We start from the raw sequence: 72,089 nt of genomic DNA on the forward strand, positions 1-72,089 counted from the left end.
AAGCTCAGCCAGATTACAGGTCAGTGTGAATATTGCACTGTTTTTAAGATAACCTATTTGAATGAATAGTCCACAAGCGTCACTCCATCACATGCCCTCTTGTTTCCCCCCTCTGTGATATTTTTATAGATGTGGCCATACCAGATGTTGACCTGCAGTGGGCACCCTTATCCAAGCTTCTGATGATGCATTCAAGTACAAGCAGCTATGAGAAGACATTAGATGAGAACGATGCTATTTTTACAGTGGTATGTATGATTCACAGGCTTGATCAATGTGAAGGGCAACTTTGTTCATTTCAAGCTAAATTATTATCCAAGCTTCAAAGGAATCAATAATTTTCTGCCCAGCCTCTTCCCGGTGGTGTGATGCACAGTTATATCCTCCCTGGAGCTGCATGGGGTGTGCCTGCCCAGAGAAGGACTGTTGTGGACAGTATTCCCTTCACCCACCCTGCTCATGTCCCAGCCCTACTGGAGCTGCTTCGTCATCAGTGTGCCATCAACACCCTGCTCAGAAGCTGCATCCCTTCTCAGTGTGCCCGAATAGGTACAAGGATGTATTACATGTTACATCACAAAACCAGTTAAAATGGATAAGGTCCTCCATGCAGAGTAGGCAAGAAAATGGAAGAGTCATGTGATGTTTTATTGATGAATTCTGCTATTAGGTTTGGCGTGTGAGCTGCACTTTGAAGTCCTTCCAGAGTCTGAGACCAGCTTTTCTGTGACCTTCCAACGATCTGATGCCGACTCCCTTGCTGTTTGTGAGCATTTGCCACAGAATATTTACGTTGCACGGCGGCTGAATTCTCGCGATAACACTAAATCAAGCTTTCACATGAAAATCAATTTTTTCAGGCTCCAAGTAATGCATTCCTATAAGTTATCTGGACAATCAGTGTCCTGTGAGGAGCTACTGGCAGTTGAGGGAGCTGGGGTTGATGACGACACGAGAAGCTACCACTCATTCAAAACAGCAATGGCGGCTCCGAAAGAAGTTATCTTAGATGCTAAAATGGCATTGGTTTTATCAGAATGGGATGTTTTTTTTCCTCATTGAGAGAAGAGAACGACACAGAATGCTTTTCTCGATGGAGAATATGGTTTTGCTCTTCTTCAAACTGACTTCTGTGAGCGCCTGCCCTCTCCGAATCAGTTTCCAACATATCTCAGATGGTTCAGTGAAACAAACCACCTCAGGTCAAGTTAGCAGAATGTTACTTTTATCTTGTTTAGTTAGTGAGTTCTTGTTTAGAATATTGTGCCGTTGTCACCGTACACATTGTTAGCTGTGTAGTCACTAAGTTAAAGTAAATGCTGTTGTCACAGAAACTAAATGGGCAGCGCTTCCAAGCCCCTTTCTGCCAGATGTGGACTAACACCCTTAAGTATGTAAACTGATGATGATGCAAATATTGACATGAAATATAACTTGTATTAATTTTTTTTTTTTTTGGCCACAGTGCTGGTGAACGTATCTGATTCTCATCAGATTACCTGCACTTTGTTTGGAGAAGGAATAGGGGATCCCTCTATGGATGAACACCTTTCTGCTATCATGAGGAGGTAACGCTTCATAACTTATATTAAAACCTTAGTTCTCTGCAGTTTAAGAAGATAGCTCTGATTTGCAGCAGCATAAAATGGATTGACTAACTTAAAAATGTACCACACCTTTTGCATTTTTCTCAACTTGACCTTCAGATTGTTTACTTGATTGTTTATTATTTATTTGTACTGTATTTTATTGGCTATTTATTAGCTACTTTAGATTTATTTTAATTGTATTTTATTTGAATCTTTACTTTATTTTATTTCTACTTTATTCATCTTTATGGCTTGTTTCTACTGTGCACGGAGCATTGGAACGAAAGAATTTCCCCCCGGGGATCAATAAAGTATTCTGATTCTGATTCTGATTTTCTAACACTGTCTAAGGTTCATGTCCATTCCTGTGACCTTGAGGACATTATACGTCAAGCTAGAGGGGATCAAATCTGCCCCACGTTCTCCCAGCTGCTCGGCCACCACAGAGGCCGAAAATGATCGCTCGGCTCCCTCGAGCACCACTGTGACCGACACCAATGATGCCTCGACCGTGATCACCCAGAGTGCAGCTGTGCCAGAGGACAGCTTCAGCAGTTCTGGTTCATCCTGCTATGCCATGTCTGTAGCCAAATCTGAGCTCCTTCCTGAAATAAACACAAGTCCTGCTGTCAACCCTTACCCCCTCACTCCTGTGGGTGTGTTTTCACACTGGGGGACCAATAGTGGCCAACTGTCAGAGTTCATCTGAAACTGTGTGTTACATGAAGTTTGAGTCTTTTTAAAATGTGTCATTTTTAGACCTGAATAAATGTTTTGGTAAAGCAACTGTTTTATTCACACATAACGTCAGGATTACCATGAAATATGTCGTGTATTTGGTCATTTTCTGTCAGGTGGAGAAGCTGTGTAACTTCAGCAGTTTGAGTTCATCCAGTTAGTGTACGATGACGTCCATCTACTGCAGAAATGTGAAGTGTTTCTTACTATGCATTCCAGTGTGGCAGAAATTGCTGCCTGTAGAGGTTTGAGGTTTGGCATTTGACCTCTCTCAGACAGCCAAGAGCCCAGTTGATTGGTACCATGTGAGCCAATCAAACATTGTTAAAGTGCATTCTTAGAGTAAAGTAGAGATCGACACACTACACATTAAAATAAGAAATAGCTCTGCTGGATGCATAAATAATATAAAGCGTAGGGCTCGATTGTTATCAGCATACAATTATTACAGACCACCCTTAGTCATGTTCTCACTTTTAAAACTACATTTCAGTGCAATAAATGAATGACAGTTGGTGTAAAAAGTGAGGGAAATTATTCCACAGTCTGAAATATCTCACTTTTCCTGGGTGCCAGCCAGGACTGCTACCAATATAGCACACACACTATCAGACGTGTTTTGCCGATACGATGCAGAGAAGCAAAACATGCCATCATAAAGCTCCATCACGCAAAAATAGCTGTTTGTATTTTTTTAAAGAGAAACTGAACTGCTTCTTGGGTCTCTGTTCCTTGAGTTTGGACATTAGTGTGCTATCTTAAAACTAGCACTATTCTCTATTTTCTGAAAGTGAGTGTTGTGTAGAGTTTAACTTGTGCCTTATTCCATTCAAGAGTATTTAAAATTGTGAGCATGTGCTGATATGGAGCTGAGAATTTGACTTTAAATTGCCTATTGTTTAATACTTTTTAAAGGCCCCATGGAAATAAAAAGTAAGATTTGCATGTTTTTTATTATAAAGCAGGTCAAGGTGCTATATCAATACTGTGAAAGTATCAAAATGCCCACCCCACAAAAATGCATGCTGCGTGCAGAAACTGTGCCTGTACAATCTGTCAGGACTTCCTGTACAGTTGTGATGTCACATCTTTACTACATGTAGGTAGAAAGTGCACCTACAGTCCTGTTACTGTAATGTTGACCAATCAGGGCAGACAGCTTTTTCAGGAAGGGGTCTTAAAGAGACAGGCGCTAAAATGGTGCATTTCAGACAGAGAGTGAATACAGGTTTATTCAGTATGAGAAAAATAAGGTGTGTTTTGGACATTGAAGCATGCAAAAATGTTCCTAGTAGACACGCAGAATACAAGTAGGTACCTGCAAATGATCATAATATGGCGCCTTTAAAGACATGCAACGTCTATATTCTTCTAAGATACAGGGCAAACTTTCAGTATAACGTGCAGTTCAAAGACAACAAAGGCACTTGTTTATATTTGTTACTTTTGATTTCTTTCTCGGTCCAGTTAAAGGTATTTTACATTGTGCTAAAAGTTACTCTTGATCTTTTGTGAATTTGATTAGATGATTAGAATTGAGACAAAAACCCCGTGGAGCTACTTACCCATGTATCCAATTAGAGAACACATATCAGTCTAGACCAAAATACCATGTTGTCCTCAGTAGATCTGTCTGCTGTGTGTATTTAGAAAGGAATTTCAGCGTGTATCTAGAATATTAAGTCACCTGTCAACGGAAGACAACTGTTTTTGTCCTGCGACTTTACTTCTAGATATCCAATGACCTGTAGGACTGCTATTCATAGACACATTCCCACACGTGTGTTTAAACCATTCTCTTCTTTCAGCAGCACTTTATCCTCAGAATATTTAGGAGATTATGTGTCCTCAGTTTAGATTGGCCGCATCTCTTAAAGTCACACCTGTGATGACATAATACTTCAATATTAATGAGGTATGAAATGGAAAATCACTTATGAGATTGTGACTGCTTCCATTGTGTCGGCTTCAGACTATGATCGTGTTATTCCAGTGTTGGAATTTAGGTAACATTTACTCAAGTACTGTACTAAAGTACAAGTTTAAGATACTTTACTTGAGTATTTCCATTTTCTGTTTCTTTAACTCCACTTCAGAGGCAGATACTACACTTTTTACTCCATTTTTTGATAGTTATTTTGAAGATTTTGATTCATAAAACTAAATATAATGAACAAAACATGATGGTAATGTATCTTTACAGGTTAAGATAAGATAAAACTTTATTGGTCCTGGGGGAAATTCACAAATGACCTGGCAGTATATAAAGTAATTAAAATGATCTCCACCTTCACAAGCTGCAAATGTATTTCTTCCATCATATGTTTATTTAACTTTTAACAGCATAAAATACAGTCCGTCACAGTCAAACAGTATGAAGTAAAATTTTACAATACTGCAATCACACAACAAAACAAAAAGGAAATAAAAAAAAGACAAAAAATATAGTTTTGATAAATGGCAATCTTTTCTAAATTAAGTAGAGGCAAGATATAGCAAAGCAAGTAAAATAAATTCTACAAGCTCAAAAACTGCACTGTTCACAAGAATCAGTCATTTATCAGCTGCAATATTAAAGTTATTAGACTTGGACTTCTCTTTATTGATCCTTTGGGATGAACTCCCGCAAGGAAATTGAGTTTCCAGCAACTTACAAAAACACTAGGGAGGTATAAAAAAAAGATACAGTATAGGATAACCAATAAACTCTCGCTAAAATATACAGAAAGTATATATATAATAAATAGTAAACAATAAACTCTTAGTCATATATATGTGTGAGATATATGTAAGAAATCAGGTCAAATAAAATTCACAGAAAATGAAATCAGGTCAGAAGTTAAATGTAGAGTAAATGTATCAGATCAAATATGTATGACAGTATATGACAGAAATGAGCAGTCAGATTAAATTATTGCACTGCAGTGGTGAATAAAGTTATTACACAAAAAGAAGATAAGTGTCCAGGTGTGTACGAGTGGATTATTAATTGCACAGTGAGTGCATCATATCAATACCTGTAATGAAATAAAAACTTGAGTGCAGGACTTTTACTTGTAAGAGTACATTTGTACACTTTCACATAAGTAGACATGTGTGAGTCCTTGTCCCAGCACTGTCTCTGAGTGCCACAGTCTGTCTCGGGCTTATCTTTCTTTAAATACCCACATCTCCCTCCCTGCTCTGCGGTCTCTTTAAATCCAGATCCAGTGGAGGAGAGCTGCGAGTCCTCACAAACTTGTCTGGCCGCTATGATTGCCCGCACTCCGCCTGATAAACAGCTGCTTACCATTTAGGGCACTTCACAAAACTTTTCTCCGGGACTTTTTTCTTTCTTTCCTTTTTTTTGCGTGTGTGTGCGTGTGTGCGCGCGTGTAGCCTTCACTCTTTGTCTGTGGATGTTCAGATATAGAGAGTCTGCACCGCTGGAAGCTCCAGTCTGGACTCTTAAGGTTTCGCCTAATGCTGAGGCGTCCTCTGCTCCACATCTGGATTAACTATTTGGAGTCAGAGGTAGCGGCCCTGCACGGAGCTCGGACTGTCTGGGCCTATCTGTGTGGAAAGACTGCCCTTTTCTCTGGAATTTAACTCCTTTTGACACCCCGGGTTTTGCGCATAGATTATGTATTCTTTAAAATGGGTGCGAACAATGGAAAACTGTATGGAAGCGAGGGTAAGTGCTGCAATTACCACTTTAGAACACGTTTGATTTGAAGTCCACGTTGAAGAAAGTGTGTTTGATCAAACAGCAGTCCACAGAGAGCACCGTGTCACCGTCTTCTGCTGCCTTTTCTCCCATCAAGTAGAAAACAACGCGCGGTTTCTCGGCTCTGCAGCTTCCATGAGTGTGTCCCTGTACATTGGAGAGCTAGTTTGATCTTTCTTTATCTCTATATCTTTGGATTTTCTCACAGTATGTGTGTGCTCTCTTTGGGTCGTGTTCGGTTTAAGCCACACTCCTTTCAAAGAGCTTCAAATTGTGAGTATATGTGCTGATACTGGGATGGAAGTTTGACTTTTCCTACTTTTTATACTTGGTAAAGATGTGCAACGTTTATATACTTCATATAAGACACAGAGTGACACCTGGTGGTCATATTTTAAACATTTACAGTACAGTATAACGTTCGAAGTTGAAAAAAAAAGCCATTATCTTTTATGCTGAAGACACAGACAAAGACCTTGACATCATTTAATATGTTTGCCAATTCAGAGATTATTCTTTCAGTCACTATAAAGTATCATACATCATATGATTCAGGGGAAACTACCATTTCATTCTGGTGCAGTGTAAAGTCTCCATCATACATTGCGGTTGTGTGATCTGTGATCAAAAAAAGAAAAGAAAAAAAGTGCATAACTCCAAATACACCTTTTCCTCAGTGTGTCACACCCATTTATTTAATATTACCCTGGGTGTTTTTTCAATAAACAATATGACAATAAGAAAATGTGATGATGTCAATATCACCTCTGAGAGTAAATATAGTAATATAGAGTGTTACATATAACTGGAAACTAGACAATCTCTTACTATATATGAAAGACTGCAGTCATGTACTTTTTCAAAATTAAGATTTTAATTCATCACTGCAAAAACTAAAAGCACACGCACACTAGCATTGAAGCTACACAGGGATTTTAAGGGTTAAAGGCATTCTACATAGTGCTATAATAAGAATGTAGGAGGTAACGTGTCCTATGGCTGCGTATTATTACACATGTGAGTATTTAAGTAAGAAAAAGCGAGTTTAAATCAACTATCACCTCACATAATCAGTCAAAAACAGCTGACTTGGCAGGGCAGCCAGTTCATCGGGCAACACCAAGTAGCCTAATTTATGGCAGATTGTTTTAAAAGAGTGTATGCCAAAGGTCACGGGTGTTTGGGCATGTGGGCACTTAGCCTTATCTTGATAAGAGCCAGTTACAGAGATTCCTGTCCACGATCCCTTCACCTGTTTGTGGTTTGATTTAGGAGACATTTTGTGGACATTGGTCATTGATCCTTACGTCAACAAAAATATGGAGAGGACGCAAAATCGCTAAGTTATTGAGAAAAAAAATATGTACGAGCTTCTATGGAAACAGAGCCTCCGTAGATGCTTTTTTTGTAGTGGATATACCAATGGATTTACCTTGGTTACTTTTGCTTCAGCTAATTGTCTCATCATAATAAAAATTCAAATATTGTCCCTCATGAAAAAAAAAATCAAATGTCACCATTAATTGGCTCCTCAATATCAATGAGGCATTAGTCAATAAGACAAAACAAAGTCCTAAATAATGCAGAGCTGATGGTTAAGCCGGCAGACAGTCACTGTTCTTCTCACTCAGACATGTTTCACCCAACTGGAATGCAGCTTAAAACCAGGGGGAACGTTTCTTTCTGTGATATTATAATAACCAAAAGGCACATCTGCAGAGTCTCAAAGCACAGTATTGATAAAATCTCAAACTGTGGCATTAATCGGCTCAGCAGAACAGCCACACTCACCTCCGTTCCTAGAGGCATGAAACTTTGTTCAGTCAGTACCAAGAATATTAGCCCACTTCTCTCTCCCCCACTGCGTTTCTCATCTAATCTTCAACATTATTCATAACAAGAAAAAACGGTCCAACTCCACCAAACACATTACCTCTGTCTCCAGAGCAGAAATGTTTGCATAAATAACATTCCAGTGTGATCTCTTCCTAAGTCAATAACTGCAGAGAAAAGGATTGGGAGCCGTGATGTAAAAATAACAAGTGGACTCACAGCTCCACCCAGGACTCCAGTCTGCTCAGGTACATGAAGAGATCCTAGCACAGATTTGAGTTTTCCTTGGGCTGTATTTGCAACATACCGACATTTCTTTTTAGGTTTACAGGCATTCCTATTGCACAAGTCACCTCTAGTGATTCATAAGGTTTGAATTCAACATTTCATTGCGAGATAAAAACAAGAGATTTAACCTCTTTGGTATACGATATACACCACAGGGATTACACTCCAAACTCAGTGGTGCGAACGTAGAGTTGTATCCCCTACAATCGTTTGTGAGCTCACAAGGACTGATTTGATGACTGATGCGGAAAACCTCCATTTTTCTAATTCACTATTGATGCCGTTTAAGTTCCTGGTTTCTGGTTTTAAAGCAGGAATACATGAAAACCTTTTGAAGCAGGCCTACAGCTAGTACCATTAAGTGCTTTGATGAATATTCTTATTAATAATTTTACAGATAAAAGTGACACTTCAAATGAAATGATCTGTTTTCAGATGAGTTTTTTTTGCAGGGGTTTCATAGCAGTCAGTACACAACTTATGTTACCATTTCGTGATTTGTAGTGGCTATTTTGAGCAATTCGGATGAGAAATAAACCATAAGAGAAACATGTCTGCACTCTAAACTGTCCAAACAAAAACCCAATCCACTATTTTTATGATCAATTGTTCAGCCAGTTATTCGATTAATTGTTTAACCTACAAAATAAATGAAAAATGTCAATCAGAAGCCGAGGTGATGTCTTCAAATCTCTTTTTTTTCTTACCAAAATCTAAAGATATTTACATTACAATCATAAACGTCTATCTGTGTATCCCCACCCCCTTCTGCCGGTGATCTGAATTTGCTCTGCACCTAAGTTTGGAAAACAGCAGGCATATTCTTCATGGTGAAGTTGGATCAAGATAGTATTGGTATTTAACCACTCAAAACAATTCATTTATTATCAAAATAGTTGACTATTTATTTTCTGTTGATCGATTAATCAACTAATCCATGCAGATTTGGTTGTTTTAATGAACAAGTCAGTCAATAACTAGCTTTTTTCTAACTGTGATCGGATTTGATGCTGCACACAAAAATATGAATACAGTCTTGAATTGCGGACTCCGCCACTAACAATGAAAACTACTATATAGTGAGATAACTACAGAATCTAAATACATTCAATTGCTATTGCCAAAATGCTGACCATGAAATGTTTCAAATCTAGGGCTGATTTTTATAGAAATCGTAATCTAAACTGTATCTTTAATATTCAACGTTATTGTCAGAATACAATGCATCATATTTATGTAATCAGCATTTTTATCGTGTCAAAGACAAGTACAGAATTCTGCAGTCAAGTCTGTCCACATCTGTTTTCAAGTGTGATTCTAGAATTAATTACACACTGGTCACAACTATGCAGCAGCCCTCCACCAAACATTATATAAGCATAAGACAGGAAACAGGAGCTTTTCTGAAAGATGTTTTCCATGAAAGACAGAAAACAATCAGCCTTTCACAGATCCTCACATGCAGAGGAAAATAATCCTGTAACCAGCTAAATATTACAATATATTCACCCAACCAACTGTTTTTTTTTGTTGCTCTGCTTAGACATTAGAAAAATGGACATCTGCAAGCTACTCATGAATTTCTGAGTCATTCCTGGGGACTGAAGGAGCCAGATGTTGCGGCTCAGTGATGTCACCGCAAAATGTCATGCCATATGAGTTGCACTGGTTTGATTTCGTTTTATATGCATCGGAGGGAGAGTGTGTCTTTCTTATGGAGTCACAGGTTGCATTATTTTTCTCTGAGCTTTCATATTGACTGCTTATTTCGGGAACCGTCCCATGTGTTTTAGGTGGCTGCACTTGATATGCATGTGGGTGTGACTGTATGGGAAAACCTCTTTGTGCTGGGTGAAAGACGCATACTTAGTCTCAGGAAAGCCACAAAGCTGCATTTATGATCTGACAGAGGAATGAAATGCCATAAACAACTACTCTACAGGCAGCCTGCAGTCACCATGGCAGTGGAGCCCTTGTAGTCCGGCAGCAGAGGCACACATTCAAAGAATATCTAAGAAATTTAGCTCCCCTGTATGGAAATCTAAATCCAACAATGCAAAGATATGACTTGTAAATTTGTGTAAATGTTATAAAAAGCACTTTCATGTGACCGTCGTACAAACTGTACGACCTAAGAAGTACGCCACAGATGATGCATTTTAGTGTAATCATTCATTAAACAGTTGTTGCGAGTATCTTGAGTGTTTTCTCTGTGGAAGTGGAGTCTAAGGGGAATTCCAGGAGCCTTTATTCACTTTCCAAATATCAAAAAACCGGACACTTACTCAAACCAAACCAGCGGAGACTTTGTGCATGCGCCAAAGCCTAGCCATTCATCCGAAAGTGAGGAGCATAAAAGTCATGAAAGCAGAGAGTGATAGGCTTTATATTTCCTTAAGCTTCATACCTCCTTACTGCATTAAATACATCATGGAACGTCTTATCTCTGACTGACACTCTTCAGGAATTACACATAAAAAGTGTTTTGTCTCAGCTGAAAAGATTTTTAAAGGCTGTGCGGTTAAAAATCAGTAACTCATAACTGCAGTTTGTCATCTTAAAGTTTCTACATTGTGTCCCAGCAGTTTTGTTTTTCTTCCCATTTCCCCCTGCAGGTAAAGGGAGCTCAAGCATCTCTTCTGACATAAGTTCGAGCACAGATCACACACCAACCAAAGCTCCAAAGAATGTGGCTACCACCGAAGGTAAGGCATCTGGTGTTCATTAACCAAACTCCCCTCCCTTCTCCTCCTCCTCCTCCTTCTCCCACCCCACTCTTTCCTCCTCATCCACTCTCCGTACTGCCTATTTTTGGAGAGAAACCTGTGTGTTCCTGGGATAACCCTAAACTGAAAACAAACTCACAGCGCCCATCAGAAACCAAAGGCATTTCTAAGGCTTTGTTTGAGTGGGAGAAAAAAAACCACTTGTGTCTTCTCATTGTGGAAGAATGCTTATCTAAACTGTGGTCGTATCAGGCTCAAAGCATTGCCAGGGGAGGGAGGTGCATGTGCTTGAGAGAGGGATTTTGCTGGACAAGGTGTGGGGAGTGAAAATGAGAATAGAGAACTTTGCCTTCTGTTACTCCTCTCCATGCAGCTCTCTGGCTCCCTCTCACCTCGCCAGCCTCCTGCCTTCCCAGGCAATCTTCCAAACCCTGGCACGTCGGCTGCGGGGAACCGCTCCTCTTTGTCGGAGTGCATGTGTTACGGGTGTAAAAGTGTGTGCTCACTGTAAGGGTTCAAAAATACTTTGCAGCTGACAGACGCCTTCTCAAGCCTCCTGTCAGCAGGTCTGAGGCATTTTTAACAGCCTGTCAGTCAAAGCAGAAGTTGTTTTTTTTTTCATTTTAAAAGAACAGAACAAAATATATTAAAGGTATAGCTTCAACATACGCCGGTACTTTATCCTGTATACTGTCCTGTAAAAGCCTTAAATTTCAGCTTATTTTCTTAAATAAGCTCCGGACAATGTCAGGAGAATCAGGTCTGGACATTGTCCGAAGTTTTCCTTTCAACCATGCAAACAATGGGAGATTGTCTGACTCTCCCTATATGTAGATACTCTATTTGGTTTAGTGGCACCTGGGTAGAGTGTGCAGGAGGCAGGACATGATGCAGATTACAGTGGTCACATAGCTGATTCATAAGTTTGTCAAAAGAACTCTGGGGTTTCAGATAACATGCTCTCAACCAAACACTTTTTTAATTTGAGGCATTTATCTTAATAAAAAACTTGCTTGCCAAGCGAAATCCTGAGCAAACCCATCCACATTCTTAAACATTATTATTTTCCCTTAACCAAAATCCTTTTACACAATGTTAACTTAAAAGTAACATAAAACTTTTCTTTGTTTTTTGACAAGAAAACTCCACAGGGCAACTTGTAACCCAGAAGGTAGTTTGTATTTTTTTATGTGAGACAAGTACATATCTGTATAAGCTTTATGATTTCATGTATAGAGCGCTTTTCAGGACACTTAACATACACAAGTGAAAATTATCATAGAAAAAAACACACATAAAATATGTAACACACAACATTAATAACACATTAAAAGCAGTTCTGAAACAGTTTTGATTAGTGTTTAGAACATAGACAGATTGGTGCAGCCTCAGGTGTGTTTGGGGAGGCAGGGAGCAGCGATGGAGAAGGCTCTGTCAGCCCAGGTCTGGTGTTTGGTCCTGAGTGGTGGAGACATGAGGTTGGCATCAGAGGAGCGGAGGTTGTGGAAAGGAGTCAGCAAGGTAGGAGGGGGTCTGGTCATGGAGGGCTTTGAATTGGATCTGTGTTGAAACAAGGAGCCAGTGGAGGCTCTGGAGGACAGGGGTGATGTGATCACAAGAGCATACTCGAGGCCGAGTTCTGGATGCACACAAGTTCATTCAGGACTTTGGATGGATCAAAGTTTCAGCAGCCGAGATAGGATGAGATGAGCTGTTTTTGAGGTCGAAAAGGGCTCTTCTGGCGATTTGATTGAAGTGGTGTTCCAACTGCTGTTGAAAATAACTCATGTGTGAAGGGAGACAGTGGAGTTATCGATAGTGAAGCAGAAGTCACGATGGTTTTGGTGAGGGATTTGGGACAGATGATGATCATGTCTGACTGATCTCAGTTTAGTTTGAGAAAGCTGGCTTACATCCATGATTCATTTTCAGTGTGGCAGTTGGTCAGAGTGGAATGATGATGGATTTAGTAGAGATATAGAGCTGGATGTCATCGGCATAGTGGAGACCAGGAGGGCGTGTGATGTAATCGATTCTACATTTAAACAGGAATTTATTTTATTTTTGGTCACTTGGGGGAGCACAACAAGCTGAAAGCACAATGTGAACATATTAGCTTATAAATTTTATATAGCTAACGTGTCAAATTTAAATCTCAGAACCCAATGAATCCATCACTGAGGCATTGATTTTGATCAAACCCTACTACGGATACATTATGTTCTCTATCCCTTTATTCTGTGGTTTTTCCTCTGAGTTCATCAGTGACTCACCAACTCTTTTGCACGCTAACACACACACATATAAGCTACACTCACCACGTTCCTCTCATGCATTGTCATCACCGATCATGAATTTGCTCTGGCATGATGAAAGTAGTATTCTTGTGGTTTTGGAGCTGCCCACAAAAAAACAAATAGCAGCCGCAGCCTGTGTTTGGAACTGCCACTCAGCCTGAAGGTTTTAAGGTGTTTCTCAGAGACAACAAAGCACCGGGTTAGCTCCTCACGAGACATCAGATGTGCTTTTGGTTTCATGCAAGATGTGTGTCAATGAGTTTGTTTTAGTGAGGTTAATTCACTGATTAACCTCACTAAATATAAAGTGAGATGTACCGTGCTCCTGTGGGTGTGCATTAGGACGAGCTTACTTATTCGACATCGCTGGGAAATGCTGACTAACTTGCATCTGTCCATTGAGAAGCTGCTGGAAGTGCACACGGAGTATTTTGGGAGGAAATTTGTAATTGTCCTGAATGTGTCTTCTTGGAGAACAACCTGTGCAGATAGAAATATAAAGACAGAGTATAGACCATGACCAGTGGCTTCCCAACCATAATTTCCCTCCTGTGTTATGACTGAAATTGTTATTTTTTTCCTTCATGCTAAGTGGGAGTAATTACATGGTCTGGAACCGCCACAGCCACAGTCAAATCCCCCCTCCTTAAAAACATACACACATGCATACCCATGTTCACACACTCACACACACACATACACAGTGGCAGATCACACAGCCCTTGCCCACCTAGTCCTGTGGTCCACTAAACGAATCAGGAAGCAGTCCGGACTGTTTCCCCACCACACACTGGGACTATTCATACTATGGTCTGCACAGTATCCTCAGCCTGCAGCAATGTCACTGCTGCATTAGTACAATTAGTGAGTTAGTTACAGTCAGAACATTAGATATACATCTGCAAATTAATTTACATAATATCCAACAATCTGGTTTCTTCAGGGTATGAAAAACATATCCAAAATTGCATGTAAAGTTGGCAAGCTAATGTTAAGTATATCACTGTTATGAAATTACATCATTTTTTAATTATACCTTGCTTAAAATTTTATTTTGGGACAACTGAACCACTCAATTTCAGTTTAAGCCGCTACATAACTTTTGCTGAACAGCACCCACAGACGCTACAAGTGATAATGGCAAACTTAAAACATTGTGTAACAGTAGGCCAAGTAGAGGAAAGTCAGTGACTGTCTCAGTAACACAGCCATAAGCAAACGAACATTATCCACTGTAAGCTGTTGGTCATACCAAACTAAACAACTAAGGTTGTATCTGCAAAACCCCAGAATGTATTGAATTGGGAAAGAATTGGCTTTAATGTTCATGGATTCAACTTTTCATTTGTAAGAGAAAGATGTTTATTTTCTCTTTTAAAAGAAAAATTATCTCCCTTTAAAGTGTGTAAGATCCAAACCAGAGCCGCTGCGAATGAAGGGCTGGAGACTGCACAGAGACAGACCAGAATTGTTTTACTTTTCTACAAACAACAATTTCTATGACCAGAAGAAACTGAACGATGTGATGAGCATCTCAAAACTCTTCACATAGTGGCTTTAAACTCAATGAACCATAATACTGAACCCTAATATCAGCACACAGATGGAAAGAAGAAGCAGAGAACGTGTAGTCCCTGCAAAATCAACATTAGGAAGTTACGCTCATTCTGCTCCTGAAAACAAACCAAGAGTCGGGCAGTCATCTGGCAAGTTTTTGCAACATGTCTCTGTTTTCATTTATTATTTGGACGGGGCTCTTGGTGGCCTGACCCAGTTGCTTATTAGCTGCAGACTGAAAGGCACAGTCCTGGACAATAAATCCTTCCTGTGGGATGAAACTGAGTATCTCCCAGCAGGGGTTACACTGTGACCCTATCTGGGCCTCAAGGGTTTTTGCTCTGGCACAACCAAGGGTACCTTAGGAATGTGTCTCAGACATGGTGGTAGCTAAACTGACAACATCCCGAGCTGTTCGGCCTGCACGCTGTAACTCCCAAACAACGTTTTCATCCTCCTATATCAGCTGTGCCAAGCTTTCGATGTAAGGCAGACTCCCAGGGGCGTTGATGATGTCAAAGCAGCCGTGCTTTGAGGTCAGCTCCTTCACCCGTTCATAATGGCACCAGGAAGGTAGCCGAGGAACAGGGAATGGTGGGAACAATGAACATGCTGACTTCCTCTCTGTCTGCCAAGGACCACAGAAACAGTGATAACAGTGACGGGGGAAAATCTGACTATGTCCTTCCACACCATGCCATGATTTATATGCATTTCTCCAAAAGCAGTAGCGCATTAGGTTCTTCTTTACAGGTCTCCGTAAAGTCTCTGCACAAAGTCATTACAGCTTTATTGCACAAGTAGTTGATATCAGGTCAGGCCTCTTTAGGACACTAGAGGCAGGTCCTGAGTTTATTGATATGGATGGACCAATTTTTTACAAGCCACATATCTTCCGAATATTCTGACTCTAAAATAGCATTTTTCAGACAGAGAAATGAGGGGGATAACCAAGCCCCCACCACAGCGACTTTGTGGTTGATCAACTACAGAAGTGCCAAAAACTGCAGTTCTCCAAGTGTCCAGTAGGAGTAGTTTGCACAATCAAGCTGTGTGTTAAGGTAATATCTCCATGACAACACTGAGAGGGGTGAATCTTTTTGTATCAGTTTAGTTTTTATTTTATTGGAGGTTAAAGTTTAGGAATAGTTAGGGGCGTGACCTCTTGAGTGACAGCTAGCCTCTGGTCCTCATTTCTCCTCGGAGGTAAACGTGGTATACATGCCCTTTTTTGGTAAGAGTAAATGAAGCAGAGTCAAAGTCTGACAAGATGTCAACTCCCGTAGGCGAGGACGATTGGATCAAGTTGAGAGAACGGACCTCGATGTAGAGGCTACTTCCATTTTTTTATAGTTTATGGGGAAAATGCAAAAAAAATGGCTGTTAGATGTGTAAATATCTAATGTTAGCAAAATAAAGTGTGGATAAATATGCATGTATAACTTTTCATGTATAGCAATATTTTTTCTCACAAAATGATCCACTAGTCCAGAACACAAGACCTTCCTGTATTTACTTTCCTGCCCCAACCCCCTAAACACGTGACCAATAAGCGGAGCAAATGTTCTCTCGTGGTTTTGTAGTGAAGCATTTTGGTTCGCTTGGGTTTTTCTCTGTATGAAAAACTACTGTATGAAGAGAACTATAGGTGTGAAAACACCCTTAGATAAGATAAGATCTATAAAACAAGGAAAAGAAGGCATCATGATCACCTAATCTATCATGAATAATGTTTCCACTAAAATGGTGTGCATGTTTGGTGCTCTCTGACTTTTCCCTCTTGTCCTGTCAACTGATTCTCTCATCCAGCCACTCCCTGCTGCACTGCAGTAACCCCTTACCCCTCCCATCCCTGCTTACAATTACCTGACATTCCCACCCACCCGCTCACCTGTTCCCACTTTCCCTCATCAGCCCTGCAGATATTTAACCAGCCTCTGCTCTGCTGCACCCACAGAGGTGTTTTTAATTTATCTAACTAATAAAAAATTGAATTTTCATTTGGCTGGATAATAATGGAATCCCAGACTTTAATATAATAACATTACAGCAATAGACACTTCTAATATTGATCAGCCTTAGTTCACAGAATTCCCACTTGAGGGTCAGTTGCGCAGTCTAAACAGCCCCTCCACAAAACTCCTGTCTCCACCATGTTAATGTTTTTGCCCTCCCAAAAGCAACAAATCCCTCACACTTCATCTGCAAACTAACCTTACGCGCTGATGACCCATTTACTCGTGTTTATTCTAGCAGATGTATAGTGTTTCACTGTTGATTTTTGCTTTGCCAAGTATGAAAGAGGCTGCAGCGAGGTGTTTGTGTGTGTCATTGCCGCTGGGACTTTTCCCCACAGAGAGGAGATTTAAGTTGTTATCCTTAAGTCACGCTGTCAATGTAACTTTTTATCAATTATCAGTATTCATGAGTGCAGTATGTCTTTTAAGCCAAAAGTTTCTCTTCAACTTTGAAGGAAAAAATTATCTTTTGGTGAAACTTAATGCTGTGTTTTTTGCTCTACAGCTGTGTTTGAAGTTCTAACACCGGGAAGAGAAATTTGTTTAGATGAGGTAGTATCTGTTTTTTGGAGGGAAATGTTTGGCAGGTGATTGACTATTTTATGGAGGATTAGAGGAAGTTGTGTTGTACATTGTTCTCATTTTATGCAGAGGAATTCGCAGCCTCGAGAAAGTTTGTACTAAATGCAGGCGGTATTGGTGGAAGAAAAGACTGTCTCTTTTCACTATTCCTTCCTCAGACACAAAGCAGCAGCCTGCAATTATATATTTATATTATAAAGACTTTTTCAAAAAGCCCATAGCAATTGCAATGAGAAGTATCGGTGTTATTACTTCTAATCCTCACTGGAAGTTGTCTACCTAAAGGCAGAACACAGGGGCAAAGAATGCCAATGCGTTTTTTCCCCAGATTTTCTCCATCAGCTGTCCTCGCTCCTCCCCCTTCCTTTCTACCGCTCTCAGAGCCAGGAAATCTGAGCGAAAAAGCACAGAACAAGGCGATGAAAGAAAAAATAAAACAAGTGAAAGCAGTTTAGCGAAAGGAGATGGAAGAAAAGGCAGTTCAGTGAGCAGATCTCATAGCTCTTCTCTGATTACTGCCCGGTCTTCTCATTCTCTTTCTCAGGAAAGGAAGCGCAGGTCCTGTTGTTGTGAATGCCATTTTCTCCAACGGGGTCACATTTTTCACTTCTACTACTGCAGCGTGTTTGACAGGAGTTGGGAAAGGCGCCACCTGGCCCAAAACACTTGCTCGCTTCCTGTAAGATTTTGGCTCGCGAGTGGTTTGTACTGTGATTCACCTGGGTCTGTTGGGCTTTTCATGTGGCAATATGACCACAGTTGTGCACCGACTGAACTGACACATTGGACTTCCCCTCCCCTCTTTCATTCTGTGGTTTGTTTCATTACGTAAGCGGCAAAGTGTCAGTTGTGGCTTAAGCTGCAATGGTACAAAAATGAGGGGGAAATTTCTCTCTATAGACAGTGTGTTGGAAGGACACATTGAACCAGCCCATCTAATGGAGCGATAACATTCGAAACGGCTGCTTTTTTCCAACTTAAAAGTTGCCTTCATGTGTTCCATGAGGTGGCCGTGCAGGACTGTGGTATCCAGAAAGAGTGAAAGACCAATCACAGCCATGCATAGCACTTTAAAAACTCTTTTTCAGAGATTTTATTAAGATTTTTACTCCTTCCCCAAAGGCACTTCTACCATTCTAAATCAAACAACCTTTTTCTGGAGTTAGAGTGAACCCTTTTTTTCAGTGAAAGACTTTATAACCGCAAAAGTTCCAGCATTTCCCTTGTTCTGTTGCTTTAACCACATGAGATCATTACATTTGCTCCTCATCACAACCAAATCAACCGTTTAGGCCAGCACTCGCTTTTCCATTCCTGTCTGATGTGCAGTTCTTCTTTGCTGTTTGCTGTGTGTAGCCAACGTTACCCTCCGCAGTCATTTAACATGACTGTCACTCCACACTCTAACCCTGCTCACACACCACTGCCAAAAAGGATCAACTGTACAGAAAGGCATTTCATGCACATGACTTTCTGCATTTTTGACATCCAAATTTAACAACCTGTAAAAATAAATGATGTCATCTTGAATTTCAGTGATTTGCCAAAGGCCAGATCAGTTTAGCATGACGCCAAATTGCTTTTGGAATCTGAACTGTCATCTCTATTCTGGAAAATATGTGTCGCAATGGATGGACGCACACAAATGCTCATTTTCTGACGTTGAGTGGGTCACGCCTTATACATTTGGCTTTAAGATATCCGCGCGTATGCTGTCCTCCTCAGCTGAGGATTTATAAAGTGACAACGGGCGAGAGTGTGGAGATGTTTTGTGTCTTTTGAACTGACAGAAGGGGCTTTAAGGGGCGGAAAACTCCCTTGAGGAAATTAGATGTGTTGTGGAGAAAGAGTGTCATAGTTCCTGGCGCACGTGTAGCTAAAGCTGTTGCTGCACATGCCTCAAAAAATGAACCCTGAGACTGAGTGAGTGTGAGAAAAGTTGCAGTCTAGAAGTAGCGGAGTTGTGGGGGTTGTGCCGAGCTGAGGAGTCTGTTTCCTGTGTGAGTGTGTGCATTGTAAAGGAACCAGCAGGCCCTATTGTCTTTCAGGTTGTCCAGTGACGTAAAACCTTCCTGTAGTGAAGGCTTTGCTGATAGCCCAGCCGCCACACTGTACGGTAATATCAACTTCCATGTATTCAGTAAAACCCAAGACAGACCCAGATGTTTTTTATCCCAAGACTTCTCTCTCTCTCTGTCGGATGTTTCCCTTTAAAAATCTGGAGCATGTAACCGTTTAGTGCTGATAAATCAATTCTCTTTCAGTCAAATCCCTGCTGCCTGGTTGTTTTTTATGAGCTGATACTTCTCTCTTTTACCTCCTCGTGTTGATCTGAATTTGATTTCCTGACTTGTGAGAAGAAAATGAGCATCTCTGATTCCCTCACATGTCACGGTCTTGGCAGGGGAGTGGGGGGAGCACAGTGAGGCTTGCAGAGCGGGAACATGTCACAGGGCTAATGGCATTGAGGTAATGGATTGGTCTGTTCTGCCAGATGCAGCAGTAATAATCCTACGAGCTCCAGACAGGGTCTTAGCAGAGCTTCACGGCACTGCAAGATCCTGAAAAGAATCCCTATAGCTTTAGTTTATGAGCAGGCTGCGTCAAAGTCTGGACTGACCCTGCCTGTGCACTTGTCTCTGCCTCTGCTAAAGTCTGCAGACTCTTTTGCCAATTTATCTTCCCTCTCTCTTTCCCTCTTGCCCCTATTTTCTTTTAAAGGCCCTCAAATGACTCCCTTAAATCTGTTTTTGTGCGTTACTTTTTTTTAAAAGGTTCATCAGGTTTTTGTCATTAAGGCGACATCACTCCGAACATGCAGCTGCAACCTCTTCATCACGCAAGCATCTTGTCTTTTCAGTGATCACTTCCATTGATTTACATTAAGCTTCTGGTATCAAAGCGCGATCCAGATGTGTCTCAGAAGTGAGTTGATGTTAATGGGCTCCTGCTGTGGATCAGCTTAGATTTAGGTATTAGTGGCAAATGATTTCAGCCAAGTATGCCTTTCTGTGGCTATACGCACATTCAAAATGCATGAGTTTCTCTTTCATTTCACCACTGTTCCGTTGTTCTTTGTCCAGGGTAAAGACCAGATGTTCCACTTTTTTCTCCTCTGATTTCCTAAACCAAACTGAATCTTCCACCATCTGCACTTACAGTCCCTTCAAGAGCATTTTAACAGCTGCATGGTATTTGTTCTGTTAATGATAGGTTTGCAGTGATACGGAGATATAAAACACGACACCGCAGCGGTTAACTTATCCAGATTCCAGCAGTTACAAGAAAGTTTACTCTTTCATGCTTAGAGTTTGGAGCTGCAGGTATTTGAACCCAACAATCCCAACTCAAGGCCCACTTTTCTGGAGCTTTCACTTGTATCACATGGTCTTTATTAGTAGATAGAGTTTGCTTGGTTGTCATGGAGGTCGATCTGTTGAAATGCAATGACGTCATGAATAGCACTTTTTGGAGTTGGCGGAAGAGATGGGGACATGGACTTGTGACTTGGACTCGAGCTGCACATAAACAGATATTTTGCTGATTTTGATCCAGCTCTGTGTGGTCAGTGTGTGCAGATGAACAGTGTTTGGTTTCCCTCTGTGGCTGTAGTGCTCAAAGCATCTGAGGTCCGCTGAGAGTCCCTCGGTATCTACTGGGTGACGTTCATCTGCACACACTGCCATGATACAGGACTGGTTTAAAATCAGGAAAGTATCCCGTTAAGTCACACCAATCCGTTCTCATCCCAACTCATTACATAGAGCTGTTTTGTCAGGACCCTTTGTCGTCACTTCTGACAAAAGCATGACACTCATGGATGCTGTTTTCTCACACAAAACTATGTGATTAGGTTTAGGCAACATCATCACTTTGTTATGGTTAGGAAAATATCATGGCTGGGGTTAAAAGAAGTCTGTTTGTAACGTAACGACAGTGACACGAACGTGGTCTTCTGGGTGAATGTGCCATGTTTGTTCAACCCATCCACCATCACAACCTGCCTCCTTATGCAGAGTTTGGCGCTCTTAATCCTGGAGCCCTGACTTGGGACTCAAAAGACTTGCAAAAAATGAGTGAGCATCTCTGGTTGGCAGCATTCTGGCAAAGTTAATTCTTGACCTTGATATTAGAGCATTACTAGACTTAACGATCCCAGCTCTGGAAAAAGCTTGTACAGTAAGTGGACCCTGAGCTGGCTTTGAAACAATGTGTTTGTCTTAAAGATGTGTCTGATTACCAAGATTGTATCTGCTGATTGCAAATACATCAGGGTACATCACCATGCCAAGGCTTGCACACTGCTGGAAAAAAAACTACTAGAGGTTCTTCAGAAAGGGTACATTTTATTTTATAAGTGATAGCGTGTGAAAGACAAGTTTATATGTCTGTCATAAGATTATTTTCAGCAACTTCGACATTGCTTATGGACTCACACTACTTGTCACCTTCCCCCATTCACGCAAATGGCAGTTGACATCTACTGTACATCCATCTAATGTAATCTAACCATTCACACCACATTGACACACCCATGCGCAACACAGGGAGCAATTCAGGGTGTAGTGTCTTGCCCAAGGACACTTTGACATGCGGACTGTAGGAGCTGGGGATCAAACCGGCAATCTCTCAAATGGAGGATGACCCACCCTACCTCTGAGCCACAGCCGCCCGTCCAGCATCGATGGTCAATGGGGATTGGATAGACAGATGCCTTACCAACCCAGTCGCCAACATAAAATGTTGCCATTGTAGGATTCTGCAAACCATTCCCTACTCGTCACATACTTACATACACTTTTTGATGCTCTGTGGTCGCAGTTTTAAACATGTGATTAACGTTGTGAATTCAAACAAAAACTATTAACGTTACTTAGGTTTAGGCATCAAAACCCCACTGTTAGGTTTAGGAAAATTGTATTGTTTGGGTTCAAATAAGTACATATGTTAATTAAGTTTTACTTTCACATAGAACGCAACATGAAGCTGGTCTCCTGGGTGAAAGTCTGGTATGTGTGAAACCCAAGTATCCACCCTGACCTCTCACTTATGAGTTTGAGGCTTTGAGGCTCTACGACAACACCTGACTTCTGGAGCACTTGGAGTCCGTTTAAAGAGACCCAAGTGCTATCTATCCAAAATCAAGTGCAACCAAGCAACTTCAAACTGTATTTCAGACTAACAAGAGAGTCCATAGCAACTGGTTCTCACCAGCTGTGTGGAAGTGTGACTGAGAGAGGGGAAAGGGGTAGATGTAGTGTAATTAGTAACACTGTGTTTCTCCGAGGCTGGAGCTCTGTTCTGATCAGTGACACATGTAATTGGATAATTTGGAAGTTGCTCCTTAGCCAGTGGCAGATGAGTTTGTCTCGTGTGTGCAGAGTCGAGCGCTTTAACTCCGACTTGGACAGCAAAGAAATGCATCTATCAAAACTAATGACTCAGTGCCTGTGTCACGCCTGTCTGTGGAAAATCTGATCTTCTCCTGTAGATATTTGCCACATGACTGATACTTGAATTCAACTTTTCAACAGTAAATATGATCTTATATCATCAATATTTCTATTATACGGTATAATGACAATGAATGAATTGCATGGACCCATTTGCCCAAAATAGATTTTCACTGATTTCCACTTGTTTGTGTAGTGTGTGGTTTCCAGCCCTGTTGGATAAATAGGTATTAACTCAGGAATCTTGCAATATTTGCAGTGAACTTAAATAAACATACCACTATTGTCATGACATATTTGGACAGGTGTGTCAAATTTGAAATAGATGAGGTGTTTATAATAACCTCAGACCATTGAATCCTTTGTGCTAAGCTAAAAATACACAGCCCATGATAAACTAGATGACCTCAAGGAAATAATCCTTCACATTTAAAGTTGAAATAATCATAGGCAGCCCACCATCGAGAATGTGATGCATTAAACCCAAACTAAGGTTAACCAAAAAGGACGATTAAATCCCGACATTTGAGGCAGATGTTGGACTGCGGCACTCGTCGTTTTGCCCAAATCTGGATGCGAGTGAGACTTTTAAGGCACACAAGAGGGGAGTTTTAAAGTAGCCGTGAATTGGTGGACATGTTCCCGTGAGGACGAGCCTGTGGATGTCATCAGAGGTGAGGCGGGAGTCGGATCGAGCCAAGGTCTGGAATATAGATCTGTAGGACAGTCATAAGGACGGTGTCACTGCCCAGCTGTCTGTCCCTGCACACAAATCCACATGACAGGCAGGATGCGGTTCATTTGTCATGAAGATGTTGACATATGTTGAATCAGTCCAGGGGCAATACAATCATTGATCAATCTACTCTGATTGGGACTAGAAATTTACCGCAGGTTGATCAGGGCTGGGTATCGAACTTGATAACTGTGAGGTATGGACCGAAATAGCCCAGTATCAAGTAGTAGCAAAGCTTCTTCAGTCAAACCTGCATTCAATCCTTTTTGTACCCAGATCTAGAAAAAAATGACTATTGTTACATATACAGTCTGTGTAGTGGTGGAGTGGAGCACATATTTTATGGATTTGGCAGTTCACCGCGCCAAGATGCTTCCATTCACATGAGTGTCAAATGAAGTAGGAAAAATAGGTATCAAATGAAGTATTCAGTATGGGTAATGATGGCTTCTTCGATAGTTTGTTTCACAGAACCGTCTGAGAAAACGTCATTGGAAAGTGATTGTAAAAAAGGGCAGGCACTTGTAAAACGTACCTGGCAGGTGATTGGATGAACCATCTGTCTGTCACCGGCTGAAGAAGTCAGTCGGAGAAGAGTGAAAACAGCCTTTAGTGCCGTTCTTTGCTCTTCTTTTACTCTCCAGTTCTGATCAAACCGATTCTGTTGCAGCATCTAATAGTCTTAACTCAACACTGTGTCAATGTTTTGTTAAGACAACTCACTGGAGAAAATAAAGTCCTAGATTTTCCCTTATCATCAAATAACTATTAGTCTCAAACAAACAGACTGATCCTTATTTTGAAAGATGATAACACCATATTTTTTGGCCAATAAAGCCTGCAAACCTGTAGTTGGACAGCTGAAAAAGTGACATCATACTTGTGACTACTTGAAATGCTTTTAGTGATGACTATCTATCCAACTGAGCTCTTCGAGATTGGACAAGACAAGTTGGAGGCGTGATGAGAAGGACGCAGATAGCATCAGAGAAGAGCACTCAGAGTCCCAGTGTGATGGGTCAACCCTGGGAGTCAGATCCCTGATGCACCAGCTTACAGAGGTGGAGAGCTCCGCCGTCTCACGCTACAGTGATGGGATCCGGCCACCGCTTTTCACAGCTGCGTCTTCAGGCGTGGCAACAATCAGCACACATCTGTCAGGAGGGGCCTCAGTGTTTACACAGGCACTGACTGTATAGTGTTAGCCCAAGCACCAAACTCATCAGCTGGTTGCTCTGAAGCCACACAGTATCTGATGAAGAGGCCCTGTGACTGCTGCCTGAATGCTGGGAAGATAAATGTGACACGTTTTTCCCAAACAACCAAAAACAATAACAAACTCCATGGAAACTCCTCTTCTTCCTGATAAAAGCTGGTGTGGCTGTGGCACCATCATGATGAACTCTGCACTTTTTTACCCTTTTTCTTGGCTTGTTGGCTATTTTGTTTCTCCTTACCACAAAAATATATTGACATAATGTTGTTTCCTGTATAAAAACGGTGAAGATTAATGAAACTAATATGTTTCAGGGATCTCAAACAGCAGCAGCAAAGATCTGGTGTTTGTCTTTGAGAACGAACACTGAAGAGTCAAGCAGAAAGAAATGCATCATAGTAGAAGAGAAGAGACCAGTGTCTCCACAGATGGTGGCCGCAAAGGTCCAGAATGCAATGCAGCAACAACATCAGTTTACTAGTTTAAGGGCCCGTTCACACGGAGACACGTTTTCTTGTTTCGGCACAACTTTAGTATCGTTTTGGCCGATCATCCGCACGCTGTCGGTGTTATCGGAGCCTGAAAACAGTATTTTTTGTAACCGAGTCCCAGAGTGGAAAGATTTAAAAACGCCCCCATTGTGTTGTCGTCTAGACGGCGAAACTTCATACTTTGTTAAATTATGCTTTCATCGCCCCACCTCCAACGCCATCACATAACAACAACAGTGCTGCTGCGTGAGAGGAGAAAGATGGACCCATAGACTGTTTACTGAACTTGAATCTGAGCCACATGCATGTGAATGAATTATGCTGACCACAGATTTCTCCCTTTTCCCTGATGCTCTGAATAAGACGCTAAATTGATCGCTAGTAGCTTTTTATAAATAAAGTTGCTACGAATGCCTGAAAAGTCTCTAAATCTAGTGAGAAAGTGCCCGTCTGTGAGTGCTTTTGGGACGGGGAAGGGGCTCACAGCAGCACCCTCTGCTCGGTGAGGACACTAACTGCAGAGTGATTTGTGAATCAGAGTCCAAATCACCACAAAGGTCTCCACTAACACCAGAAACATCTTAGATTTCTCTCTAGGATGGATGAGGATTTGGGAAGTTGCCAGATTTGGCAAGAAACTTTTCAGTGTTTGTATTCTCCACAACATCTCCCCGTCTCTTCTTCTCCGTTGTTGGTGTATTTCTGTGGCAGTTACAGCGCCACATCCAGGGCTGGCATGTGTATTACAGCGTTGTTAATCAGTTCACTGGTTTTGTGTGGATGCAGATATTTCTTGAGCCGAGTCCATGTGGACAGAAAGCTTTTTAAGAAGGACGAGGGAAAAAAGGTTGTTTTTCGATCGTGAGGACGTACCCTTAGAGGCACTGCACCGATTTTAGTCCTTTTACGATTCTTGGAAAGTGCTGCTGCATATGTGAAAATAACAAGTTGTATACAGCCTTTGTGGCTCCAGAGGGAGTTGTGATGTCACTTGAGTCAGCATCACTTGGGTCTGAAATCTGGAAGCTCAAAGCTACATTAGCCACTACTAGCATAACACAGCTGAATCTCAAAACAGTGGTCAAATTATGGGTTTTGATAGAGAATATAAAAGATGACATTTCTGGTCCTGCTCCTTACAATCATTTTTTTTAAATTGTCCATCTTAAGTTCAACAAAGTCATGAAAAAGCAATGCTAAATCTGTGGAGTACTCTTTTAAGTAGAGTGCAACTCTGCCTGTGAAAACAGCTGTGTAATGTCTTCTGTGGCTCTGAAGGGGTCTTTGACGAGTCTTGAGAAAATAACCCAGGGGTTATCTCAGTGAGGAATACAAGTCTGCATTATAAACTGGGGGCATGGAGTTTGCAAGATGTTGGTATTTACCAGGGAGGGAGGGTCTAATGAAAGGATGCTTTTGCAATGTGACCCTACTAAGACCTACATTTTTTTTTTATAAAAATCTGATGTCCAATGTTGCTTTATGCACTTTAATACAAAGCACGTTGTGTTTCCCTGTGCTGTGCAGATACATTTGCCTCGCCTTGCCTGAAAATCTGGATATCTCAACCTCTGCTCCTTCAATTTAGAACTTTTTGTTTTTACTCGACCCGACTTTATGTAAGTGCAATATGAAATCGCTTGAGTACCTTAAAGATGCTTGGCTATTTTATTTCTTGCATGGAAATTCTTTCCGTCTAGGTTTTACTAACAGGATCACCATTAGCTGCTCTCTCCACCTCTGTAAAAACCCACAGATGACAGTACAGTCACTGTGTTTTTTAGATGTCAAAAGTCATTCTGGGAAATGTATGAAATGAAAAGTGCGTCAGATGAAAGGAAAGAACAGCAAAAAGTTCAATGACAGTTTTCATTGCAAACTTATTCCATGAATGCGTTATGAACATCACTAATTATATTAAAACAAAGGTTCTTGAAGTGAATTCTCCTTTTGATAGAAGTCTACTGCACAGTGTTGTGAAAAAAGAGTTAGACGGCACAGTTAAAAGCATTTAAAACCCACTGTCTGGTTTGTGACACCAATATATTATTCATTATTTTTCCATCTAGATCGCATGAGACCAGTGCAAAAACAACTGCTTACACTAAACCAGGACTAGATTAACAAGTAGACTCCAGAGACTGCATAAAACACAATTTCAGATTTGCGGAACAAGGGGTTTAGCAATTTTAATTTTTAAATAAATAAATACATTTTCACAACAACAAAAACTAGGTTAATGTAGACTTGCCAACAATTTACGGTGTGATCTGCATGATAAATGAGACAAAACATGAAATGATTTTAAAATTGAACAAAGGGTTTTTAAACAAAACAAACTCTTTTGTCTTCAGAAACTGACCTTCCCTTTCCTCTCTTTTCATGTATCTTGTCCTCCTCTTATCCAGGTTTAGACTCCAGCACTCGGACTCTGAGCACCCCCAGCCCCGGTCTTATCCTGCCATCCAAGTCCTCCTCCCTTTCCTCACCTGCCCTCTCCAGTAATGGCCATGAGACCAACTCCTCTTCCTCCTCCTCTGCACCCGCAGAAACCGTCGCCGTGGTCCACTCTCAACCTGGCACTCACACGCGCCCCCGCCAGTCGAAAAACCATCACCACGCCCCCATTGACCTCCTCCCCGACCACATCCTTCTGCAGATCTTCTCCCATCTCCCCACCAATCAGCTGTGCCGCTGCGCACGCGTATGCCGTCGCTGGTACAACCTGGCGTGGGACCCGAGGTTGTGGAGCACAGTCCGGCTAACGGGGGAAATCCTTCACGCCGACCGTGCCATAAGGGTCCTGACCCACCGGCTGTGCCAGGATACCCCGAACGTGTGTCTGACCCTGGAGACGGTGGTGGTGAACGGCTGCAAAAGGCTCACCGACCGGGGGCTTCATGTGGTGGCTCAGTGCTGCCCAGAGCTGCGTCACCTGGAGGTCGCCGGCTGTTATAATATCTCTAACGATGCTGTGTTTGAGGTGGTGTCCCGCTGCCCCGGCCTGGAACACCTGAACCTCTCAGGTAAAAAGAAAATCTAAAACATCCTCCCGTGAGTGGTGGCTAATGGTAGGCTCTCTCAGTTTTATTGCTGCTACACATGTGTGGGTTTACCTCAAAGAATTGCTCTCCTCAGACCCTCTCAGTCATTTCTACTGAAGCTGGTAAAATCATTAGAGGAGCAGAAGAAGCTCTGCCAACCTTAAGATCCCATGTGGGAGAAGAAAGGCTTTCTTTAGCTGAAAGCAGAACTCACCTCAACGTGAGTAAGGAGAGCAGTCTGCTGCTTTCATTAAGGAAGTGACACAAATAACATTGACTTGGACAGGACTCTGATGGCAGAGCAATGTCTGCACCATTAGCACCAGGAAGTAAGCCCTTTGTTGTAAAAATAGAAACTTAAATACAACTTGTGGCTTTTATTTGAAAGGCACAAAATAATGAAAATCAAGTCTATTCTTTAACTGGTAAGAGCATTAGCCTTTTGATTGTTATTTTTTCCCAGAAAACTGACCACAGTTTTGGTTTTCCTGGAGTTGTTTGCACTGAAACATTTAAATGTTTCTAGTTGCATTTATGTAGCCAAATACAGCAGGTTTCACTGTGGCGCCCTCAAGTGGCTCACGGTTGAGTCTTCCAAAGTGAAATTGTTTTAAAGGGAAGGTTCACTTTTTTTCAAGCCTTAAGAAATCCTTTCATATGGTGCTTTTAATGTAACATGGAGGAAAACAACAAAGAAAAATGTTTTTTATCTGAAGCTAATATCAATGGAATGTCATTTAAGGCAATATTAAATAATATATAAATAAATATGCCCATGACATGAATCCTGAAATGAATAAAGAGACAATACATATACAAATAAATGCCAATATGAATATATAAATGAATCAACATAGTTCAAAAAATAAATATATATATTACTTTGATTTATTTGAGTTCACTTTCATTTCATAATGCAATATCAAAAAAATAAAGGTGCAATGTTGATTGCCTTTAATTTCAGGATTTATTTAATAGGAATATGTATTTATGTATTTATTTATGGAACAATGTTGACCCATTAATATATATATTTATAGCCTATAATTTCATTTTTATTTATTCAATATAGACTTAAATGCTATAACATGAAAGCTGTTTTATTGTTTTATTTATATCATATGGACACCTGACTTTAAAAGTGGGAACATGTCCATGAAACAAAAAACCACCTACTTTGGAGAAATCTTTAGTTTCTGAGCTGATAACCTCTGCTTCCTCTTCCTCCAGGCTGTTCCAAGGTCACATGTATCAGCCTGACCCAAGAGGCCTCCCTCCAGCTGTCCCCTCTGCACGGCCAGCAGATCTCCATTCACTACCTGGACATGACTGATTGTTTTTCCCTCGAGGACGAGGGCTTGCGAACTATCGCCTCCCACTGCCCCCGTCTGACACATCTGTATTTGCGCCGCTGCACCAGACTGACCGATGAAGCCTTGCGCCACCTGTCTCTCCACTGCCCTTCAATAAAGGAGCTTAGTCTCAGTGACTGTCGCTTGGTGGGGGATTTCGGCCTGCGTGAAGTCGCCCGCCTGGAGGGCTGCCTGCGCTACCTGAGTGTGGCCCACTGCACCCGCATAACTGATGTAGGCATGCGCTATGTGGCTCGCTACTGCCCAAGACTGCGCTACTTGAATGCCAGGGGTTGCGAGGGGCTGACAGACCATGGCCTGAGCCACTTGGCCAGGAGCTGCCCCAAACTAAAGTCTCTGGATGTGGGTAAGTGCCCGCTTGTGTCGGACTGCGGTCTGGAGCAGCTGGCTATGTACTGTCAAGGCCTGAGGCGAGTGAGTCTCAGGGCCTGTGAGAGCGTGACAGGCAGAGGACTCAAAGCTCTGGCAGCCAATTGCTGCGAGCTGCAGCTTCTCAACGTGCAGGACTGTGAGGTGTCACCGGAGGCTCTTCGGTTTGTTCGACGCCACTGCCGGCGCTGCGTCATCGAGCACACGAACCCCGCTTTCTACTGAGACGTGGGGGAGTTCTTGGACTGGTCCTCTGACAAGTGGATGTTCTAATATTCCTGCTATGGAGTTGGCAGAGTTCAGCGGCCGATGTGTCAGAACTGGTTGAAAACTGGTGTGCAATACTGGCCAGAATTAGTCTCTTTAGATCCGCTTTGTGGCTGTCAATGCTGAAAATACTTCCATAGACTGTATTTAACATATTTATCTGTAAAAAGGCAGAGAAGTACAGTATTTCCGTATATTACGCCTGTCAGCATCACACTTGTAACAACATGCTACAACACTGAGCACTGGTTACAGTTGTGTAACCATTTAAAAGCGTTGTAATATATTTTATTTCAACACCTTACGGCCCTGAAACATAATCATTAGCATACATAACTGCATTTATTTATAAACAGCAAGTAGCTTCAGACTAAACCACTACAAATGTAGCAGCAACTAAAGCAGATCTGGTGATTTCAAATATTCTCCGTTTCACTTTCTTTATGTTGCATACGCACTTTTTGCAATCGTGCTGACAATCACTTCCACTGAGCTCAAGTGTCATTTTTAATTTCCTGTACATTAAACTATTAGCCAGATATTTTTTTTTTTACAGCCGGACAACAACAAGCTGTTGTTGAGGGTAAACAAAGAACACATTGCTGCTATAACTGTGCCAATAAATTCTTCAAAATCCGCCTCCACAACTGTGAGTGTTTTACTCAACTTCATTGCAGTACAAAAGGATTTAAGCTTGCACATGTTTGTGAGTCATTAAGGTAACTGTGGAATAGCCAGGAATACCATATATGGATGTTTAAGGACTGAAGCATTGGGGCTCAAAGGGCTGTGCTTCCTGCTTTCATTGGCTGAATAAAACCTGCTCGTAACCTCACGCGGTGGTAAACGCACCTGTCTGTCCACCCCAAAGGAATCATCCATGTATCCACTGTGCACTTTTATAAGGCTTCAGAGGATTTTAAGATTGTAAGTCGTTATTGCTTCTCCTCCACCTGTTCCTGATTGTTGCGCTCCTGCAGCGTTCCTTGGCTTGAGTAGGCAAGTGTATGACATAATCGCACACACAGCCAAACACGAATATCTCAAAACTGATCTGAATTTGCTCATGAATTAATTTAGATCTTGAAATTAGTTTCAAATGTGCAGGCTGTTGAAATCGTGTGCTTCTGTGAGAGCTCTGGACCGACTCTAAAGGCAGGTGCTGTATGAGGACATTACAGCAGTGAAAGGAGCAGCAGGTGGAGGAGCACTGAGGCATCCTGTTTCCCCAAGCCACCTTTGGGGCTCTTGCGGTCTTCTGCCACCCCAACCAGCTGAGCCCTGGGAGGAAAGGGTGAAAGAAGCCACTAATATGCCTAAAATGTGAGTATACACTGGTTCCTGTCGGTTGCTGCAGAGCTTATTTGGGGGTTACATTTAAAGATGGACTGAACTTGTTTACCTAGCTTTTGAAACCTGATGTTATCAATATTTCTTGCATCTTTCTCTCAAACTGTTTCACTATTCGAAAACAAATCAGCGTCTACTCCAGCAGTTGCTATTAGAAGTTGAAACATTTGTGATTTTAGCACAATCAAACCACATCTCCCATAAACAATTTCCCAGTGCAGGTACTTGCGTCATCATAACTTGATTCATTTCCATTCTGCTGTCTGTTTCAGTTAGACATATTTAAATAAGACACGATCTCTTGACCTTTGATGCCTCTTTTGGGCTTATGGTAAATGATGTCTAATAAAGGCTGCCAAAACTAAAATATGGAATGAATACCATTATTAGATTGTTTACCAAAATATAACAGCCCTTATCTTGACATATGAAGCGACATACTGTCAAGTTATTAGCATTATTAGAAATGTCAATGGGGTTTTGAATGAGGGTTTTCCACTTCCAAGACAGAACCCAGAATTCCTAGTTTCACTTTACGTGCCAAACTAATTCCCATCAGCGTCAGTTATACTTTATGTTATACTTGGGAAATGTTAGCATGCTAGCACATTAAATAAGCTGGTGGACATGGTATAAACATCGGGGGGTCATCCCAATGTTCCCCGGTCGCATAAGCCTATGCCTCCGCTGATTTAATTTAGCATTTTGTTAGGGTTAGGGGTTACGGTTAGGGTGAGGGTTAGGGTAAGGGTCTACATAGGCCTATTTGCCAGGGACTTCACACTGATGGTGGAAAATTAACAGAACGGGAACATAGGACCCTTATAGGCTATAAAAAGCAATTCTAGGCTATGTAGCACTCTGTAGAACGGCTTTTTTGAAGCTATCGAACTTACTTAATAACTTGCTCTTCTGGTTTGTACCCTAATTGTTGAATGCACTTATTGGAAGTCGTTTTGGACAAAAGCGTCAGCTAAATGAAATGTAATGTAATGTAACATAGATACGCTCTCAACATCAGTTAGCATTAGCATTCAGCAGAGCAAAACCCCACTCTCTGTCTCTTCAGGTGTTCAGGATACAGCACATGTGGAGGAAGGGTGGCTAACCTTAAATATATAAGTGGAAGAAGAGGATTACCTTTGCGTCAATGTGTACAGACCCACTGGGACTGCCTCTGGAGAAGCTACCAGTTAGCACACATATGACACATAATGACTCAGCTAACCAGGCCACAGTGGAAACATATGGTAGTGAGCTGCTGACCAGCTGCCAAGAGTAAATAACTGTAACTGAATTAAATGCAAAACAGGGATTTGCTAAGTTTGAGTTGTTTGGTTGTCCTTGTGATGGTGTGGATTCATGGGAGGGAGGTCTGGCTTCAGGAGGGGCCTTCTAGTGTGATGGTTCACCCCCTCGCAGTTTACCAGAACGTGGTTGTGGTCTTCATTCATTCATTCCTTCTGTAGAGGTCCCTAGAGGTTGTAGATTTCTCAGTGCTGCAGATGCTAACATGAGGTGATAGTGTTGCGGTCTGACTAATTGTTTGCTATTTTTTAAATAAGAACGTGCACCTGGCAACTGGGACTTCCTGGATCAAATAATCAGCCATAAATAGAGACACAAATACAGTTAGTATGTTTGGATACGCTGCAGGGGTCTTCAGGGTGTCTATGTTGATGAGTCTGAAGTGAATATTAGATATTTCACTCAGGATATGGAATGCAGACATTTTACTGTGCACAAAGATATCTCCATGAGTGGAGAGGAAGAGGTTATAATCAGCAATCACTGGTATTTTTATGATTATGTATCAAATGACAATGAAAAACAACACAGACATTGTTGAGTGCTCCGGCTGTAATGTTAATCTTTTGGTTCACTTTCTCCTCTCTCAGGGTGTCATCTAAACTCGCAGTAGGCAGCTGTTTACACGGAAAACGATCCTAAAACCCACTGGACACTACCTTCTCAGCACCAAACAGCAGAAGGACACAGTGAGAGACAAGCGGATGAACAGAGTGGAGCATTTTTCTGTGCTCATTACTTGATTCTGCTGCTGCCAAGTGGCCAAAAACGGTTATTGCAGGAGCGATCCCCTCTCCTCTCCTAAAGTGCTCTGGCAATGATCACTTTATCACAGTTGATGCTTGATATAGACACATACAGGGAAGGGACTTATGAGAAATTTTGATATTTCAGTTTAAAGCATTATTACGGTGTAAAATCTTCCCATTGTCTTTTTCGGCAAATTCGGTCATCAAATAAGCCATCAAGATCATTTTTTGCCAGTATGAAAACCAGTAGTGGCCGGCCGGTTAGGCTTTTTCTGCCGTATCTCGTGACTTTCTGCTTAGTCCAAAGATGTCTTCTCCCAATGCTCCACTGAACACGTGCGCTGTTGAGCTCTTTGTTCACTCCAGGATCAGAAAGTTACAAGTCAAGTTAACTCAGATGAACCCAGTTTTTTAGCTCTTTAAGGAAACATGAGTACCTACTTACATTCAATACGTTCAATCAACAGGAACGTGAGAAATAAGTAGAGTACACCAACATGATTTAGAGACTTACCAATTGGCCCCTGTACCAGCTCCTCTCATAGTAAAGTCCAATCAAGTCAATTGCCAAATGCAGTCCAAAAGGAGCCCACTGGTGCTTTGATTAATGTGTAGGGACTCTTATCATAATACTGCAGGGGTTTGGTGTTATTTTGAGCAGTATAAGTGGTTAAAAAAGCCTTCACCGTGCTGCCCCAACCGGATTTCTCCGTTAATCAATTATACAGGAAAAATTGTCCCGATGGCTTATTTGATGACCGAATTTGCCAAAAAAGACCCTGGGTGGATTTTATACCGGAATTAAGCCTTAGGACATTTTCGGGTCCAGCTATTGTTGGTGTGTTTCTGAAAGGTCTTATGCTGATGGGACTGACCAATCGTGAGTTAGGTAAAATCTTAAGACCCTTTAATGTTTTTTTTGTCTTGTATACCTGCAGGACACTAGTATGAACCTATAAGGACTGACAGTGGCAGTGCTATGAACATTTTGAAAATTTTCAAAATATAATGCATTGTCACCCCGGTATGGAGAGGGAACATGTGATACCAGTGATGAACATGTACATGAACAGCTCACACATTCAATGCTTTATTTTCACAATAAATAGACAAAAATACCCTTCATACATTCAGAAATATACTGTAAAAATAAATGTTCTTATAAATTACTTCTTCTTCCACAACCTCTGTGTTTCCTCTGATAGGCCTGAGGTGCAAATGAACTGATGCTAAACGACAGGAAGACATACTTCTTTGCAATGTGGTGCTCGTTCTTCATGTTCTTAAAGTGTCAGCATACCGCAGAGGTGCTTTATAGTGAGCCACAATTCATTCAAGCTCTTTTGTCACCTCATTGCTTGCATTTTAATTCCTCCTGACCGACGCAGGGTGTGCCTGTGTACGTCTGAGTTTCAGCACTCACCTCTGACGCACAGCGGGACAAGACCATTCATTGTCAAAGCAGACCACTGCGATAATGATGCTTTGTTTTTTCTTGGATCCCTCATTCATGTTGAATCTTTGGTAAAGTCGATAGTGTTTGGGCAGTGCAATAACTGATATCTTACGCGCAATGAGTATTTTTATTTCACTCTGCTGATTTTCTCCTCTTTACGAAGTGTTATACTAGAAGGTCACGTTTCTATGAACCTGCAGCAACAGAACAGAGCTCACTGCCTTGACGTTTGCCTGCCTGTAAACTAGCAAAGGCTCACCCTTATGAACTGTAATCTGAGACGTGCAGCATAAGAGTGATTAGGTTGTTGAATTTCACAGTTTATCAACGTCTTTGCAGCTGGATGTGGTTCTGGTTAATCTGGCGGACCTCCCACTTTGTGGCTTGATTAGTGCAGGTGCATTCATGTGCGGGCTGTGGTGGCCGAGGCTGGATCACCTGAAAAATCAGAGACACTAAAATTAAAGTCTTTAATGCCTTGATTCTATATTTACTGTGTGAACATGGCAGAATACAACCACATAAACTCCAGATGTTGTACCTGAGATTTGAAAACACGTAGCTCACTGTCAACCTTCCTGAACTTCTTCTCTTGGTCCAGATACTTCTCCTTAAGCTTCTCTCTGTCCTTGCGCTCCTTCAAAAAGTCCTCCTTGTAGACTTCGGCCTAAAAAATGAACAACAAGGAAACATAAGAAGTGAAATGAGGGAAGAATTAGACATTTTGGAAAAAATAGCCTTGTTGCTTTCTTGCAGAAAGTTGGAAGAGAAGATTGGCCTGTGAATATTCTCATTTGTCCAGGTCATTGTTATCCTCAAAGCAAATTTCAGTCAAAAGCAACTAGACTTGGTTATTTGTCTAGGAAGTATTTCACCTCTTATGCAAGAGGCTTCATCAGTTCATGTACGCATCTGTCCAGGCTAGGACTGGTCCCAGCTTTGAGGAAGAGAAGATTGATATCACTCTCACTTCTGTACGTTATATCGGAAGCAGCTTATTAGCTTAGCATTTCCCTGTCTTTTATTATAAAGCAGGTCTTGGTATTATAAATACTGTTAAAGTATCAGAACGCTCAATCCACAGAGAAATGCACACATCCCGTATTCATAAACTGTGCCTTTAAACGAGCCGTCAGGGCTTCTGTATGGTTGTGATGGCACAACTTTACTATATTAAAGTAGAAAGTGCAGCTACAGTGGCGTTACAGTCATTCCCTGACTGCAATGACTGTGCAGTGAGAGCAGAGGCGCAGATGCGGAAGACCTGGAAATGTTGACCAATCAGAGCACACTGGGCTTTTTTAGGAAAGGGACTTAAAGGGAGAGGCGCTTAAATGGAGCACTTCAGACAGAGAGCGAATACAGGCACATTTAGACAGACAGTATGAGACACATAATGTGTTTTTAATTAGTACAAACCCAAAATACAAGTATGAACCTGGATATTAGCATAATATGGGACCTTTAATTTGTCTGAAAATTAGTGTAAAGAAACTTGTTATGTGTCAGACTTCTTCTTGGTGGGATTGGCCAGTCAGAAGGTTACTGCTACAGGCCAAGAAATAGTCCAACAAAACCCCTCCATTAAACCCCAATCTGTCATTTTTACTTTGTTTTTTGTACGGACAATAACGTAAGGGGGATTTTATTACCAGTAGACAGAGCCAAGCCACTTCCCTCCTCTCTCTAGTCTTTGTTCTAAGTTTAGCTACCTGTCTGCTGCCTGCCGCTTCATATTTTACGTACACACATGAGTAAACTCTTGTCAAGATAGCGTATATCAGTAAATATAATAAGCGTATATATGTGTCTATAAATATGCACAAATATGATTATCCCACCTGATATTTCCAGACATCCTGTAGTGTTTCACTGCTCACATGGAGTGGTTGAGTAGTCTGATGTGCCTCCTGTAGAGCCTGTACACACACATTAAAGCAGCTGTAATACCAATGTTGTTGCAGGGAACAAACACGGTCTCGGATACGTAACATTTCCAGGGCTCACCTTGTTCAGTCGTTTGATCTCCTGCTGCTGATGCTGCCCTTTTCGGGTCAGAGTGCCGTTTTGTTCTCGCAGCTCCTCCGCCTCTTTTTCTGCTTTTAACAACTCGTCTCCAGCCTGTGAGGATTTTTACCACAAGGATCAAATCATTAACAAGTTTTTCTTTTACAGATTTAATTAAAATGCCTTAAATTAAATAAATACCGCATTTACCCGTGTGTTCTCTTTATCTTTGACTTTCTTGTGTAACGTCATGTTCTTTTCTCCTTCACACTTCTTCTCTTCAGAGTGATATTGTTGTATTAATTCCCTTAAAGCTCTGACCTGAGGTGAGTCAAAGGACACAAGGCATGAAAGCACTGCGATGACATATAAATGACAAGTTGCTGAATGAAAGAAGGACAGTGAATTTACCTTCTCTTTGTAGTACTGTGCCATGGTGCGGTACTCTTTTGCCCATTTCTCATTAATAGAAAGAAGCTGAGTAAAAGAGAAAGAACATGAATCTTTAAAGTACTGAGACTATATGTGTGTTTGTGAGATGACTATAAATCTCACTTCTGAAATGTACTCACCTCTTGCCTCTGCTCCTCCATGATAAGAATCTGTGCTTTCATTTGGACGTCACTGCTGCTGGCAGCTTCCGACTGAAGCAAATAAAAGAGGGAGAAAAGAGGAACTATTAAACTATGGCACACGGTGTCCATGTGTGACTACACGGGCAATTATGCAATATAACTGCATTCAACCAACTTCCTTTTACACATTTTTGGAAGTTTTGCTTTAGAAGTGTTTCCAGTAACACAAAGAACACGGTCATTTCCGTTCAGTCAGGGAATAACGCATATCTTCCGATGTTGCAACTATTAATTTTACCTGAGTGTCTCCCAGCAGACTGTCGGGATGATGGACTGCTGCTGTGTGAAGCTGTTCTCCAGCGGCGACAGGGTCCACCACACAAACCTCCCACCTGCAAACAAAAATAAACATCTAGCGTTAATTTGGCTTTTTATTAATAGCACCAAGCCGGCAGTGGTGGAATGTGACAAAGTGCATTTACTCAAGTACTATGTTGTGGTAAAAATCTAGACAAACCTGTACTTTACGTGAGTATTTCAATTATACTTCTACATTTAAGAGAAAAACATAATTTTTACTCCACTACATTTAAAAAAAGGTTACTTTTAACATCAAAAGAAACATACAGTATATGATGCAGTACTACTATTCTCCACCAAAGTATATAAACTAAATTATCTTGCAGTAAACAGAGACATTGTGTATATAATAAGTACTTTTACGTCTGCTAATACTACATTATTTACACATATTTACACTGAGCTTTTACTTATATTTTGAATTCAGGACTTTTGCTTGGATTGTGGTATTTCTGAGTACTTCTTCCACCACTGAAAGACATTAAATCACAGGAAGTCCTCTGCATGCAGTGATAATATCTGATACCTGTCTATGTTTGGCAGTGATGGATACAGTCTGTGTGTCCGTCTGTTGTGTGAGGTCTGTGATCGCTCCGCAGGCGCTATGTCCATTGTGTTTTCATGTAGCGACTGTCAAAACACAGGGGAGGACATACATTATATATAACAGACATTTTAAAATCGGTACATCCAATAATCTGCCCGCACAGATCTTAAGCTTTGATGCGTTCAGGACGTTTTTAAACAAAATATTTATTTTATGCTTTTAATAGATACAGCTGACTGACATTTCTTAGTCGTTTCCTTATAATAATATTTGATTTTCTTTATTTCAACTTTATTGTTTGAAAAGTAAACTTTCATCTTATATCAATGACAACAGATTATATTACATATGAATTTACATCCATTAACAAAAGACTATAGAAATTAATCAAACTGAAAACCCAAAGCAAAAAAAAGAAAACATTTTTTTTAGATAAATGAAAATCAATAAAATATAAATACAAAGAAAATAGAAATGTAAATGACTTTATGAAGGGACTGCCAACACATTTCACTAAATAGACTTTGTAATATCCTCATTACTAATATGTCAGATTATCTACTGTTACTATCTATACTATACTATCATACTAACTGTATACTATAATAACACAAGGGGAAACATTCATTTGTTAATTGACAGAAAAATATGCACGTTTGATAATCAATAAATTGTACGAAATGTTTAGAATCAAAAATGACAAAGATTTTCTGGTTCATTTCTAATGTTTCTTATATTATTACCTTTAAGCATTTTGAAGAAGCCACCTCCACTAAGCCTTTTTTCTCACATTTATTAGATTAAATCATTAAAAAAAAAAAAAAATGTAATAAATATATACATTTTGGAGATGCTGTACTGTGATGCAGTGTGCAGAAAATGGCACAATGTGGCAGCCGACTATAAAACCCCACCTAGAGGATGCGTGAATTATCTCACTTGGAGCTCTCAGATATCTTCCTACCACATTTCACACAATACAGACATGTAAGAAGAACTATGTCTTTATAAATCTATATACAGCCTGTGTTGTTGTATATATAATGTATTGATGGTGTGTTGTATTTCTCTAAACATAACTCAATAATAATAAAACATACACGTGACTATCTTTGTTTAAATATGCAGAAACACATATATATAACAATTACTAATGAAACCAATTCAAATCTCACCATCTTATTATTTCCTTGGGTCCTCCACATGCAGATGCCACAACAGCTGGATTTGAAGCAGCGACTCGCTGCACCTGCACTTATAGCTGCTCCTACGTCATTCAACCAGCCTCGTCCAATCAGCTGCCGGGATTCCCTCTCGCAGCGGGCGCAGTCACCGGGGCAGAGCCGCTGACGGGCTGTATCGGAGGAAAGGAAAGTACAAGTCGGTGCTCCGCAGCTCCACCGATGACTCACGTGAGAACTATCTGACTTCACCCTGCAAGTAATGACACACGGCACAAGAGTTTAATCTCTGCTTTGGTTTTGTTTTATTTTCTCAAGGCCTTTTTCATTTTATGCAATGTGGCTGACTGACGCTTCTGAAACTGTTCATTATAATATTGACTTTACGTGATTGTTTTAGAGGCATTTCAATCGCCATTATTCATTAAATAACATCATATAAATAAATAAATGCGTGCAAAACAGACAAAAACAGTAATTAATAATAAAAATATACAATAAATGAAGAGTAATACAATCTATAAATGAATCAAATGGAATTGATGGAAATAAATCAAATTAAATACAAAAGAATCAACTTTTCAATCAGCCTAATACTAGGACCCTTTCTTTTTTTCGACTTTAATGAATAAATAAATAAAAATAAGTGGACTATACGCTACATTTATGACATAACAGTCTTTCTTATCCTGTAGTTGGCTATCTTTATGAAAAGCTTGATTTTTTTTCACTTATTTTTTTAAATAAAGGAATGAAAAATTGGGATGGCTCTCTCTTGAACTAAAGTAAGATTCCAGAACATCAAATATCTATACAGTGAGATAGAGGGGAGAGGTAAAATCTTTTTTTTCTTTTTTTACAGTGGACAACACGAGTGAACTAGTCAGCGTGTTTTCTTCCTGGGTGCTTAAACTTCACACACTTAGAAGCCGGAAAACGATGTGAAAGACACCCGTGTCAAGATGAAACTGTCCACAGAAAACACACAAGAGAACGTGCTGCGGGAAACTCACACATCTTTTAATGAACCTGTTACTCAACGTGTTGAGTCAGAGCCACTTGTTTCAGGGAAGGAGGAGAGGGGAAACACGCCACCGCTCCTCCTCCTCCAGTAACCGGCACTCACTGCAGGGGAGTGCCTGTGTTCTTTCTAGGAACGTTTTACTGAAGTTACTCACATTTCGACCACCTTTTTTTTTTTTAGTGGTTAAAAAAAGGCATCAAATCAAGCTGATGTCCACATGTAAATACACAGTTCCCCTCTAGTCACACACTGAATGGCTTTTTTTATGTCTTCTCTTTCTGTTGAAGTGGGAGCTTCCACCTGCATTCATTTTAGCAGATGTTGGGAAGGCATTACAGGAGCAAGAGAGCTTCTATTAAAGCCAAATAAAGAGACAGCCCTCCCCAATGAGGATGTTTTTCTAGTCTATATGTCAGCGAGAGTTGAGTTAACACACCACTATAATTATTCAGAGTACAAAGTTAAAGGCATGACCTATCTGAGTTCATTTAGGCTAACTTTTGTCTTTTGAGAAAATTTGGTTTCAATGAGAAAATACATTTGAATGAAAGTAGCCTACAATGGGGTCATCCCTATGTTCCCCGGATCCTATGTTCCCCAGGAGCAGGGAACATAGGACCCCCCCTCTGCCTTCGCTGTTTTAATTCAGCATTTTGGTACGGCTAGAGGTTAGGGTTAGGGTTAGAGTGAGGGTCAGGGTTAGGGGGTAGTGTTAGGGTCTACGTAGGCCTTTTTGCCGGAGAATTCAGAACTGATTGTGGAAAAAAATAACAGACCAGGAAACTTGGGACCCTTTCTGTGCAGTGGGGAACACAGTAATACCGTAATAATAATATTAATAATAATAATAATAATAATAATAATAATAATAATAATAATATAAGTACTTTCTCAGTATTCAAAGACGCTTTACACATAAAAAATAAAATAAACAATCTAACAGGAAGCACGTTAAACAACACTAGGAACTTTTTTTTAAAAAGGGTCCCATGTTCCCCGGCCACATAGGAACTTTTTTTTAAAAAAGGGTCCCATGTTCCCCGGTCACATAGGACCTTTTTTTTAAAAAGGGTCCCATGTTTCCCGGTCACATAGGACCTTTTTTTAAAAAAGGGTCCCATGTTTCCCGGTCACATAGGACCTTTTTTTAAAAAAGGGTCCCATGTTTCCCGGTCACATAGGACCTTTCTTAAAAAAGGGTCCCATGTTCCCCGGTCACATACACACAGGACCTTTTTTGGGAAAAGCGGTCACCTACAAAGTGGGGAACATAGGACCCGGGCCTCCTACAATGCTGACTACAAATCCAATGATATGTTTGTTTCTGGTTCGAGGACATTTCATTTGTACGTGTAGGTGTTTTATAGCCCATAGAGTATTTGTAGTTTAATTGTAATGAACATCTTTAAGGAAGAGTTGTGCAAAACATGCTTATTTGATTTCTTGCCGAGAGTTATATGAGAAAACTTGAATGATTGATATATAGCTTACGTTCGCTTAGCAGAAGTACCAGGCTAGCTCTTTCAACTCTTTGCTAAGCAAAGCTATGTTAGCTATAGCTTCATATTTAGCATACAGACATAAGTGGTATCAATCTTCTTGTCTAACTAACAGCAAGAAAGTGATCAATCATCTGCATACTTTTGGACATAAAGTGTTTACAACCCTAAGAGAACAGTGTTTGGATCATATTTGTTTGACCAAATGAAGCTTTTCTGGTGCTACTACCTGATAGCAGAGGGAGTGGTAAACTCATACCCAGACATTTTTTTTCCTAAGATTAACACTTATTCAATTTTGACAATATACACCCATATAGCTAAAAACAGCATTTAACTAGCAAATGGGGACCATTACAATGCACTCAGAGCCAGAACTGAAATATTTTCATCACAAAAAACTAAAGTATTTCAAAGATTTTTTATTTTTACAGTTCTATACCCAAATTGGTATCTAGAATTTTACACATAACATGCTTAAAATGTAGGCTCTTTGCACTTGAAACTCAGCAAACAGATTACTTTACTAACCTTCTTATCAAATGACTGATGTCTAGGGTAAAGTGCAACATATAAGCCAGATAATTGTTTAAATTCCCTTTAATTCAAAGTATATGATGGACAAATGTGTGAAAATGAGAAAGAAAAGGGGTAATATGTTTTACTGTAATCACATCAATGCTGTTATCATCTCTAGTGCTGTATAAAAAGTATTATTGGTGGTGTTGGTGTCAGCGGCAGTGACTGAAAACTGTGATGGTGTTTACGGACATGACAGTACTAGTCACACTCACCCATGTTGTGGTTTTACAGAAGGGGCCTTTCTTCATGTGACACCTGTGCAGTGTGTTCCCAGCACCGACTGCAGCCGGTTTACGGGTACGTGTGACACAGCAGCCAGTCACTAGAAAGGAAAGATGAGGTTATCGCTGTGATCCTACTTCCTGCCACAACAGTCTCACTCTAAAACATTCACAATTTAAGTTCCTCTCTGCGTCGCTGTGCAGACGCCTCCAGTTCAAACATAAAAGATAAGACGTCTTGTGGCCTACACATTCAAATATAAAAGCAAAATTAGGTGTCGTGTTTTCAGAGCACTTTCTATTCCCTTCAGTGGTTTTGTATATTTGCATACACCTTTGTCGAACCTTCGTCCAATTTCAAGTGAATCAAAAAAGAAAGAAAAACTAAGGCGATAAAATTTGCATGCTTGTCAAAGTGCAATGGTATTAAATGTCAGGTAGAGTTTCTCATGAGTATTTCAAGAACTTTGTGTTTCTGTGCGGTTTTGTTTTGTGCAGTTCCCACACATTTAATCACTTCATAGAAAACAACCCTCAGTGGTCTAAGAAGTATTCAGATATTTTACTTTAGTTAAAGTAAAAATACTCCAGTGTAGTCCTGCATTCAAACTCTGACTCAAGTAACATCAAACACAGCAAAATCAAAAGTGTTAGATTTCCAGTCTTGGTGTTGTGTGTTAAAAATACATTGTCAATTCGACACCTGTTCAGTCTAATTCCACTATGTGAGTTCATCAAAAGAGTCGGTGTTAATGCTGATTTTAAAATCAACAGAGTTGCTCCAAGAATTACAACGTATCTGTGAACTTTGTTTTCCCTTCGTTTGACTCAACCGAGTATCTTTGTGTAAGTAAATGAAACGCAACATGTCCATTTAGTAATACTTTCTATGCAGTAGTATTTTATATGTGTCGATAATAATAAGTCTCAGAGTCCTGTCTGCACCGTGACCATAGACTGTGATTGTGACAAAGTCCCATGTTAAGGTTACCATGACTGTTGTATGCTTTGTTTGGGTGCATTAATGTTCCTTTTGCACAAGAGTGTGGATGAACATAATTTGCATAGCGTAAATATACACGTTTGGATAACAGTAGTATTCTTAACACGTTTAACACTCTCTCTCTCTCACTCACTCTCTAGTGTTAATATATTTGAGTGTCATTCAGTGTTAAAGAAACACACTGATGGTGTGAACGTTTGACACTACACACTAGTGTTAGGTCAATTCAAGACTAATGTGTGTTAAATTTCCATCTCTTGAGGCTGTTGTTCCAACTCTGTCACAGTGCTAACTGTTTGACACTTTCAAAAGTGTTGTTTTAACTTGACCTAGAGTGGACCAATATAGACACTTCCAAATTTGCTGTGTACCAAAAGAAAAAATAGTCAGTATGCAGAATGGTTCAGAACCATGTATATTATTATATATTAAGTTTGGTCACATAATAAATATAATAATATATTGTATATAGAGGATATCACAAACCTCTGTCTTTATTTTGTTAGTTAATATCTTTTGTTTTGGTTGATTCATGCAAAATGTATTATTTTTATAATAAAATAGCACATGTTTCACACAGGCAATCGTTATCCCACTTCAGAATCAAAAAACAAGTTCCCACAGCTTAAATATTAACATTTTATTTGAAAACATTTCATTCTGCCAGCAGGTGGAAGTATTATTGTCAGTTGCATGTCATTAGTTGGCAGCCATGGTATTTTTACCTTACAGTACAAACTCTAGATTTAATTTAAAAAAAGGTGCATTGTCATATTGTAAAAATGTATCAGTGACATTTATATAAAAACGTTTAAGATTAAGTCAAACTGGCCCAAAGGTAGAAAAAAAAACAAAAAAAAACAATTCAATATAAGACATTATTTCATCAACAAAGATTTTTTTACAGGAATGAACAAATATTTGAACAGATGGGTATTGTTGGGTCTCATATAATCTCATTTAGTTCATGCATCTTCACCAACAGGCTCCACAAGGTATCTTTGGATTAGAGATGCACTCCTGAATCCGAGCTCTGCAGAAAGAGAGACAGAGATAACACACAGTCGACACTGAGAGGACAGAAACAACTTGTGGTGACGTCCTCTCACACCAACATGCTACCAAGCTCCTCTCCTGTGGAACCACCTCCCAAGTGTTATTCTGAAGGCAGACACTGTCCCCATATTTAAGAGTAAACTTAAAACTTTCCTTTTTGATAAAGCTTACAGCTAGGGCTTACGAGCCCTTAGCTATGTTGTTATTTTTAAGCTGATTTTGTTCTGCTTAATTATGCTGCTATAGGCCTAGTCTGCCGGGGGATAATACTTTTCCTGATACTCTGAGCTTCTCTCCTCTCTGTCTGTATCATTCATGTCTCATCAATGCATGTTACTAATTCAACTTCTTCCCCGGAGTTGTTTTTGCTTTGTCGTCTTGCAGGTCTCTGCTGATCGTGGTGGTGCCTGCTGCCGTGGTCCTGCATGACGCTTCCTGCTACTATTATATTCTATCATCTTAGCTGTGCTTGTTTCTACTATTCTGCTGTATTAACTGCCATAACATATAGGTCATATTCACATTACTATAGATATTATTATAGTTACTGGAAGTGTGTCTGTCTCTGTCTTTGTATCTGTCTCTGTCTCTCTCTGTCCATCTGTCTGTCTTTTCTCTCTTTCTCTCTCCTTTTCTTCTTCCCCACCCGGTGCAGACAGATGTCCGTCCTCCACAGAGCTGGGTCTGTCTGACGTTCCTGTCTGTTAAAGGGAAGGTTTTCGTTGCCACCGTACTCTACGGGGGAATTGTTGGGTCTATGTAAATCATAAATAAGTCATAGAGTGTGGTCTATACCTACTCTGTAAAGTGTCCTGATATAACTTTTGTTATGATTTGGCACATTGAATTGAATTGAATTACTCACTCAGACACTTCCTTGCAGCTGTATTTAATTCCTTTATCCAGCTCGTTCTGTAAAGCCTTTAATGAATCATTTGTGCAGTTTGCCCTAGAGAAGGATAAAGAAAACATTAGGATACAATTTATCACTATACCTTTGTCTCCTTGCGGAAGTCTTGTGTATAAGGAGGACATCTTACACAGTGTTTTTCGGTGTGACCAGAACAACATTCAGGCTTTCGACCCTGGGGAAGTGGAAGCCCTTCACTTCGATGCTCGCAAAAATACTGCCAACAAAAACAGAAAGAGCCCAATTCACTCAGAAAAGTGGAAGGGAAAAAAGAACACAGGAAGTGATGTAACTTGTACATAATTCTTAACAATGTGACTTTTTATTTTATTCAGAAGTTTCATTTTGAATAAGTACCCCCTAACCAATATTGCACTTGTTTCATGTCAGTATGTCCTTAAAAGGATGTGTAGTCATCTCAAAGAACGATTCTCCTGCTGCAGAACGCCTTCATATTTGTTTCACTAACAAAGTCCCCCTTAAATATATATATCATGTGCATTTCCCCCCCAATAAAATAATATAAAGGTGCATAAAAAGACCTATATTGCGATGGACCAATAGGCAAAGTGGGAACAGTATGTAGTGTGCAACTTTTAAAAGCAACGGTTTAAATCTGCCATAAATCGAAAAGAAGAAGCTATGTTGAGGCTCTGCTTCAATTAAATAAACAAAAGCTGAAGTAAGAGCAAAAATAAAAATCTAAAAGGCTGAACTATGACAGAGTATTCAGACCACTGTACAGAATTCGAGTCATATTATATTTTAAATTTTCACCTTTACATAAATTCCACCATAAATGGGTATATAAAAAGTATGTAACATAAATCCTCAAATAGTGGATGGGGCTTTTATTTACCTCTACTGCTCAAGACCTCCTGTATCTGTTTCATATAAAAAAAAACCTGTAGAATTTGAGTAAAACATTTGCAGTGTTCCCTTACGGCAGCTTAAATGCATCTACTGCCATCTTGTGGCGCTTACTACGTTTCTACAGAATCCAGTTTGGGTGGGATGTTAACGCACATACAGCCACAGTGACTGAAATATGGAAAGTGTTTAAAAATACCATGATTCTATTTTATAAATGTATTAAATTAAAGTGAGTCTATATGATTCTTAGTTAACATGCACGTTTTATGATACTGCATTTGTGGCCATTACATGTTTGTGGCGACCATTGCCTCAGCCATGATGTGAGAAATCCACAAAATCCAATTTACAGGAATGTCAAGAAAATATTTTTTAGTATTGGTTGAATGTGCATCTGGAAGTGAGATATTAGGACATGAAACTGTCAACATAAGAGGTGCAGAGGATCTTACCTTGTGGGACTGAACGGTGTGGTGATGGATCCGTTTAGCATTGCTGAGACATTACCACAGGCAACATCTGCAAACTACACACATGAAGACATTGTCAAAGAAAATGCACAGCACAGACAGACTCACTTCAGCTTGATAGGAAAAGCAAGAGGAAATATAGTATCTGTAGTCATGTTTGCAACGTAGACATTTATGATTTATGCAGCAGTGCCTTATATAATCAAACTGGATTTATGTTTTCATATGCACAGCTTGCAATGGAGAAAACACTAACCAATGTTTGATTATTTGTCTTGCTGCACTACTCTCTGAGGTGATGTTATGTTGGAATTGCTTCATATCACACCAACTGATCTCCTTTGTCATGGTTTTTTGCACAACAATTAGTTTTGCGTGCTGTACAAACTGCTGTTTATGGTTTGTTTTAGAGTCTGTTTGTTTGTGTTAATATGTGGCAAACTGTGTTATGTGTTTTCTGGCAGAGTAAAACCCAGACGATCCAAGCCAGGGCTCCTCTGAATGTGTGGGTTGCCACTGCTCGCTCAGGAGAGAGCTAAGCAATGTGGCTCCATGGAGACCGACACAAAGCCTCATTGATGAAGAACCAGGCTGTGTGTCCTTTTTCTTCTCTCCCCTCCATCTTGATCCCAGAGAGATTTCACCTTATGCTTCATACGTGTTATTTTAACCACTACTTGATCCCACGACTGTCATATTTTTGGCAAAACTTGTGAATTCTTGTTGATAACTTACAGCAGCTGAGGCGCTGTTCCAGAATGAGCGAACGCTGTTGTTCATGCAGTCTGACCATCCTGGGCAGTCGGTGGTGAATGTTTCTAGAACACACACACACACACACACACACACACACACACACACACACACACACACACACACACACACACACACAAACCTCAGGACGTAACATACCCACACTGAGACTAAAAACGTGATGAGAACATAAACATAACATGGTCTGAAAAAAAAAGTATGCATGAAAAACAAAAATAAATGGATAAAACATAAAGATGCTTTTAGCACATTAAACCGAGAATGTGTACTATAATTATGTGTACATACAATTACTATATGTTAGGGATTCACCAGGATACCACTCATGTCTGTTCATTAATGAAGCTTTAGCCAGATGGTTAGTTTAGCTTAGCATAAAGACTGGAAACAGCTAGCCCAGTAACAACAAAGTTAACAAATGGGTTGTCAGGCAAACAGCAGAAACTCCAGAAAGTTACCACACTTTTCCACGCCAACCAGCCTAGTTGTTTCTCCATGTTTCCCTTCTTTGTGCTAAGATAAGCTAACCAGCTGCTGGTGGTGGTAGCAGCTTCATTTTTAGTGTACAGACATGAGAGTTGGTTTCAATCTTCTCATCTAACTCTCGCCAAGAAAACAAATGTTTATTTCCCAAAATGTTGAACCGTTCCTTTAAGAACAGCCTCTGGAGAAGTTAAAGAACATGGCCGTCCTGAAAATAATCAAAAGATGCTTCTTTTAGAACCATGTCTTTATATATTTCCGTAAACTAACCGTGTTTACAAGGGATGGTAGCTCCTGGTAGATGATGTATTATTGAGCTAAGATGTTGCCAAACCACACTTACTACGACAACATATCATTAAACCTTCCTGTGATACGTGAACCTCATGTGCAACGTTTGTTTTTCGATATTTGTCCTTGTTATCTCAGAGAGCTCGAGTCACACATTAGCATATATGACTCATATCAGTTTTTACCCCCAAGTTCTGCTGCTACTGAATAAACTAAACTGAGCTAAACTTCACACAGTTATGTTTGGCTATTTAAAAGGCTCACCATTACTGCCCTCCTTTCCACACCAGGTCAGACCATCCAGCACAAATCCCAACACAGTGTCCTCCAGGGTGACATAACAACCTTTCTTCTGGGTGAACTCATGGACTACATCCTTGGTTTTGCTCCAGAACATCATCTAAACCCCAAAACACAAGTGAAATGTATAATTCGACATCATGAAAAAGAAGAAATGAGTGGATAATGTGCACAGTGAGCGGTGTTTACTCTGTTGCATGCAGGTTTGAAGTCGGCTGCATCAATGAGAGGGTTATAAGCTTCCATGGGAACTCGACAAGGGTCCCGCCCTACATAAGCTTTTTGGAATGCACCCCAAAGTTTTTCACAGTCATATCTGAAAAATAAACGACAGTTCTTAGTCGATTAGCCTCATTCTCTCACATAGGCTGAGCCTGAATTAAAGTTAATACTATTTCACTCTTAAAATAGCTTGAAACATGAACGTAAAGAAACTATTTCAAGCAAAGCCTAGTTCAGATTAAAAAGTTGGAATGTGCAGGTGATGTGTCTAACATTGTAAAACCACTTGTCACTGGTCAGGTCTCCAGCAGCTGGACTTTGGAAGTAGTTGAAAGTTTCAACAAGTCAGAATCAGAATCAGAATCAGAAATACTTTAATAATCCCCAGGGGTAAATTGTTTAAAAGTCTTGTTGTGAATCTTTGGTCTGAGCTGGTCTACTCCATATTATCAGTCACTACTGGCTTAATTATGATATATACAGCAGACTGATATTATTATTGCTTGTTACCAGCATCATTCTGATACAAACAGGTGAAACACGGGAACAAATTTGGCGCAGGTAGTCACATATTGTTTTTTAGAAACAGGGCATGTCTTCCCACCCCTTAATAAAATTACACTTCACTCGTGTTCTTTGTTTTGTGCAGCACTTTCTCACCTGTCTTTTAAAAGTGTGCCATGTATAAACACAGTATGTCCTATTTATTATTGCCAGTGGTTATTGGCTTAATTACAGTACATGACACAGAAACTACAGCACTCAGAAATGACATTGTCATCGCAGACACTAACAATAAGCAGAAAGAGGGCCAATTAAGTAATCATTTATCAGAGTAGCCCACCAAACAGACCAAACCTTTGGGCTGCACTCCAACTTTAGCATGTAAATGTATTTTCTCTCTGTCTGAATAGCCCTTTGTATAATTATACAACCCCTTTTTCTTAATACAAATGTAAATAACTGATACATGCTAAGACTGCTCAAGCTTGCAAGCATGGACACACACAAACACAATTTCTGATTATTTATCTATTATTTTAAATTTAAAAATAAGATGTTGTCTGTTAAAATGCAGCTTCCAATTGATACAGTGGACACCTAAAACTGCTGCAGTCCTGCAGTACATCCTCCCTTCAGGAAGATTACCAAAGTCAGTTTTGGAGAGGTGTTCATTCAACTGCTTATATTGCTGTTGAGCTGTACTGCATCATACAGTGTTTCTCCATGTGTTTCTGTTATTCAGCCAACCTTAAGTGATACGAATGGAATGGGAAACATACTAGAAACACCTGTCAGTGTAATGCAATACACCTCAACAGCACCACAAACTCCAAAATGATCATACTTTATTCCTAATTGAATCATCCTGTGTTCTTCTGTGAAGCCCATTCTGTCACCGGTTCATTTTAAATGTTGACAACATATTTCATACATAAACTTTTGAAAAATAAAAGCGCTCACCCTTTGAACTGCTCACACTTTGTGATGAACGTTGTCTTAAACGTGTGTGTCTTCGGCTGGAGCGTGAGTCCCAGCACAGTAGCGACCACAATAATGACGAGGAGCAGCCCGGCGACGGCACCTACAACCAGGACGAGTCTCCTCTGTCTCTTCTCCGGAGAATCATACCCGCCACCGTCCATTTAAAAACCCCACAAAGGCGAAGAAATTACAGCGGAAGTTTCACTGTCAAACTGTTGTTGTCCCTGACACTTCGCTCGTGCTCAGGCGTCTATTTATGGAGCAGAGCTCAGTCACTGTGCGCGCACGTGCGCTGGCTCGTGGCGAGCTGCCCAAAGTCAGGTCCAAGGATCACAGAGAGGTGAGTAAGTAACCAATAATTATAATCCAGTAATATCACATATATTATTCTGGACTGGGTCATTGTTCATAATGAATCAATAGCATTTTTACTTTTGGTACTTTAAAGGTTGAATATGTAGAATAAAAGCTATATTTAAAAAGAACAATAATACACCCACTGAGTGTTTTGAGGGGTACAGAATGAAAGTATCGCTTTTCCATAAAACAATATATTTTGTGTGAATTCATATTTAAAAAAAGATTTTTATGGGATGACAATGACTTTTTGTCACATTCTGTTTCCGTTGTACCAGCCAATAGCGCTGGGCATATTGGGTTTCCAGGGTTGTCTGTTGTTGGATGCAGCTACTGCAGGCTGGCACTGGTGAAATGGAGTTTACCAATCCTGCAGCTGCTTTGTTATTTGTCCAAACAGCTGAGTGAGCGGAGAGGGGCAAAAAGTCAATATAGGCCAAGCATTAAAATGCACACCCAAATCGCTACGATTCTCCTTGATCGGTAAGCTGTCTTCCATGTTTACGGTAACGGCTAACGGTAACGGCTAACGGTAACTGTCAGCCAAACTCTTATGGTGCGATTTGCCAGAGGGGACGGGCCGTGGTCTGTCTCCAGACCTGGCAACCCGACTGCTGTATTATGTTTTGTTGTTGTGACTAGGATCTTGAGACACTAGATAGTGTTCTGCGCATTCTCCAGATAACACTTTAAGTATATTTGGATGCAAATGCTTGTAAGCAAATGTACGTATGCATGACTTTAGTGTATTTCTACACTTTGGTATTATTGCTACTTTTCTATCTGAGTACTTTTCCCACCTCTCCTTTAAGCTTACACTTCATCACATTTCAGAGAGAAATATTGCATTTTTGAATTGTTATTACAGCTACTGTAACGTACTATTCAGATTAAGATTTACAAAACATTTGATTAAAATATGTGAATAGTAGTACAGCAGTCCAAATTTGCTCCACCTTAATAAAATACAACATTAAAGCACTGCCGGCTGTTACTGCATCCTTAATATCACTGACAAGGAAAATGAAGCATTGTTCGTGTGTGGTATTGGTAATTTTACTTAAGTAAATAATCGTCATACTTCTTCCCCCAATGATTTCCTTTTAATAATGTAATAATGTTCACCATTTATTTCCTGGTCAAATTCAGAGAGAACATACTGAGGACATGATTATCCTCAGCTGTAGCTTCTACTGTATTTTTGTACATCATTCAGAAAACAGAAGAAATACCCTTGTGCTGCAAGCGTAAACAAGTTTGGACCATTGTTTCTCTCCTGACTTTGTAGTTTTTTAACCTTGGCTGCACCTTTTTAGTATCGGGTGTGTAAGTAGGTCAACAACAAATCTTTAAACAGAGTAGCGGAGTGAAGTTTGTGTAATTAAATGCGAATCAGCAGCTGAGAGATTTGTTTGGGCTGTCATTCAAGGGTCATGTAATAGACATTAGTAGTGAACCTGTTGAGAAATGCCGCAGGCATTTCAGTACAAAAAAACCTAAAGTTTAACCAGTAAACAGGTTCTTCATCTCTGTTTTGCAACACGCTTAATGACCTAATGATCCAATAACACAGGCTTATCATTTGTGGCTAATACGCTTGTATAAATACATCACACGTATGATCAGCTGAGTATATTTATTCAAATAACCGTAAACTTTTTTTTTCAAAGGCACATATTACACATTTTAATGCACCACATTCACATATTAACCTTACTTTTAGGTTGCATGTGGGTGTGTCAGAGCCTGAGGGGTAACACTTACTTAAACTACACACAATACTTGCCACGCTTAACTCTTCAAGATTAAACAAGTTAATGGTGTGCAGTATTTCCTTTGTGACCTTTGATCCTGTAAACACAGACAGCAGGACAGAGATAAAACCAGATACACTGATTCTGAGCACTAACTGCAAGTGCTGGGTGCTGTCAGTTCCTTTAGTCCGTGGCCCAACAGGTCAATTATGGATGAGGCCTCAAACATACATTTTAGATGACTGAGATAGTAACAGAGCGTATATCAAGTTGTTATTCGCCTCTGTTTGCTCAGCGATGTTGAATTGTATGTAAAGGGGGCTTTCCACCTAGAAGTTATTGTATATAAACCATGTTATTTGATCTATTAATTCCAGTCCCAATCATATCTTACAACCAAGATGTTTTCAGATGGAGGTCCCTGAAGTGAAATGTATCAATGTAGGGTTTGTGAAAAAGGTTGAGTACAGCTGTTCTGGAGACACTGAAGCATCATCAGAGTCCTGTGGACAAATATGAATTATGTTACTCCGGGGTACTTTGTACATTATTAAGCCATAAACAACACCTGTATCTGTATCACACTGTGTATGCCTGTTTATCTATTATATATTTAAATCAGATCAGAAAACTCTGTGATGAGTCGTTCTAGAGGGCTTGTTGAACGCCACTTACTCATCGTTGTCTGTGCAAGTCCAGCGGAAACCTCTGGACTGGAGGATCTGGATCAGGTCTACAATGGATCCTTTACAACATGATTCTCTGTAGAAGGAAAAACAATGGACATCTTAATCGTGGATAAATGATTTACCACTCTCTGATAAGTCACCTATGCCAATATCAATGGCTGATCAAAAAAACTGATAAAAATAACTTCATAGATCAGTTAAATTAATAAAACGTTTACTAGCAATTAATAAAAATTGACTTGTGGTTTTATCCTATGTTATACCAGGAAACATAGTCTTGTTATTTCAAGATAGTGGTGTCTATTAATAATTTAGTAGTTTTGTGGAATTTGAACCTTATAAATAAAAAAATCAGTTTGCAGTCTGATCTATATTCTCCACAAGTTTATCCAGCATTTATCCATTAGAGGCCCTACACAATTAATTAAAGAGCTAAACAGATAAAGTTTTGGTGGAAGAACCTGCAAGAAGAATCTTTCACAACCTGACAACCTAAAGGTTCTTATTCACTGTTTATAACGGATAAAGATCTACATGTAGTAAGTCATTAGTTAAAAAAAACAATTTTCAACTGTGACTTATTCAGTTAGTCTGTTCGTCAGCAGGATTACGGAAAAAACACTGGCCCAGTTTTCATGAAACTTGAGACGGGGGAACCATGGGCCAAAGAAGAACCTTTCAACCAATCATCAGAGGGCGGATGAACGAATGATTGCACTTTGGTTAACACTGAAGATGTGGCATTTGTACTGCATTCATGGTGTATCAAAAATAAAAAAAGAGCTCACATTCCCATTGAAATAGGGCATGCCTTATCTCGCTCTTAGAGTGCCTTTTTCCTGAGTAAAATATCTTTTACTGTTATACAAAATATCGCAGATTTTTATCCTCACATGGAAAGCCCCTGTAGATTGGTCACCACCTTTATGTTGACATAATTCACCCTGCCTGGGTTCAGACTGTCCAGCTCAACACTTCCAAACATGCTGTGAGATAAAAAGAAAAGATTATTTGAGGCACACTCTACTACACAAACACCATTGCTAAAACATTTGTTTAATTATTTGCTTTTGACCTTTTCCTACTGAAGGCGTTGACAATAGACCCGTTCAGTAACACAGTGATGTTGCCACATGCCATTTCTGCAAACTAACAAAGAGGTGAAGAAAATGGCATCAGCGTTATTATTCCACTACTGGTTTTGAAACAACATGTTGCATATAAATGACAAACAACACAGCTGAATGTTTGGCATTAACTCACATTTTGTGAAGCTTGCCTCCACAAGGAGTATACTGGATGATTCCTACATGTCGACCACTCTGGGCAAGAGCTGAAATCAAAACCTGTGTCAAATTCACAGCCAAGCGTTACAAGAAGTCTCACCACCTTCATAATATTCCAGTGAGACATGAATGAATAGTAAGAAGAACAAGTTAAGGGGATTAGGTGTTGTGTTGACATGCAATGACATGCAGTTAATCACTCATCCCTACAAATTTATTTTTTTCCTAAAAATCTAGTCCTAAAGGCACAATGATGTTTTGAATCCTGGTGCAATTTTTTATTATAATTAAACCACATGAATAAAATCAAAATTGAAAACTTTTAAAAGAATGTTTAAGGAAATAAATTGGTATCTTACTGGTAATAAGGTTTACATACAATATTGTAAACAATTTAAAGATGCATTAACTGACTTTTTGGCCAACTGAGGGAAACAATTTGAAATAGCTAACTTGTTAGCAAACACTTGCTTATTTACACATCCGACAGTTACGGTAAATTATTGTTCATTTAGAGTCGTGTTGTGTTCACTTGATGAGTGTAAGTCCAGTATTTAGTCTTTTTTAGCTCTGTTTTTGGACTGAAATATTTGAAAAGCTACAATTGTTCAACGATGAGGTGATATTGTTTATATAAAAAGTGAATACGACTGGCCCAAGAAAGGAACCCTGCGGAACGCCCTTTGTAATAGGTAGAAAAGAGGACTGTATTACCTATCTTGACACACTGCGACCTATCAGAGAGATAAATCTAAAACCACAGGCAACTGCTGTATCATAGTCAAAACCCAATGAAGAAAGTTTTTAACTGTGTCGAAAGTCTTGAATAAATAAAAAAAAAGATGCGATAAACACTCTGTAGAGCTGAGGAGAACTGCAGAGATCCATAAAACCATTCATTAGAGCTTCTTTCTGAAACTTTTATATCATATTTTACAGTTTCTGCATTTTATATTCATTTGTTTTGGTAAAAAATGAAAGGACGTTGCAGATTCTCATTGTACACTGTTACACTGGTATAAAAATATTTTTGTAACAGCTGTAACTATTCTGTGGTGTATGTGGCATTCACATAACATGATACATACAAAGACATTTCTTTTTCATTGAATAGGCCTTAATCGTGTTTACAACATTGAATGCATGTAAATACACATATATCACATAGTTGATGTCACAAGACTTTATATCTCAAATGAGCTGACAATAAAAGATAATTACTGTAGCTAGTAACTAATTAAAATTGTAATTTTATGTGTTTTATCTAAATATGTAGACTTGATTGTGTCCTTTTTGGAACCTTATGACACCAAACCTCTACAAGTTCAGGACAGGAAATATCATGATTGAGTTACTGCAGTGTTTCCAAACCTGAAGGTCTTGACCCCTTCATTGGATCATGACATAAATGGAAGGGTTTGTGTGGTAATGAATTGGACAGGAAAGAACTACCAGACTTCTCTTTATTTTTATTTTTTGAGAAGATTATGTTTCAGTGGTCTCTGTCTTGTTCAAAGTAGAAAAAGATCTACCGGAGTCTTCCTCTTGTCCACACCAGATGAGGTCGTTGAACATGTAGCCAACCAGCGTGTCCTCCAGGGTCCAGAAGTGACGTTTGACGGCTGCATAGCTGTGCATCAAAGTCCTGGTTTTACTCCAGAAGAGGAACTTAACAGAAGGGAAGGGGGATATAAAGCAGCTTAACTCAAAGGATCCATCTAATGAAAAATGATGAATGTATATATCATTTTGGAGCTCTTTCTCACCCTATCACAAGGCCAGTTGGCCAGTGGTATGGCATAAAACATGTGACGATAATCCTCCACTGCCACATTGCAAGACGACTGATGGACAACCGCTTCCTCAAACTGTCTCCAGATCTCCTCACAGTTGAACCTACACATAAAGGTTAGTCGATCAATTGATCAGTTGATTAACAGAAAATGGACCTGCAACTGTATTGATAATTAATCTTTACGCTTGCCTAATCATGCACAAAAATGGCAAATATTTTGCGATTTACTGCTTCTCAGATGGGAAAATGTGCTGCTATTCTCTGTTTTAAATCATAGTAAATAGAATACCTATGAGTTTTTGAGTGCTGGTCGGAAAAAACAAGACATTTGAAGATGTCACCTTGGATTCTGATTCTTTTGACTAAACAATTAAGCAGTTAATCATAAAATATGCCATAAATATCTTGTTTCAGCTTTTCATATATGAATATCTTCTAGTTTTCTTTGATTGCAAACAGAAGCAGGCAGGGCAGCATGTGAGAACGCAAATGTCCAGATCAGGTGGATCAGACATTAAACGGACTTAGACCCTGCAAGCTCCCTAATGTCTGTTGAACCTCTGATTGAGCATGTGTGAATAGAGCAGCACATTGTCATTTTACAGTGAGTGAGTGGGTGTGTTGATGATGTTTCTATCATGTGCCTCACGCAAAACCAGTGGGAAATAAACATGATTTACACAAAGACACCAATGAAAATATCAAACTAGAGAAATGAGGGGATTCAGGAACTTTTGTTCTGTTCTGGTGAGCACCAAAGCCAAAAGTGTCGGAGAATTCAAAGAACTGCAAGAGACTCGGTTGTTTATGACCAAATTACGAATGGGCTACATGACTGGGGTGTAGTCCGCGTCATGTACTGCCTCCCGCATGTGTACCCAGGCGCCACCCTTCGCCTAAGATACATATTTCCAGTAAATGAGAATAACAATATCCTGTTTTATTGCTGCAACATTTCGAACAGGTTTTGCACCAGATGTCAGCTAATGGACATTCTTCAGCATTTACGGACATTTTATAGAAAAAGAGATTCATTGATCATGAAAATAATAATTAGTTGTACACTAATGTTTTTGATGCAAGCATGTCAGGGATGGAAAAAGTCAACGTTGTGCAAATCACCAGTATGTTTAATTGTTTCATTCAACTCAAGTTGCATATCAATACATTCAATCAAATAAGTCAACATCTGTGTCTTGGTGTGTTTCTACAGAAACACAAAGATAAAACAACCCATCAAAGTTGTGTAACTGGACTTGGCTGTGTGTCTGCCAGCATTTTCCTGTTTTCAGAGGAAATCACATCTTTTAAGTTTTGAAGATCAAGTCACTGCAAAGGTCAAGATTGGACATGTTAACATGAATGTAAGTCCTCGTACAGTATGTTACCTCAAGCTTGGGTTGACTAGTGCGAGGTAACCGTAACATCTTCCGACCACAATGTGTTTAATGTTGGGGGTAGTTCCCAGCTGTGCTCTCAGTAGTCTGGGGCAGAGCAGGGACATAATAAACCCTTAGAAAATGGACACAAAGATGGAAGAAAGAATACATCATCCATCACATTTGGGAAGGGCTAATCAAAAGAAAGAAATGTGGGGAAGTTACTTACATATTGTCACGCTCATTACAAAGGACAAAAATGTTTTATGGGAGCTCATGGTAGCTCACCCTCGACCGCCTCAGCCTTGTGTTTGCTTTAATCTGCCTAGATCAACAACAAAAAAACACGTTTATCAGTTTTTGATTGACTCCAGCCAGGCAGCTACTTTCTTGGGAACACACAGGGTGATCCAAATGAAATGTTTATTGTAGCGTGTAGAAAACTCCCACGTTTTTCTTTTTGTTTAAAGCTATCAAACCTGGCAGCTTTTCAAATACCCTGCAGGAGACTTCAACACATAATGATGGTTGACCTTTAGTAAACAATAAACCGCCTAGGAGATACACAAAAGATACACATTTTTCTTTTCAATTACAGTGGTTAGCACATGCACATAGACATGCCCGGTTTTGCAATTCAGTGAGAAAATGTTAAAAAAGAAAAAAGTAACTGCTCACCTTTTTCCATGCAGATCTTTTAAATTGCAACAAACGGCTTCCTGGTTCTGTTGTTAAATTCTTTGCTGGGTTCTGATTTCTTCACAAATTGAGTCCTTTTGTGGTATTATATGATGTTAACCTTCTTCTCAGGGCTAACACGTCTGAGAAACTTTTCTTTATAGGTCGACACACACAGCTCCTAGTCAGCCCACAGAAATGGACAGAGGACTATGTTTTTCCACCCTTCTGTTGCAAACAGTGGATCCACATGACTCCCATTATGGTACCAATAAGAGAGTGTTCGCTGTTTGCTGCGTTGTAGTGTGATGGGGATATACGTTGTTGATAGTTTTGGGTTCACTTAATTATGAAATAAACTCAATTTAACAACAGATTGTACAGTACAGTGCTGTTGTTGTTGTTTCCTGGGAATACAGTAAGCCTCTCCACACAGAGCGTTCACTGTTTTCTTGGATATGGTGTGATGTGCTGGAGGAGAAAATATACGTTGTACACTAAATTATAAAATAAACTGCAGCATTATGTTAAGGTAGATGCTATTTTGTGAAGAAATAGTTAGGGTTTACAGGAAAACTTACAATGACACGATGAGTCTCGTATTAACCTTTCTGAACTCTTAACCTGCCTTTTAACTTCCTTGTTTTACTGGGCTGTATAAAGTCAAATTCCTGTGTACACTGCAAATAGGGCAAACAAAGCAATTCTGATTCTGAGTAAGAAATCTAACCCCACCTTCCATAATTCTTTTAGCTTAGTTTGCAGGTTTTATATTTGTATCTTTTTCCATTTTTACTCCCTTTTTAAAATCCCAAACACACATGACTGCATTTTGTAGTAACTTAGGAGGATTGATGCATCTAATCAGTTAATAGGCAAACATTAGAATTATGACATTCAAAATAATAAGATGAACATAAACATTAAACCTGCTATACATCAGCATATCAGCAATGTCATCTTGAGCACGTCAGCATGTCTATTTGGCTTGTGCATCCTCTCAGAGCTGCTGGCATGGCATCACACTCTTAAGCTTTGTTCCCATCTAACTGTTGAGCTACTTATCGGGCTGACAAAACAAAGTAGCAAAGGATACATTGCATCACTAACGTCTATTTTTTTCAAAGGTGTGCTGCAATTAACTGTCAAAAGTAGGTGTCAGACACCGTTGAGCGTGAGGACTGCATCCTGCAAAACCTCTATTCAAGGATCTGTGATAAATAAATGTATTTTTAAACACACTTCAGCTTGTTATTAACCCTATAAAGCCTGACCCATGAAAAAATAGTCAGAAAATTATTTTTTGGGACTGAAATGTTTATTATACCCTCAAACAAAATCCCCCAATTTTTTTTTTTTGCCACATCATTTTGTTTATGATATATTTTTTGTATCACATTTCATACATGGGGTTGTTTTGGCAACTTTTTGTTCACAACTTATGTTAATTTTAGATACAAAAACAGATTTTTCCCACAACATTTTGACAATATAGAACATGTCAAGTAGTTTTTCTCATTGTTTTGTTTACATTAAACTTTTAAACGGTCCTTGTTCAGGCAAAGATGCACCTTACACTTCTCACAGTAGACATGTGAGAAATGATTGCCGGTGCAGTGCTTGCATCTCTAACGGGTTTCTCATGTTGGAAAATGATCAGTGCCATCCCTTCTCACATCAAGAGGCACACTGCAGCCTGGCCTTTTACGGGGCGGTGTTGGAGTCACTTCTGGAGAAGATAGTGGTCTGAGTTTGGCCTTTCCTGCACTTGTGAGAAGAGAATTGCCAAATAAAGCCTGAAACTTTGACAGTGCCATGGGTTTTATCTGGGGCTTTAGCTCTTTCTGGTTCCTTCTGTAGAGGTTCCACGCATTGATGACTGATAAAAATTATAAAACACTGAATAAAAATGATAAAACACTTTTAAACTTAATTTCTCTGTATGTATCTATTTACGCTTTATTTAATATTTTATTTTCTGCGTTTGTTCAGTGATGTTTTAAGATTAATCTGCTGATTTATACAGTGTCGGAGAGAAAAGCAAAGAGTGTTTCCGCCCGGTCTCGAACCGGGCACCGCGTATAGTAGTCCTTATTTCTCTTATCTTTTCCCATTCATTCTCTATGGTAGTTCTTATCACTACGACTGCCATATATTTTTGGCCACAAGCGTGATTGTGGGGGCGCTGTTTCCCCCTTTGGGAACAGTCAGGAGGGTGATTGTTTTCAAACGGAGCAGCAGCAGAAAAACAATCAGTGCACGGAGTTTTGGCATAAACACGGACTTTTATCACAAACTAAAGTGTTAGTGACGGTTTGACTCGACAAAGGTAAGTGGGGCTCTTGTTTCATAGTAGTAAATTAACGTTTTTCAGTTATAATTACCGGGAAATGTTTTTTTTAACAGTTTTTTTTGTGATAGCATCGACAGGTTGTAACTGTATTTACAGTCACCGTTACGTGACCTTATTTAAATTCATCAATTGTCATTTGTTTGTTAACGTTAGTTAACTTTATCTACACTCTTTCATCGTCTTTCTATTTAAAACGTATGGGAACTAATGGCTTTCGTGCTTTCCTTGTGTAAGTTCATTACTGTCGTTAATATTTCTGATACTGGGGAATAACAGTACACTTAGAATGAGCAGCGTCTGTCTGTGTCTGTCTGCTGTACTGTACAGGTGTACACTTTGAATGAGCAGCGTGTATAACGTCTGTGTCTGTCAGCTGTACTGTACAGGTGCACACTTTGAATGAGCTGTGTAAATAACGTTACTACAGTATGTGTCTGTTATAAAGCTTACATGTAAGATGGAGGTCGAACTGCTCTGTAACACGTAAATGATAATACTGTATGTGAAACACATAATTAGTTATCATCTGTCTGTCTGTCTGTTTATTGTTACCTAGTCAAAACAAATGCTAAATAATGATTATATGATTGATGATACAATTCTGTGTGTGTGTGTGTGTGTGTGTGTGTGTGTGTGTGTGTATATATATAAATGTGCATGTTTACAATAGTGTGCATACATTTTTAATCATTACTATATAATATGCACTGTGGTTTTCTATGCACAGGAGAAAATGAAGAAGAACATCTTCAGCTTCTTTCCAGGAAAGATGACGGTGTCCTTCAGAAAGGGCCCATCAGGCCATCTGCGTCAGGACCCCTCTGATGAAGCCATGAGGATGAAGACTCATCCCTCACTGCAGGACAAGTCTCCACCTCAGAGACAGGACCTAGTGAGGACCAACGCCCTCACTGTGGTCCTTCAGCGGGGTGGGGATGTGTCGGACCGACAGGAGGTGATGGGGGAGTATCAACTTCAGTTCGGAAAATACAAGGGGAAGTCATTCAGGTGGCTTTTGCAGAACGACGTTGGCTACACCATCTACCTTATGCAAAAGGTAGAAGACGAGGAGCAACGTGGGACCTTCAATCCTCAGGGAGCCAGCAAAGACAGCCTGCTGTCATTTCTGGACTATGCCAGAAGCTTCCAGGAAGTAGAGGACCTGAGGGAGTATCTGTCCACCAGGAAGCCTGCTCCCCCCGTGGCCTCAGAGGTGGGGACAACGTGGTTGGTTTCGGACAGAGGGCCAAGGACACCTGGAGGCAGGTCTGGGAGAGCAGGGCAGATGGGTTTGCTGGCTTCAATCTGGGGGTGAAGTGTGTGAAGAACAGCAGGATGGACATGCTTCAGCGGTATATCCTGAGGCAGCAGACGGCCGAGTCTTCTCCACCACCTGTCTCCACCACATCAGCTGCCTCCACAGCGACATCCACCACACTTGGTCAGTTCACAACCATGCACATACTGATTTAATGTGAACATTTAATGTACCTAACATGTCATAAATGTTATTGTTCAATCCCCTAGTGATGGAGGAGGACGAGGAGCTGGAGAGAGAGATGTTAGAGATGTCTCCGTCTAAATACGACACGGAACCAAGTAGGTGGATCTAGTTTAATAAAAAGAGTTTTCTAAAGTCTTACTGTACATGATAAAAGTCTTATGTCCCCTGTGCTTCAGGGCCATCAGCAGCAGTCTCCAGATCCCCGGCTGTGCCTCCAGCAACAGGTTTTTCTCCATCACTGTGGAGGGAGGATTCTGTTTCACCAGAATCCTCCTGCTACTACCGTTCTCCGTCAACTCGTTTGTTATTTTGGCCGTGTTCTGGCCTGTTCTGATGCTTGTGTTCTTCTACTCTCCTACTAACTGAAGGAAATAACATGTCAGCGATGAGGGTAAGTGTTTTCTGTTTTTGCATGCTTTTCCTCAGGTTGTCATTCAAGGATCTGGCATGTGAAATATCTATCTAAGATGTATTATAGGTTACCATGCCACATCCTTGAAGGACAGCTGGTGTGATTATTACAGTATCTGTTGATAATGTTTCTGTGCTTTTACGTTTGAAATAAATCACAGTTCACAGTCAACAGCAGCTGTAGTTTCAGTGTGTAGCAGCAGTTAGTGACAGAAACATTGTGAAGCAGAAACAAACTTGACGGTGTGATGACACTGACAGTGAATATGTTTGACAGCACACAGGACGAAGCCCACAGCTGCTGCGACTGTTCCCTCACCTGCTGACCCCGACGTCCCCTCTGTGACTGTCGCTTCTCTCAAAGGTTATTGTGTGTTCACTTCTTAAAACCACCCTGAACGTTGTGTGATGTTATTACTGCACGTGCTCTGTGACCAAACAGTGTGGCCTTTGCGCTTTAATCCCACAGCCACGGAGAAGGCCCCGCTGCCTGTCCCTCCTCAGCTGCTCGCCCTCGCCACACAGCTGGGGATAGAAGAGCAGCCACCCAGTGTGTTCAGACCAAGTATGTATCCTCTACATGTGTGTCTCACATTCATATCCCTTTTATTCTGATGAACAGAAGTCAGTTTTTCAATGTGTTATACTGTCTAACACTCATGTTAAGTAATGATAACATCTGGTGTCTGTTTTTTCCAAAGCACCTGGAAAGCCAGTCTCCCAGAGTTCTTCTGTAGAGCCCGGGATAACAGCAGCTCCATTTCTCCCTGAAGGTAGTAAATGCTTTATTAAGGAATATCTGACAGTTATTTTAATGTGTATGTCTTACACACATTTCCTGTTTTATCTCACCATCCTAGATTCATCATCAAAGAACCCTGCTCCTGTGGAGGCACAGGGAGACACTGTCCTGCATGAAGGTATGAACTTCTGCCACACGGTGGTCATTAATACAAAGCTCTCTTGCCTTTTTTCGTACTGTGTATGTACCGTATTGTTTGATTATGTTTTTCAGCTCTGCCATGTCCAGCACCTCCTGTCCCTTCAGTCTCTGTCCCAGGCTATGATCAGGACGTTGCACACTGGAACTGCTCCCAACAGCAGAGACTTTGGATGAAGACTGAGATGGAGATGTTGGGGCTGTGGCCGGGGTCACGTCCAGTACGTCACCTTATGAACATGCTGTCTCTGTGGCGTTATCCCCCCCAGCCCGAGCTCATAGACTCAATCTCTGAGCTGCCTTCACCGAAATACTTCCAGCTTCATCTGTTTTTTATTTGGAAGCCAGAGCACGCCATCATGGAGAGGGTGAGGAACAACTACATTTTGCCCTGTCTTCATGGTTGTCTCAACCCTCAGGTAGCTTCTTCTGGCGTTGGAAGGCCAAGAGTCATCATTGGCACCAGTGGTCAGTATTATATTCTTGCCTCGCGGCTCACCTGTAAGGCTTGCAAGAAGTGCTGGCATGCTGACAAGCCCCAGTGGCTGGAGAAGCTTCCAGAGCGTTTCCAGAACATTGTGCCGGCATTCCTGACCTTAAAAAAGGCCATCTGCAAGTCTGTGATGGATGAGATGCGGCGCAGCAGCAGATCACCAGAGGACATGTCCAAGCAGCTGACTGAGGCACTCCATCTAAAATATGAGAGAGCTCACCTGGCCTACCTGCTGAGCGTGCAGAACGTAAGGGATGCTGAGGCAGGAGCTTACGGCCAGCGAACCATCACTGGGCTCCTCAGAAGAACTGACACTCCAGCTCCATTTGGAGGATATTCCGATGATGATGGCTGGTGCGGAGTGTCTGTTTCTGCACACTACCTGGTCGACTGCCTAATCCGGGAGTATCAGCGGCAGGAGCAGCTCCTCAATCTGCTGCTGCAGGGGACCTTTGGACAAGCCTTGAGGGCTGATCACACCCGCAAAGTGGCGAGGAAGGTGGTGCTGTCGTCCGGCACCATGTCTTCCTACGCCATAATGAATGAGAACTGGATGATTGTGAGCTGGGTGATGCTGCAGTCAGAGTGTGATCGGTCCCTTTATCCGATGTATGATGGTCTGTCCCAGCGCTACTCTGCAGCAGGAGTGGAGAAGGCAAGCTGCCAGTGGGTGGACAGGTAAACACACGGTCTTTCAATTCAACTGAATTAGATTTTTGGACTTATTCTTCATATAGTTTTGTTTATTGTAGTGTAATCTGACTCCTCTTGTTAGTAGTCCAAATTTAAAAAAAACACACAAATAGATAAAAAAGTATATTATTTCATAATAATGCTTGTTTGTGTATTTAGGATCCTCATCAGCTGTTCTTCCTGTAAATATAATAAGACCTGCTCTGTATAAAACACATTGTTTGTAATGAGATTTCTTTTCTACGTTTTAGAGACTGCTGTGCTGCCTTCAGGATATTGCAACCCGGGCCTCAGGAGCACCTTTTGTGGGACCACTGGAGGACCTCTGAGGCCACTATTGCACAGGCTACCACCGGGAACCTTGAGAACAGCAGCGCATCCAGAAGCAGGTTCAACAAGAACATCACTATCAAGCTGGACTTGTTTCATTGCATGCGCCGCTTTACAAGGGAGTGTGTCTCAGAGCACCATCCTGTGTACAGCTCTTTCTGCCAGTTCCTTTCTGCAGCGTTCCTTGTTGTGGACCAGAGCGACCTGAAAAGGCTCCGGGAGGCGTACAACTTCTGTGGCATATCCCCTGCTAATCCCACCAAGCAGCACATCCGGGAGCACTGTAGGACCAGGGTGCCACAGCCCAGAGAACTGCTGCAGAGAGTGGAAGATGTTCTGCATAACTTCCACCTCTCAAAGGACGCCAATGATGTGCTCCTCTTTAAGGCCTCCATGTTGAAGGTGTGGCAGATCCAGCGTGTCCACATCCTAAGAGGCTGCCTGAGCGACCCAGAGGTAGGGGAGGGAACCCTGTACAGGTTTGGTGGAACCTTGCAGCTCAACTACACCAAGGGCGCAGGAGCTGCTGTACCTGTTTGGATCCCTGTGAGAGGCACGTCTCAGCAGGAGGGCTTCCACCTTCACCAGGCTCACTGGGTCACAGGCAACCGGGTGTCCTGTGAACTGTTCCAGGCTCAGGCAATGACGGGAGTGGTGCGCTGGAACTTCCAGAGGCTGGTGGACCTGAAGCTACCTGATGTGGAGCTGCCAGCTGTGTTTGACCCCCTGTTGATTTCAGAGATGAATGCAGCCTCAGTAAAGGTGACAGGGAGGCCAAAATACTCAATGCTGCAGACAACCAACAGGGACACAGGGGAGAGATTTGGACTGCAGTATGTGGAGCCAGGCTGTCGTCCTGTGTTCTTAAACTGGGACAAGAACAGGACACAGCCCAACATCTCAGCTGCTGCAGCCATGGAGACAGAGGATCCCTGCCCTGCCGCTGTGGTGCGCACGGACTCTCAGGTAATCTAGGTTTATGACTCACTGTCACTGACTGACTGACCTGCAGACTGGCCCACTGAATCAATGTATTGATGCTGTTTTTCAGGAGAACAGTGAGGATCCAGGAGGAGCAGCACCTGTCCTGTTGTCTATGCAGCAATCAGAAGCAGTTCCCCAGTTTCAGCAGCCGTTGACACCAGCTCCTGCCACAGCCAAACTAGAGACTCAGTCTTTGACAGATACAGGTAACTCAAACCACCCACCTCCTCTCCCTCAGACAGGGAGGGGAGGTGGGTGACACTTAAAAACAGTTCGAAACAGTTTGCTCGGAATAGAGTTCATGACAATCATTTAGATTTTGTCCATTAGTAAGAATTAGTAAGCTAAAGTATGCAAAATGCGAAAATGAAGGGAAAATATAATAAATGTGACATATTGAACAGCTCAAAAAACAATATGATAAACATATGCTTTGTTGTTTAAATCTGCCAGGGGTAGCACCGCTGCCTGTTGCCTCGTCTCCCAGGGCCACCCGCACCGGACCCATAAAGACTGGAGGTCTTATTCAGGTCCTGGATCACGGCCGGTGGCCAGAAGCCATGAGAGCCGCCATCGACGGGCTTCTAATTAAACACCATGGCGTGAAAGACACTCTGAAGCGGGTGGATGCAGACTATGCTGCCATGGTCCAGAGGACTTGCACTGACCCCAACAGCCTTCTCCATCCAACCACATGGCAACATATCTCAAGATATGTAAAACATCTGGCCAAGCTAAAAAAACACCAGCTCCTCCATCAACACAAGCACAGAGAAGGTTCTGGAAAGACAGCAGCTGTGGCAGAGTTTGACCACAGGCAGTCAAACGGTCAGTGTGCCTGTCATCACCCTGCCTCCTGCACCTGTTAACCCTCCACCTGTGGCTGCGCCCCAGGATGAGTCACTGAGTCGGGCTACAGTGGAGAAGATTGTGAGTGAGGTCCTCCAAAGACAACAGCAACATCAGCAGCAGAAGAAGAAGATAACAACCAGAAACTGTTTAGCCTGCGGTCAGCCAAAGTCCCGGTATCTCTGCGACGGCTCTTCAGTTCATTTCTTCTATCAGGCAACAGCCGTGAAGTACTTTTACTGCTCCACGAGGGTCTTTAAGACATATAAAGATGAAGGCCTCACAAACCCGCGGATGCCTTTTGAGGAGTTTGCAGCGTCTCCCTTCTTTGAGCGGGAGCTGGAGGGTGCCAGAAAGCGAGGCGCAGAGTGGAGGAGAGTGGTAGAGGAGAGAGCGAAGAGGAAGTCAGCGGTGCAGCTGCCTACAGGTCGTCTGTGCAGGTTCTGTCACCAGCCGCTGAAGCAGAGCCCACACAGCCACCACATTCACGCCAGCTTCCCCGGAGTGCCGGGGAAATACATCTACTGCCCCACCAGAGTGTTCTCCCTGTACCAACACCAGCTCCTCCATCAACACAAGCACAGAGAAGGTTCTTGAAAGACAGCAGCTGTGGCAGAGTTTGACCACAGGCAGTCAAACGGTCAGTGTGCCTGTCATCACCCTGCCTCCTGCACCTGTTAACCCTCCACCTGTGGCGGCGCCCCAGGATGAGTCACTGAGTCGGGCTACAGTGGAGAAGATTGTGAGTGAGGTCCTCCAAAGACAACAGCAACATCAGCAGCAGAAGAAGATAACAACCAGAAACTGTTTAGCCTGTGGTCAGCCAAAGTCCCGGTATCTCTGCGACGGCTCTTCAGTTCATTTCTTCTATCAGGCAACAGCCGTGAAGTACTTTTACTGCTCCACGAGGGTCTTTAAGACATACAAAGATGAAGGCCTCACAAACCCGCGGATGCCTTTTGAGGAGTTTGCAGCGTCTCCATTCTTTGAGCGGGAGCTGGAGGGTGCCAGAAAGCGAGGCGCAGAGTGGAGGAGGGTGGTAGAAGAGAGAGCGAAGAGAAAGTCAGCGGTGCAGCTGCCTACAGGTCGTCTGTGCAGGTTCTGTCACCAGCCGCTGAAGCAGAGCCCACACAGCCACCACATTCACGCCAGCTTCCCCGGAGTGCCGGGGAAATACATCTACTGCCCCACCAGAGTGTTCTCCCTGTACCAACCACAGGGCATGGAGAAGGAGATGACCTGGACAGACTTCAAACTCTCTGACTTTTATGAGGCTGAGAGGGACCGATGGGTCGCAGAGAAGGGAAAGTGACTGCATACCCCCCAAACCCCAGATATACCTTCAGACACACATACACACACACACACAAACAAACACACACACACACACACACACACACACACACACACACAAACACACACACACACAGACACACACACACACACAAACACACACACACACACAAACAAACACACACACACACACACACACACAAACACACACAGACACACACACAGACACACACACAGACACACACACACACACACAAACACACACACACACACACACAAACAAACACACACACACACACACACACACACACAAACACACACACACACACACACACACAAACACACACACACACACACACAAACACACACGCACACACACACACACACACACAGACACACACACATGCACACACACAAACACACACAAACACACACACACAGACACACACACAAACACACACACACAGACACACACACGCACACACACACACACACACACTGTACATGGCTGTGGCTACATGTTCATCACCAAAACATGGATTTTTTTATTTTATAAATGAAAATGAAGATGCTGAAATAAAAAATATAAAAATAAGTGGTTATTACTATATTATATTGTATAATTTATTTTAAAAATACCACTAATTATAGAGAAAGGGTGGGACTAAAGAAATTATACTTTTTCCTACTCCTTTTCAAATGTGTGAATTTAATTTTTTCTTTTTTGTTTGCTTGAGATGGTGAGATCATTTTGCTTTATTGTTATTTTTATTTTTGTTTTCTGTGAATTATTATATTGTATATATTTATGAATGCACAAATATCTGCTGTATTTAATCTGTGATCTCTTAATCTGCTGTTTATTATTATTTGTTTTATTCATGCGTTTTCAACCATGTCAGTTTAGATTTTGTGTGTTTTAGAATTTAACTGTTTTTCAATAAAATATTTCATATAAAGCATCACTGTGACTGTCTTTACCTGGGAGGGGAAGAACTAGTCATAAAGAAATGATTTTATTAAATATTATAGTCTATTATTGTGTTTACTTTATGGGTGAAGTAATAGTGACACAAAATAAATGAATTCAATATTATAATCATTAATGTGCTCAGCTGTATGCTTACGCATCAACACAATATATTAATGAAACCTTAGAATAATACTAACATCATTTTGGAAATTAATATCTTTCTTGTGTGATTATTTAAAGGCTGTTCTTTATGTAAATCACTGTCTAGTGTTTAATCTATTATTTGTATTGCTATTATTATTCAGTTCAATTCAAGTAATGTTACCACTGCTACTTTAGTTCAATTCATTTTTTACCGGCAGCAGCATGTAAAAGTTGCATTATTGTCCATTCTTTAAACAATATGGTTTTGTCATCTAATTATCATCCTAAACAATTATTTCTACAAACAAATTGTGTTTAGTTTCACTTTAAACGACTGAATCTGATAGTTTTGTGTTATGAACACATGCTGTAGTTTCATATTCTTGGTTATATATGACAGTTATTGTTTGACTCTTGCCGGGATCGAACCTGTGACTTGCTTGCAGGGCCTTTTTTTCAAGGAAAGTCCTCTATACCTATACGCGGGTGGCCTCGAACTGTGAGGCGAACGTGATAACCACTACACCACGGAAACTGCTTGACGATGGTGCGTTCAGGAACAAACGCGAAACTCTATGCTCACTGCTATGAACTATGTGTTAACGCTATTCTTCTTCAGAAAAGAGAAGAGCCACGGGTTTCATCTGGGGCTTTAGCTTCTTCTGGTCCCTTCTGTAGAGGTTCCACGCATTGATAACAGCCACTGTAACAGTGTGCCACCAGATGTACATGTACCATCTTCGTGATCTGAAGCTGAACGTGTAAGGTGCAGACAGCATATCAAGGAGATCAGCACCTCCTATGAACTTGTTGTAGTTTCAACAATGGCTGGTCTGGGAACCATTATGTAAGTTTTGGAATTGCGATCCAAGTGTTTCTCATTTCCCACAGGTTCAATGCCACCAAAAGAGGAAATCAGCTGCACTGCTTTCGTCAATTTTTTTTATCCTTCATGGTGCAGCCTTCCATCCTGTTCATCCAGATTGTGCCAACATAGTGGATTCCTCTCTCTTTTAGGTGTTGCACCAGGGGAACTGATGTTAAGTAGTTGTCTGCAAAGACCTTGTGATTCTTTTCCTGCTGTAAGTGTTGATGTCATTTTGTCGCACAACTTCTCCTGTAACACCTACTTCAGAGTTTTCCCTGGCTCCTTTTTCTGCACCTTGACAAACATCAAAGTCATAAAGAAAGTTTTTCCAGCATGTCCACACATCTTACAGTTTTTCTCAATTGCTAAGACACATTTCTTGAAAGCTTCTCTCCTTTTCTCTAAACTGTGAACACAAACCCCAATTTTCAAGCTACATTCACAAAACCTCAGACTCTTCTTGCAAAACCAAATTTTTACCTCAGAACAGTTCAATCTGTGCCAAAAACTGAACTTTGTTGTCAAATCGTGCCCCAAGTCAATCAAAATTACAGTTTTTCTCGATTGCTAAGACACATTTCTTGAAAGCTTCTCTCCTTTTCTCTAAACTGTGAACACAAACCCCAATTTTCAAGCTACGTTCACAAAACCTCAGACTCTTCTTGCAAAACCAAACTTTCACCTCAAAACAGTTCAATCTGTGCCCAAATCTGAACTTTGTTGTCAAATCGTGCCCCAAGTCAATCAAAATTAAAAACACTACTGAGCAGCCACTAAACACTACATAGAAAAATAGAAAACACAATGCTCAAGACATGAAGCTGAATGCATGTTGCAAAACAAAAAAACTTGCATTTAGCACTTTACACAAAGACAAAAAACAGAAATCTTGTGCATTAACATGTAGTACTTGTACAGTACAAAAAACAAAGATCTTTTGCATTTACAGTACACAATAATTTGTTCAAAACAAACAGAAACCGTATGCATTTGCCACTTGTGTACAGTTCGGCATTGTCCTCACGGACCATATCAACAATTAGGGTCTCTTGGTGTGGGGAGAACATACCTGTCCTCACACCCTTATGTGACAGTCTTTCAATTCTACAAAAAGAGAACATGCAGTTACAAAAAATATATATGGAATACTACAGACAGTTAGACTAACCCTCCATTACAACACTACAGACAGTTAGACTAACCCTCCATTACAACACTACAGACAGTTAGACTAACCCTCCATTACAATACTACAGTACATTGGCACAGTGATGTACTGAAACATATATGTACTTACAGTATACTGT

General features: G+C 40.8%; 5 protein-coding genes and 1 long non-coding RNA gene across 6 annotated transcripts; 3 read left to right on the forward strand and 3 right to left on the reverse strand.

The window, feature by feature from the left end:
* Positions 1-5,636: 5,636 nt before the first annotated feature.
* LOC310963124 (F-box/LRR-repeat protein 7-like) lies at positions 5,637-30,902 on the forward strand. The gene is made up of 4 exons (XM_083935801.1): positions 5,637-6,000; positions 10,770-10,859; positions 27,639-28,256; positions 29,505-30,902. The coding sequence occupies exons 1-4, from the start codon at positions 5,964-5,966 to the stop codon at positions 30,239-30,241; spliced, it is 1,482 nt and encodes a 493-aa protein (XP_083791927.1). The 5' UTR covers positions 5,637-5,963; the 3' UTR covers positions 30,242-30,902.
* A 4,568-nt stretch (positions 30,903-35,470) lies between these two features.
* LOC310963309 (TNFAIP3-interacting protein 3-like) lies at positions 35,471-38,700 on the reverse strand (the record flags this gene model as incomplete). Its single annotated transcript, XM_083936051.1, has 9 exons — positions 35,471-35,584; positions 35,688-35,813; positions 36,988-37,065; positions 37,154-37,267; positions 37,364-37,474; positions 37,565-37,630; positions 37,726-37,797; positions 38,027-38,120; positions 38,615-38,700. The coding sequence occupies 9 exons, from the start codon at positions 38,698-38,700 to the stop codon at positions 35,471-35,473; spliced, it is 861 nt and encodes a 286-aa protein (XP_083792177.1).
* A 7,362-nt stretch (positions 38,701-46,062) lies between these two features.
* Positions 46,063-51,170, reverse strand: LOC310963311 (ADP-ribosyl cyclase/cyclic ADP-ribose hydrolase 1-like; the record flags this gene model as incomplete). Its single annotated transcript, XM_083936057.1, has 7 exons — positions 46,063-46,150; positions 46,242-46,328; positions 47,437-47,510; positions 48,190-48,272; positions 49,267-49,402; positions 49,492-49,618; positions 50,989-51,170. The coding sequence occupies 7 exons, from the start codon at positions 51,168-51,170 to the stop codon at positions 46,063-46,065; spliced, it is 777 nt and encodes a 258-aa protein (XP_083792183.1).
* A 2,386-nt stretch (positions 51,171-53,556) lies between these two features.
* Positions 53,557-58,957, reverse strand: LOC310963312 (ADP-ribosyl cyclase/cyclic ADP-ribose hydrolase 1-like; the record flags this gene model as incomplete). Its single annotated transcript, XM_083936058.1, has 9 exons — positions 53,557-53,623; positions 53,796-53,882; positions 54,703-54,795; positions 54,885-54,958; positions 55,073-55,155; positions 56,628-56,763; positions 56,862-56,991; positions 58,279-58,402; positions 58,948-58,957. The coding sequence occupies 9 exons, from the start codon at positions 58,955-58,957 to the stop codon at positions 53,557-53,559; spliced, it is 804 nt and encodes a 267-aa protein (XP_083792184.1).
* Positions 58,958-62,616: 3,659 nt separating this feature from the next.
* On the forward strand, positions 62,617-63,138 carry LOC310963674 (uncharacterized protein; the record flags this gene model as incomplete). The annotated part of the gene is made up of 3 exons (XM_083936566.1): positions 62,617-62,741; positions 62,828-62,899; positions 62,981-63,138. The coding sequence occupies exons 1-3, from the start codon at positions 62,636-62,638 to the stop codon at positions 63,136-63,138; spliced, it is 336 nt and encodes a 111-aa protein (XP_083792692.1). The 5' UTR covers positions 62,617-62,635.
* A 170-nt stretch (positions 63,139-63,308) lies between these two features.
* On the forward strand, positions 63,309-64,415 carry LOC310963401. Its single transcript, XR_014593691.1, has 5 exons — positions 63,309-63,579; positions 63,685-63,780; positions 63,917-63,988; positions 64,076-64,135; positions 64,231-64,415. It is a non-coding gene; the product is annotated as an uncharacterized lncRNA (long non-coding RNA).
* The last annotated feature ends 7,674 nt before the right edge of the window (positions 64,416-72,089 follow it).

This window comes from Echiichthys vipera (genome assembly GCF_963691815.1).
Source record: "Echiichthys vipera genome assembly, chromosome: 21".
Lineage (NCBI taxonomy): Eukaryota > Metazoa > Chordata > Actinopteri > Perciformes > Trachinidae > Echiichthys > Echiichthys vipera.

Excerpts from the sequence above, each read along its gene's own strand:
- LOC310963124 (XM_083935801.1), top strand. The coding sequence starts at position 5,964 with ATGGGTGCGAACAATGGAAAACTGTATGGAAGCGAGG. Across the intron at positions 6,001-10,769 it reads AAAACTGTATGGAAGCGAGG|GTAAAGGGAGCTCAAGCATC; the intron begins GTAAGTGCTGCA and ends TTCCCCCTGCAG. Across the intron at positions 28,257-29,504 it reads GGAACACCTGAACCTCTCAG|GCTGTTCCAAGGTCACATGT; the intron begins GTAAAAAGAAAA and ends CTCTTCCTCCAG.